A 71,575-nucleotide genomic window follows, 5' to 3' on the forward strand; every position below is an offset into this window, starting at 1 on the left:
ATCTTCTATTTCCAAATAATTGGCAATAAACTTTGGTATTGTCTACGCGACTATCCCTTTAATGTAGTTCCTCACATCCAATGGCATGTGTATTTGCTGAACATCTCTATTGAAGATGTTTATCTCTCTCCGAATTTGAGTTAGCACCCGTTGTTTCATTTGATGCATTATTCGTATATAACGTTTTTACCTAATTGCTGCTTCTTGTTGCTTGAAGGTGATTTTAGCTGATTTTTCTCTAATTTCTCTGCTTTTAATGTTTGATTGTTCTTTTGCCGCAATGAATAATTTTTCAAGCATGTTTTACTCTTCCTCGTCTCTATTCGTTCCTGTTGACTGAATTTTCCTCGTTACTATTGACAGGGTCTAGATGTTTGCTGTTTACTCTAAAAGAAAACAACTTGGGGTTCCTGCATATTTTCCCTTGGCTGCATGGAGATTTTTTACATTTCCTTTTCCAAGCTACTTGGTGTTCAGACAGCATATTTGCAAATTATGATCTTGCGTGGTCTGATAAATAGCATTGCAAAGCAAAATAAGAGCTTCTAGCAGCTGAGAATATAGTTCCTACTTTCCTTTTATCCCCTCTTCGTTCTCAATTTCTTAAAATTTTCAATAAGACTCGAGATAGAAACATTTGAGTTGTTTGGTTTGTATCATCTGGCTGAAATACTCTTCTAACGAAACATTCGTCTAATTGTCCCGCTGATAAACTCACTGTTGATGTATGCTGTATCCTATATTGTCTTGGATTTTCCGAAAATATTATTGCACTCGTGTCAGATTGTTCAAAAATGCACTATTTTTAGAGAATGACACGCACTTGCCAATATTTTCGAAGAATCAGAGTAACATAGGTTGTTTCATCCCATTTTAGGGTATTATTTTAGATTATTGTTTACTGTTTCTCGTTGAAGTCGCACACCATAGGTAGGAAAACAATGAGATACATAGCAAGAAACCCTTTTACGGTAATGAACATCAAGTAGGCGTTTGGCCATGAAGACCAAATATTTTTCGCTTTATTTGGTATTTTAGAGTTGGAGTTGAAGATGGAGTTGTGTTTGGTTATACTTTTTTCAAAGAATATTTGGTTGTTTAAATGTATTGAAAGTGAAAATAAATTTTTTGGTGTTTTTCAAATTTCAAATATAATTTCAAGTTGTATTTGAAATTTTTTGGCCAAACATTGATTTTCAAAAAAGAAGTGAAAACGTTTTCCGGAAAAACGTGAAAAAATTTCATGGTCAAACGGACCCTTAAAAATGAGTCAGGCTTGCCATATTTATATTTGGTAGGGATAAGTTTTTTCCTTTACAGACCTCTTCACGATCAAAGAATTGTCGTACTCATAGATAGGGTTAGGGGCACGGCTACATAAATCGAAGGTGATCAGTTTAACATCCTTTTGATAGTAACTTATGTGACCTATACAAGTTAAATATTACATTTTGCTACAATTGCTTAGAAGAATCAAATCAATTGAATTGATATTTAAAAATATTTAAATCAAACTAAACTAATGTAGTAAATTGATAACCAATACTCCATAATACAAAGGAATTAGAATAAGATGCTTAAATTAGAACTACTCATACCTGGAACATACAGTAAATTTATCTTTGGCAAAATCACTTGGGACCCCCCTGAACTTGTAATTTTTTATACAGTGCACACCTAAACTATGCGGAGGCTTAAAAAAACCCCTGAACTTGCAACTTTACGCGCCGCGTCCCCCTTAAGTGTCCACATGGCACAGAAAGTGGCTTCAAACGTCCAATGGCGCGTGAGGGTATTATTTTTTGTCCAAATTAGACCCCCCCAACGGTTAAAAACTTAAAATAACCATTTTCCTTTAATATTTTCCTTCCCCAACGTCTCTCTCTCTCTCTCTCTCTTCTCTTCCTATTTATACACCATAACCCCTTCTCCTCCACCATATATTAGAAATTTCAAGAATTCCTCCATTTTCTTCTCTTTGCCATCAATTTTCTTCCTTTCCATTAATCTTTGAACCCATGATTTATAATACTAGGCTTGTTTGTGCATGTGGGTGTCCTCCAGTCACAAGAATTTCATGGTCGGATGACAATCCCGGACGTAGATTTCTCGGATGTACACATTATGGGGTATGTAATATTCACACTTTTTAATCTGATTTGTATTAGTTAAATTTCTTAACATTGATTATGTTGTTTACAAATGCAGCCCCTATTCCAAACTCCTTGTAAGTATTTCAAGTGGTATGATCCGGAGTTTCCAATTCAAGCAAATATTGTGATTTCGGGGTTGTTGAAGAAGACTAACAAGCAACAACAACAGCTGAAGTGGAGAAGGACGTTGAAGATAGTCTTGTGCTTAAGTTTGATATGTAATGTGATAATGTACTTTATCCTAATTTGCCGCTGATTTAAGACTAAGTATGTTGGATGTAGTTAGTTTAAGCTTGACTTAGATGGAAGGGGGCACATTTTGGCTGACTTAAAGGAACATTTTGTGTAAATTTTGGTTAAGTTAGATGACGGGGATATATTTGACGGATGTAAGTGTATGTTTTTGCTGATTAAAGCAATATATGTGCTACTTTTAACATGTCTTGAATCAGTTGGTATTTTATCCGAGAATTACTACCAATAACAATACATCAACATTGTATTTCACAAAGAAATCAAACTGTAAAACACACACATTTACACGTTGGCTACTACATAAATAGATGCATTTCATAGCAGCACCAAAGTGCCTAATTGTTTCATGAACATAACAACACCAAAGTGCTTAATTGTTTCAACCAAAAACAGTTGCATACACAACCACTTAAACAACAAAATTCACAACATAAAAAACACATAAGTTTAAGTTTGTTCAACAACAACTACAAACACCTAAAATACCATTAGTCGAAGTCTAAGTAACATTCACTAGCCACACATGAACTAAGAAGCTTTCTTTGCAGGAGATTTTCCCTTAGCTTTTGCCTTTGTCTTTGCACTCTTAGAGGGAACTTTGCTCTTAGCAGCTTTTGAGTGTGACTTAGCCTTGGCCTGTGCCCTTGTTTGAATCCCAACAGCTTTTGATCTGGTTTGAATGCGATGCACAGCATTTTGGACTCGAAAGTTCTCTTTGAGTTACAGCTTGTTTGCCTTTCCACTTCAGTCCTTTGGTTGATTGATAACCAATATCACCAGTCACATGTGCAGAACTCCTCACACCAGTATTGACCCTCATTTTGCTTGGCAAACCTTGGTGCAACATAAAGAAGACTTGGTTATTTTTTTGGCTCACTTTTGAAAACACAAGACTAACAATTTAAGAAGATGACACTTACATTAATTACAGTATATCCAGTTTCAGAAACAAATACACCTTGTCCCACAACCCCTGGGCTCTTGTAACCACTTCTTGCACCTGTTCCTCTACCACTAGTGCCAATACTTGTTCCTCCACCTCTACTGCTAGTACTTCCCCTTTCATATTGACCTCTACCTCTCTTAGTTCCATTACAGGACTGTTGTGAGGGTGCAACACACTAGAATAGTACAAATCAGATTAAGCAAGTATACTAAGCAATTTAAGCAATTTAAGAAATAGTAAGCAATGTAAGCAAGTATACCCTGTGGTGTGGTTATTGATTTTGTCTTAGCCATTGGATTCTTTGGACAACCCCTTTTGTTATGATTGGCTCCTCTGCAGATTGAACAAGTCATTGTTATCCCATACTTTGGCAACTTCCCTGATTTTCTCACTTCTCCAATCTCTTTATTTCTGTTCTTAGTTGGTCTACCAGGCATCTTTCTCGCTTCAGGTGGCTCAACAATTGGATTGGTACTGTCTGGCCACATTTTCATGTTTGGAACTGGCTGAATGAAGTTAGAATAAGCCTTCAAATATTTCTATTTTCTGTACCAGCTTGAAATTGCTTGTGATGCATCCATGTTCAAATGGTTCATAGCTGCAATAGCATGAGCACATGGGATCCCCTTCAATTCCCATGATCTGCAGCTACACTTTTGTTGACCCAAATTCATAGTATGCCTATATGACCCTTCTAGCACTTCAAACCCTTCATCACCATTCCAATCAATGTTGCATTGCATTGATCTCTCTGCATTGACATTGAACGCCATCATTGCCATTGGAGATACATCATCTGTCCAGCTTTCAGCAAATGTTTTTGACTTAGGAATCCTGTTCATCACCTTAATTATGATTTCTTCCAACATTGAAACAATAGTCTTGTGCCTTGGTCCCAAGATCCATGCATTGAAACTTTTTGCCATGTTATTATCCACACTGTCACATTTGGAGAAAGTTTGGAAGTATGCTTTGCACCATCTCTCTTTGTTGTACTTGATAAGGTCCTCCACAATACCTCTACCCAACCTAGATAGACCATCAAGCTTGTACTTAAAATCTGCTTCAAATGTTACTCTAGCACAAGCCCAAAATTTCTTCCTTCTCTCTATGCCTCTCCAGTTTTGTGACCAATTTGCTAAGATATGTCTAGCACACATCCTGTGCTCACATTCAGGTAATATTTCTTCAGCAGCAGCTATAAGTCCCTGCAGTTTCAAAACAAAGCATAATACTGTTATTACAGTTAGTCTAAAATAAAAACAAGAAAGAAATATTTGATTGTTTTGAGTTACCTTTTGCATGTCACTGAGAATAGTAAGCTGGGAACCTCCTCCTAAGTTCAAATCCTCTCTCAAAATCATCAAGAACCATCTCCAAGTATCCTTGTTCTCAACACCAACTACTGCCATGTTATTGGAAACATTTGATTGTTTCCATCCTTAGCAACAGCTACAGCAACTGATCTTTACAAATAAAGCACCCATCCAGCCCTATACACTTGCTACACCCATATATGAATCCCTTTTTCATAGCATCAAAGCATATATAGAAAGAAAGAAACTATTTGATGCCATTTTCTGTATGTGTCAACTTAACAAGACAAATGCTGCCAGGATTTGTTTGAAGCAATACATCCCTGTAGTCTAAGATTCTGTTAAATTCAGCCACATGGTCCCCTATTACCTCTTGCAACACCATTTTCCTTGTCTTTAAACACACTGTCTTGCCAACATAAACACCTAACTCTTTTCTAACCCAATCTTGAATTTCCCACCCTTTGATAATAGGCTGTGACACAATCCTATCTTTCAAATACTTGGATAAAAATTTAGAATTACAGAGAAAATTTGTGTTGGTTTTGGTGCATTTGTGCCTTGGGTTATATGTCTTGATAGTGAAATTTTCACTCCTTTCTTCTTTGTTAGCATACAATAACCATGGAAAACCATTTTTACACCTCACCCTTACTCTAGTAGGTTCATTCACAAACTTGTCTAACTCAACCCCCTTTTTTATTGCATATTTTGTTATTGCTTCTCTAAGTTCTTTAACACTTTCAAAAACCAAACCACACTGCCAAATTACAACCTCACAAGTTGGATCATAGATTACTCTATTACTCTTTTTTCTTCTATTTAACTCCCCTCCTTCAAGTTCATCATCAGAAATAGGACATAATTCATCATCACATTCAAAACTTTCACAATCAGAACTATCATAATATGGCTCATCTCCTGTTAGTTTGCCATTAAAGTTTTTCTTACCTTTATCAATATCATCATACCCTTCATCCACTCCAACTTCACCTAGAAAACCTTTTGGCTTTTCCTTTTTCTTGTTCCTCCTATTTTCTCTGTTAAACTTCCTCAGATCTTGCTTCACAATCCTCAACTCCTCATGTACATCTAACCCATAATCAACAGACTGGTCAGACTCAGAATCATCATCATTGTTTACATTTTGTTCTTCTTCAGCTGGTGCATCTTCTTCTAGAAAAGTAGGTGCATCTTCTTCTTGGACAATTGGTGCAGCCTCTTCTTCTTCAGAATCTGTCCAATCTATCGAAGAATAACCATCTGCAGCCCCTTCATTAGCAACCCTTTCAATACTTGGAATAGTAGAAGAAGAAGGATTTAACCCTAGATCTTGAGAACCACCACAGGGAACAAAAAGGGAATCAAATTCCTTGTTGCCAGCCACAGGTGCATTAAAAGACTCATCTACTTGACTTAAATTTCCACCTACACTTGTAACTTGACTACTTTGCCCTCCAGTGGGACCCACATCCTCCATAACTGAGGCATCACACACATAAATATCTATTGTGTCCCCATTATGCAAGAAGAGTGCAATGTCATAAATGTCCCTGTCTTTTTGCAATTCAACCAAATCACCCCCTTGAGATGGAACTGCATGTGTTTTCCCTAACTTAGTTACCCCAAATGACTTACAGTAATCTACTATTTCAGGAATAGACATGTGATCTTCATCAACATTGAACACATGTTCAGTTTTACCCCCAATGTTGATTGGCCCTACCTTACTAACCAACATAACTCCAACTTTGAACCTTAAGTTAAGATACTTAAAACCATGTGTCAACCTATCAATAATGAATAATAACCAGAAAATTAAGACATAAACATACAAATAAACAACTAGTTTACAAACAGACATCAAATGTTCAATTAGACACAAACATACAACTATGCATCAATTATTAAAAAAAAAAAAAACCCCAATTTTTAACAATACTAAACATAATCTAATAATTAAGACAATAGAAAAAGGGTTTTACAGAAATTACAAGAAAACCCTAACAGCCACGCATGCACAAAATTGAAAGTTTCAACACAATACAATCAATATATAAGAACACAAACTCATTATCATCATAGTCTTACCATAAATCAAAACCCTAATCGAAACACTAGATGAAACCCACTACTGAACCTTAGTCGGAATAATAAACAAAAACCCTACAAAGAAACAAGCTTAAACACGATGAAAACAAACACAAAACACATTTTAACAGTGGATAATCACTTACCTTGTAAGAATTTCAGCCAAAATGTTGAAAATCGAAGCAACAGTAGCAACTGATCAGAATCACTAAGAAGATCACAAAATAACCTAAAAGAGACCGGAATCACTTAGAAATTGCTCACTTACAAGTAAACCCTTAACTCTGATTTTTGGGGGAGAACATATGTGGGAGACAAACCATCGGTTAGGGTTAAAAATTTTGACAGATAAAGAGTAAATTCGGGTTTAAATGCCTATGTCTAATTTAAAGTTAAAATAAATGGGTAACTTGGGTCGGGTTGTAATTACCTACGTGGACAACCACATCAGCATTTTTTACACCGTGTACAGCGCGTGTTTACACGGATGAGGGGTGTGGACACTTAAAGTTACAAGTTCATGGGGGGTTTTTAAGCCTCCGCATAGTTTAGGTGTGCACTATATAAAAAGTTGCAAGTTCAGGGAGGTCCCAAGCGCTTTTGACTTTATCTTTTGACTTGCAAATAATTATATCATAATAATAAATTTGATATTTAATGAAGATATTGATATTTAATAAAATTGGATGAATAAAGGAGAAAAATTTACTCGTTGACTTATCTTTTTATAGGTTGTAAGTCTAACAACATATTCGCGTCAAGAAAATAATCAAGACTAGAAAATATTATGACAAATATATGGGGAAAAAATCAAGTATAGTAAATGTTACAATCTCTACAATTTCTCTAATTCTTCTTTTCATGAGCAAATTAAGAAATAATTTCAGAGATCTCCTTCAGGTTTGACTTCGTAACACTCACCTCCCTTGTGATTTTAGATATTACGTCCACCTCCCTTATTTTGATATTTTTGTAACAAAACTAATTTAAATGATAAATTGTCTATAATATTCCCAAACTGCCCTTAGCTTATATTTAAAAACCTATAATTGGTAAAGTCGAAGCAATGGTAGTTTGGAGATATTATAGACAATTTATAATTTAAATTAGTTTGGTTACAAAAATATCAAATAAGGGAGGTAAATGTAATATCTCAAACTATAAGGGAAGTGAGTGTTAAGAAGCCAAACCAGAGGGGAGATCTCTAATTAACCCATAAATAAAAAGATTTTTGAACTAGATTTTGAATATGATGGATTTGGTCTTAACTTGTATTTGAATTCAAGAGGGTGCAACTTGATCTTGAAATCTTTTTACTTGAATGTGGATCTAATTTATTTGTCACGAATCCTTTGATGGTCACAATGAACATCTTGTAGAATGTAGTCTTGATCAACGAGCTCTCTTTTACTTTTTCTTGTGAATATTGGTCTTTTTTAAAAGAACAAAAAAATAAAAGACCCTTATTTATAGTTGTGGGAGAGAGAATTATGATGAGCAAAAACTCCTTTCATTTGATTTGATTGGTTCACTTGAGTCACCGACCAATCAGATTGAAACAATGGCAAAACTATAATTAATTGGTCGAAACACGTTACCAGTACTTGTGACACGTTTTCACTGGCCTTTTATTTGATTATACATGCCATGTCATTTTGACATGTGGCATGGTTGTGTTGGTTGTATTATTTGATTTGACCTGCCATCAGTGGTGGAGCCAAGATTCGATTCTGATTAAGGGTGTTCAAGCTTATACTATAAAGAAAGCAATTTTGTTCAATAAGTTGGTGCAACGGAAAATTTAAATCGAACTACATAATATTTATCTTTGCTATTTTGCTTCATAGCTTTTTCAAAAAGCATAATTCAAGCACTAAATGTGTTTTTAAGTTTCTATTGAAAATTTTCGTTGAGCAAAAAAAAAAAAACAATCACGAGACTCCAATAATAAAAAATCACTAGGTACTAATTAAGAAAAAAGTTGAAAGGTAAAAAAAAAAAAAAAACGAACGACAACCAATTTCGGCAATGGTGGAAACGATGAAGTTTTAAACAGGTAGAATTCTTGGAGTTATTAAAAAGCAACTCAAACAGACTTTGTATTTAAATAAAACTAGCAAAACTATTCGTGTTTTGCGGGATGTGAATAACATCAATAAATTTAGAAATAATACAACAACAACATACCCGGTGAAATCTCACAAAGTGCGACCGGGGGAAGGTAAAGTGTATGCATATCTTACCCCCTATATTGGGAGGTAGAGAAGATTTTTCCGATAGACCATCGGTTCAAGAACAAACAATTCAAAGCAATACGAAAAAGAAATAATCGAAGAGAAACAATATTTTTATAAATTTAGATGAGATATTTTCAGGTATAAACATATAAAATTACCAATATATTTTAATATAACCACAAGTATTATATTTTTATTAGAATTAAATTTTATATCGAACTATTTTCGTTACCAAAAATTTTAAAAATCACTTTTGTATGTGTCTGGTGGGTGTTTATACATAATTATATATGCCTATTTATATAAATAATTAACTTATGTATGTATTATTTTCTTTAATAAGATAGTAAATGCTTAGATTTTTAAGATTAAAGGAAAAGAAAGTAAAAAGGGTATTGGCCGCACAGATTTGCCTTTGACTTGACAGAACCGATCATGTTTGTAGTAAACAAAAAAGTACACAAAAAAGCTTTCCGCATGGACTGAACCAGTGACACGAGGCCCAGAATGAACACCCTTTGCTACTGAGCTGCGGCACTAAGTTGTTCCAAGGGTGTTCAATATAATGTATATTTCCACAAAATTAAAATATTTGACTTATCTACCCGACATAATTTTTCTGGCGAAGGGTGTTCAATTGAAAGCCCTTGGCCTAAACTAACTGAAGGTTTCATATGAACTCAACCTTAACTGAAAAAGCCATCAAACTATTTATTTAAAGGTATCTGAAAACTAATACTCCCTCTGTTTCAATTTGTTTGAACCTATTTCCTTTTTAGTCCGTGCCAAAATGAATGACCTCTTCCCTAATTTGGAAACAAATTCACTTTATGAATGATTTACAGCCACACAAATTTTCAAGGCTTATTTTGAACCACAAGTTTCAAAAGTCTTCCCTCTTTCTTAAATGTCATGCCCAGTCAAATGGGTTCATATAAATTAAAACGGAGGGAGTAGTAAACTCAATTTAATATTGTCTAAAACGTAACCCAATGGCAGTCATGAGCCTCTTAGAAACTGATATCTAACATAATACATAGCCAACGAGGCATGTCCCGGGAATAATATGAAATCTCCAAAATAGGTAAAAGATTGAGAAGGATCCGCTACCACTGGGATGAATCAACGGAGCCTGTTAGATGATTCTAGAACGTCTACCTCTAACCACTGGTTTCGTCACCTGCGCACTCAAAACCTGCCACATGACTTGGCAGACCCAAAACGGACAATATCATTAATGGGCTGAGCTGTTACATTCATGTTACACCCCGGAAATTTCCCGTTAACGTACAGTGAATAGACTAACGAAGGGCACGACGTATACGATGTTTTACTAAGTAAGAAATAACATTTGATGATTTTAAATGAGATTTCAAAGACATTTGAGGTAGGAGACAAAAGTTGTTAAGGAAAGCAAGGTATATGTTGTGTGTCGGGCAGAATTTACGAGTATCGAATTAATGATGGCTTAATGATATTTTAGAGAAGAGTTATAATGTCCCTTAGATTGTTAATGAGGTGTTAAACAAGTATCAAGAAGGTTCCATAAGGATTTGAGATCAAGCGAAGTGACGAGAACAAAATCGGAGAAGAGACAGATTATACGACCAATTATACGGTCCGTATAATATTATACGGTCCGCAGAATCGTCACAGTGAAGGTCCCTCACTAATGGGATTATACGGACCGTATAAAATTATACGGACCATATAATGTGTCGTATAATGGTCACAGAATGAGTTGATGCTGGGGATGATTTTACGGTCACTTATACAGACCGTATAAATTTATACGGACCGTATAAGTGTCCGTTTAATAATGTCGGGACAGATTTTTATTTTATAAAAAAAGCACCCCAAGTTCATTTATTCCATTCTCATTTTTTCTCCACGACTTAAGACCTCTCTAGAACCTTCCATACTCTTCATATACAAGAACCCAAGAGAGATTGGTGATCAACTTCATCAAACCAACAAAATTAAGTGTAAGAAACACATTAAAGTTCATCCAAGCCAAGGAATTTCAATGGAAGTGAACTAGGGTTTTGGTGCAAGAGAAATATTTCCACTCAAGGCTTATTCCTACACTATTTAAGGTAAGTTTTATGGTATTTTCATGTTGTTTAAGGTATTGAAAAGTTGAAATACTTGGATTGTAGGAGGATATAGGAAATGGGTCATGAATGTGGGAATAGTGTCATTTTTGAGTAGTAGTTTGGAGTGAATCATGAATATTGATATGTTGTGATTGTAATTACGTTATGAATGATGTTAAGAGCATGATAGAAACATTAGATGAGAATAAATGTAATGTTGTATTATGATCATGATTATGGATGACCTTGAGAGGAAATTGTGGGGATTGGATAATGATGAATTTGACAAAAGTTATTGATGATGATATTGTGAATGTTATTATTTACATTTGGGAGTTGATATATGATATGGAGGAAGTAGTAGAAACAAAGGAGATGCTGCTCAATTTTCTCTAGCTTTAGTTCAAACACGCTTATGTTATTGATTATCTAATATGAGTATGAACTCTCTTGAAGGTAGAAACGTAAATATTGGAGAGGAACGCTCAAGCGATAGAGTAGCTAAACGAAAAGGTATGTGAGGCTAGTCCCTTCTTTCAAAGGCATGAATCTTATGACATGATCTTCCCTCCTTCTCCATGAATTTCCTACATTCCGGGAAAACTAAGAGTTTATGTTCATGAATAGCCACATGAGTTAAGAATAAGAGATATTATGAACATGATGATGATGAGCTTAAGTCCAAAGATTTTAAAGTTCACGAATATGATGTTAATTACGATCCATTGATGTTGTTCATTGTATACACTCACCTTATATGCTAATTCCTTCAAGGTGAGGCAGAATGCTTATGAATGCTCCATAATGGAATCGAGGGTTCACGACCTTATGTCACCCCGATAAAGTATAGTTGTCTTTGAGTTCCCAGGCATGCATTATGATAACAGTATGATAAGATTATGATAAGTCTATGAGATGTACATGATGATATCACACCGCGCCTATATGGCCGGGCAGACACCGCTAAAGCGGGCAGCGTATACACCATGTCTAGATGGCATGGGCAGACATCATTAGTGGGCGGCATGAGATGGTACCCCGGACGCCGGAGGCCTGGACGCGGGCTAATGATTATCACACCGTACCTATATGGTCGGGCAGCTTATACATATATGTATACATGATATGATGATGATTATGGAGTAAGCCAGCATGCATTATTTCTTTTATAGTAGATAGTCAGTTACAGGTTGCTCCTCTTTTGATGCTTTCTTATTTCATTGATGTATTATTATTGTTGATGCCTTACACACTCAGTACAATGTTCGTACTGGCGTTCGTTTTCTTTGGACATTGTGTTCATACCCACAGGTAGACAAGGAGACGGTGCAGATCCATAGAAGCTATCAGCAGATTTACAGGAGCACTCCATTATTCCGGAGGTGCTATTTGATTTATTATTTTGTGTACATCTTTGGGCACGGCGGGGTCCTGTCCGTCCATATATCTAGTACTCTAGTAGAAGCTCGTAGATGCGTATGTGTGGGTAGCATGGTCTCACGATGTCCTTATTGTATATATATGTATGTATATATTATTTTGATAGCCGAAGGGCTTATGTATATAAAGGTAAGCATGTTTCAAATGAAAATGGTTTTCCTATGATTATGAACACAAGAATTATGAAGAAACGTATAATGAGTATGATGAGTAATAGAATGAGTGGTGCTCGGTGGTTAGCCCCGGGTACCCGTCATGGCCCCTAGTCCGGTCATGACAATTCAATGCATAGATGAAGATACAACAAAGAAGATTGGTCGTTCTTCCTCTTTATATTCTCAATCATGGATATCCACAAAAGATATACCAACTGGAGGTATCAATTTTTCGCATGAGATGCATCATTATTTTCTCCTCCTCTTCGGATATTTGATCGTTATAATATATATTGGGGATATTTTCTTTAGAACATTCTTAGTGATTTTAGAAATTTTGTACATAATAGATAAAAAGTATGGTTAGAGGAAGTGTACTAGCGATAGACATGAATATACACGGTAATAAATGAAGATATAAATGGCTACACAAGTGTTGTCTTTTATAAGTGAGAAATATACATTTATATACATGTTATACATTAATATAGATAGATCTATTTATATTATTGTCGTGGAATCGCCTAAACTCATGAGATTGAATATTTGGTGAATGTGTGTGACTTCTTTTCTAACGGAACTTTTATATTTCTTATTATTTTTTCTAATTCAGATGTGAAACCACTTTATGTTGATTCATCCTCTTCAATTTATTGACAATAAAGGTCTAAATTAGGCATAAAGTTGGATCTTGAATTTGGAACGGGAAAAAAGTGAAGTTAGGAGTATATGTGGAGTTGGATCTAAATTTTAAAAGAACAAGCGTGAAATTAGGAGTTCAGTATCTAGATTCTCCTATTATTTAGTTCGTACGGTGGGATTAGTCGTTGTCAATTTTTTGTCTTAAGTTGCTTAGTCTAATTTTTATTAAAATTCTGCCAATAGTTATTCGTAAGGTGTTCATGACGCGGGTCGACTCGTTTTTTCAAATGAAAATCTAACAAACTAAAACATTTTTTTTAATATTAAAAGCAACAAACCAATATATTATAAAAAAAATCGGTTTGGTTTGAGAACTCAGTTTTTCCGATTATTTTTTATTTTACCAAACAATAAAAAACAATGCAGATAACGTGCTCCACTCGCAATAATTTTTTTCGAGAAATAAATTAATCAAGAAGATAACATTTTCCACTTGTTAACACGCAATACAATCACCTTTCAATTCAAACATAATTTTCAAAGTAATATTTCTGTAAATTTTAAAGAAGATTATTCATAGAGTCAAGGTGCACACACCATGCACGTACGCCAAGAAAAATGCTTTTGTAATCCTTTACAAACCTCTTTTTATATTTCTTGTACGGAAATGAGATCTTTTGCCCTCTTACAATTTGAATATAAGAAAATGACCTTCAAGCTCTGAATTTTTGTTTTTTAGGGAAAAAAAATTTCTTGTCCAAATGCTTTAGGCTTATCCAATTTGTCAACCTCACTCTTCATGCCGTCATGCTCTCTGTCCTCTCATCTCACCCGTAGATTTACCCCAAATCCAACGACTCAAAACCATTTCTTCAAACACAAAAATCATATAAAAACGCCAGCTCACTGTTTAACTGAAAACACCCCTCACTACTTGTAATTGTGACACTTTTTTCATTATACATGCCGCGTCATTTTGACATGTGGCATGATCTTGTTGGTTGGATTATTTGATTTGACATGTCATATCGTTTTGATACTTGATATCAATCTGAGACCTAGAATGAGATGATATATTGATCTTAACAAAATGGACTCATCATTTAAAGCTCAAATAAATGGAATAGCTTCGCCAAATTTGAATCTTTAATTAGATTCATATTTATGGGATTTAACTAATGAAGAGAATTTAGCACTCCATACCAAATCTGCCCAATAAAATTCATAAAATTGTTCAGCCTTGGATCAGTGGCACCTGATAGCTCATATTAGTTGTTTAACCTAAAAAAATTGGTAATATGCAATTTCTATAAAAGTAACTTCATATATTTTCTATCATCTTTCTTTGCTGATATTTTTTTTGTCAAATTACTTTCAAGTTCTCTCTCATATCCCATTGTTATAGACATCCTATAATTCTCTTTTAGGTTGAAATTCTTATCGTTTTCAGAGATTTGGTTGTTGCATATGTTTTGGGACCTTTTTCATATTTAATTTGAGGTATATTTCATGAAGTTTTTGACCAAGAGGTGGTTACATTTGGGCATCCGATACGGAGATGAAGCAACAACAAAGAAGATTGGTCGTTCTTCCTCTTTATTTTCTCAATCGTGAATCTCCACAAAAGATATACCAACTGGAGGTGTCAATTTCTCGCTTTGAGATGCATCATTATTTTCTCCTCTTCTTCATATATTTGATCGCTATAATATACATTGATATTTTCTTAAAAAGATTCTTAGTGATGTTAGAAATCTCTGTTGATAATAGATATAAAGTATGCTTAGATGAAGTGTAACGGCGATAGACATGAATATACACGGTAATAAATGGAGATATCAATGGCTACACAAGTTTTGTCTATCATACATGAGAAATATACACTGATACATATGTTATGCATTAATATACACTGACCTATTTATATTATTGTCTTGGAATCGCCAAAAACTCGTGAGATTGAATATTTGGTGAATGTGTGTGACTTATTTTCTGACGGAACTTTTATATTTCTTATTATTTTTTCTAATTCAGATGTGAAACCACTTTTTGTTGATTCATCCTTTTTGATATACTGGACAATAAAGGTCTAAATTAGGCATAAAGTTGGATCTTGAATTTGGAACGGGAAAAAACGTGAAGTTAGGAGTATGTGTGAAATTGGATCTAAATTTTAAAATGGAACAAGCGTGAAATTAGGAGTTCAGTATCTAGATTCTCCTATTATTTAGATAGTATGATGGGATTTAACTATTCGTTGAATTTTTTTTGGCTTAAGTTGCTTAGCCTATTTTTTTTAAAAAAATTCTGCCAATAGTTATTATTAGTAGGTTGTTCATGATGCGGGTTGACTCGTTTTTTTTTTTAAAATGAAAACCAAACAAACTAAAATATTTTTTTAATATTAAAATCAACAAACCAATATATTATACATTTTGTCGGTTTGGTTCAAGAAATCAGGTTTTTCGATTATTTTTTATTTTGCCAAATAATAAAAAGTAATGCAAATAACGTTCTCCACCGGCAATAATTTTTTCCATGAAACAAATCAATCAAGAAGATAACATTTTCCACTTGTCAACACACAATAAAATCACCTTATAATTCAAACATAATTTTGAAATTAATATTTATGTAAATTTTAAAGAAGATTATTCATAGAGACAGGGTGCACACACCTTGCACGTGCGTCGGGAGAGATGATTTGGTAGCCCTTTACAAATTTCTTTTTATAGTTTCTTGTGAGAAAATGAGATCTCTTGCCCTCTTACAATTTGAATAAAGAAAACAACCTTCTAGCTCTGAATTTTTGTTTTTTAGGGAAAAACTTTTCTTGTGCAAACGCTTTAGGATTATCCAGTCTGTCAACCTCACTCATCAGGCCATCGTGCTCTCCGTCCTCTCATCTCACCTGTAGATTTACCCCAAATCCAATGACCCAAAACACCCCTCACTACTCAAAACCATTTCTTCAAACACAAAAACCATATAAAAATGTCAGCTCATTGTTTAACTCAAACCACCCCTCGCTACTTGTAATTGTGGCACTTTTTCACTAGCCTTTTATTTGATTATACATGCCACATAATTTTGACAAGTGGCATGATCTTATTGGTTGTATTATTTGATTTGACCTGCCATATCGTTTTCACACTTCATATCAATTTGAGACCTAGAATGAGATGATATATTGATCTTAACAAAATAAACTCATCATTTAAAGCTCAAATAAATGGACTTGCTTAACCAAATTTGAATCTTTAATTAGATTCATATTTATGGGATTTAAATAATTAATAGAATTTAGCACTCCATTGCAACTCCACCCAATAAATATCATAAAATAGTTCAGTCTTCGATCAGTGGCTCCTGATAGTTCATATTAGCTGTTTAACATAAAAAAATTGATAATATGCAATTACTAGAAAAGAAACTTCATATATTTTCTATCATATTTCTTTAATGATATTTTTGTTCAAATTACTTTCAAGTTTTCTCTCAAATTCCCATTGTTATAGACATCATATAATTCTCTTTTAGGTTGAAATTCTTATCATTTCTCCTTTCTTTGTTTTCAGAGATTTGTTTGTTGCATCTGTATTGGGCCCTTTTTCAATATTTAACTTGATGCTATATTTCATGATGTTTTTGACTAAGAGGTGATCACATTTGGGCATCCGATACAGAGATGAAGCAACAACAAAGAAGATCGATCGCTCTTCCTCTTTATTTTCTCAATCATGGATCTCCACAAAAGATATACTAACTGGAGGTACCAATTTTTCGCTTTGAGATGCATCATTATTTTCTCCTCTTCTTCAGATATTTGATCGTTATAACATATATTTGATATTTTCTTAAAAAGATTCTTAGTGATTTTAGAAATCTTTGTTGATAATAGATAAAAAGTATGCTTAGAGGAAGTGTAACAGCGATAGACATGAATATATGGGGTAATAAATGGAGATATAAATGGCTACACAAGTTTTGTCAAATATACACTGATATACATTAATATACACTAAGCTATTTATATTATTGTCGTGGAATCGTCTAAGCTAACAAGATTGAATATTTTGTGAATGTGTGTGTGTGTGTGACTTCTTCTCTGGCGGAACCTTTATATTCCTTATTGCTTTTCTAATTCATATGTGAAACCACTTTCTGTTGATTCATCCTCTTCGGTTTACTGGACCATAGAGGTCTAAATTAGGCATTAAGTTGGAACTTGAATTTGGAACGGGAAAAATGTGAAGTTAGGAGTATATGTGAAGTTGGATTTGAATTTTAAAATGGAACAAGCATGAAATTAGGAGCTAAATATCTATATTCTCCTATTATTTAGTTTGTACGGCGGGATTTAGCTATTCGTTATCAATTTTTTGGCTTAAGTTGCTCAGTCTAAATTTTGTTACAATTATGCCAATAGTTATTAGTATGGTGTTAATGATGCGGGTTGACTTGTTTTTTCAAAATGAAACCAAACAAACTAAAATATTTTTTTAATATTAAAATCAACAAACCAATATATTATAAATTTTGTCGGTTTGGTTTGAGAACTCAGGTTTTACGATTATTTTTTATTTTATCAAGTAATAAAATAAAAAATAATGCAGATAACGTTCTCCATTCGCAATATTTTTTTTTTTGGAGAAACAAATCAACCAAGAAGATAACATTTTTCACTTGCTAACACGCAATACAATCACCTTTCAATTCAAACATAATTTTTAAAATAATATTTATTTAAATTTTAAAAAAGATTATTCATAGAGTCAGGGTACACACCATGCATGGACGCCAAGAAAAATTATTTTATAATCCTTTACAAATTTCTTTTTAAAATTTCTTGTGAGAAAATGAGACCTCTTGCCCTCTTACAATTTGAATAGAAGAAAATGACCGTCTAGATCCTAATTTTTGTTTTTTAGTGAAAAACTTTTCTTGTGCAAACGCTTTAGTCTTATCTAGTCTATTATCCTTACTCATCAGGCAACTAAAACAATTTTTTAATATTAAAATCAACAAATCAATATATTATACGAGTAATCTTTTTCGGTTTGGTTTGAGAACTAGGTTTTTCGATTATTTTTTATTTTACCAAATAACAAAAAATAACGCAGATAACGTTCTCCACTCACAATAATTTTTTTCGAGAAACAAATCAACGTAGAAGATAACATTTTCCACTTGTCAACACACAATACAATCACATTATAATTTAAACATAATTTTAAATTAATATTTATGTAAATTTTAAAGAAGATTATTCATAGAGACAGGGTGCACAAGATTATTCATAGAGACAGGGTGCACAAGATTATTCACAGAGACAGGGTGCACACACCATGTGCGTACGTCAGGAGAAATGATTTTGTAGCCCTTCACAAATTTATTTTTACAGTTTATTGTGAGGAAATAAGATCTCTTGCACTCTTACAATTTGGATAGAAGAAAATGATATTTTCAGACCTCTTATGTGTTTTTTTCTGATCTTTTACTGATAAAAACGAAGATCTCTTGTAAAAAGGTCATAAAATTTCAAAAAGTTTCTAAAGGACCAAAAAATCGTTTCTCCCGTTTTTGGGAGGAAAATGAAGAAAAATTATTTTATAATCCTTTACAAATTTCTTTTTATAGTTTCTTGTGAGAAAATGAGACCTCTTGGCCTCTTACAATTTGAATAGAAGAAAATGACCTTCTAGATCCTAATTTTTGTTTTTTAGTGAAAAACTTTTCTTGTGCAAACGCTTTAGTCTTATCCAGTCTATTATCCTCACTCATCAGGCAACTAAAACATTTTTTTAATATTAAAATCAACAATTGAAATAAAAAAATTGATCTTTTCAGATCTCTTATATGTTTTTTTCATATCTGTTATGGGTAAATAATGAAGATCTCTTTTAAAAAGGTCATAAAACTAAAAAAAGAATTTATAAAGTAAAAAAAAAAGACAATTTCCCTTGTAATACGAGGAAATTAGTTAAAACGATCTTTACAAAATGAATAAAGCTTTATGATACTCATATGACCCTATGTATACATGAGCGATACTTAAATATCATAGAGGCAATATGTTATATTTTAGAGTGGATCATTTAACTAATTCACCGTTTTCTTCTGGGAGAAATGGTTATTTAGGCCTTTACAATTCTTTTTTCAATTTTATCACTCTTTTACAAGAAATTTTTATTTTTTACATATAAGAAATCTAAAAAAAAATATAGAAGAGATTTGAAAAAATAATTTAGAGACTAACTTTTCTTTTTTATTTGATAAAACTTCATTGTCAAAACAAACTTTAGGCTTATCCAGTCTGTCACACATCACTGAACAAGCCCTCGTGCTTTCATCTCATTGGTCCATTCAAACTCACACGGATCGTCAACCCTCTCATCCCACAACCGTAGATTCACCCCAAATCCAACGACTCACAACACTCCTCACTACCCCCAAACCATTTCTTCAAACCACAAACCCCATATATAAAAACATCAGCTCACTATTACCTCAAAACCCATCACAATCATCAATTCCAATATTATTTGTTGTTGTTTTCTTTGTAAGAAATGGAAAAGAAAGGTGCTGGTGGAAGGAAGGGAGGTGGGCCTAAGAAGAAACCGGTTTCCCGTTCGGTTAAAGCGGGTTTGCAGTTTCCAGTGGGTAGAATTGGGCGTTACTTGAAAAAGGGTAGATATGCACATCGTGTTGGTAGTGGTGCTCCTGTTTATCTTGCTGCTGTTCTTGAATACCTTGCTGCTGAGGTCAAATCTTTAATTTTTAGCCTCTTGGGTTGTTTTGTTAATCTTAAATTATAACTAGGTCTTGCTTATTATTTTTTTTAAATCTTGAGCTGTTTCTTTTTCTATAATCTTCAATTTTTAGCATGTGGGGTTTGTATTTACTGTTGAATTGCAAATTGGTCTTGCTTATTTTGTTAAATTTTGGCTAAATCTTGATGTCGCTACCCAGTGTAATCCCACAATAGTGGGATCTGGGGAGCGTAAGATGTACGCAGCCTTACTCTTACCTGAGTAGGGAGGCTGTTTCCGATTGACCCTCGGCAACCCTCCTCCTTTATCCGGGCTTGGGACCGGCAATGTGAGCGAGCTCACACAGGCGGAGTTTTTGGCTAAATCTTGATAATTAGGTGTTATTTGAAATTAACTAAGAATTTGTATTTGTTCTCTCGATATTTTGCCAAATCAATTTGTTGTGTTAGGTTTGGTGAGTTATAAGTTTAATTATTGTTTTGGTTAGATATAGAGAACTTTACTTTTAGATAATTCCTAATTGCTTTAAAGATGGAATTTTGAAAAGGAATATTAGAATTGCCTTAAAAGATAAGATTATTTAGTGTTAGAATGAAATTACTTGAATAAAGTGGAATGTATGCTGATTTAGACTAGTCGATCTATTGTTTGATTAAACTTTGATATGGTTGACTTTGTAATGCATTGAAATCACTGTCATAAACAAGAAAGATTAATAAAGCTACCACCTTGAGAACCTTATATAACTTTGCTTTTAGATTATTTTTAATTTGCTTTAAAGAAAATTATTAATTATATTAGTATTAAGAGAACATATTTAGTTGCAAATTGAGACTAGTTGATGTATTGGTTGATTAACTTTGACATCAATCTTTATAGTTGCAAAAATAATGAAGGCTGTGGATGTAGCTACTACATTAGTCTTTCTTGTTTATGATAGTGATTTCTTTTTGCTTCTCATTTTTTCAGTATATTATAAGTTGGATTTTGTTGTTGATTATTGTTGGATTTCTCTTTTATAGGTTTTAGAATTGGCTGGAAACGCAGCGAGAGACAACAAGAAGAACAGGATTATACCAAGGCATGTTTTGTTAGCCGTGAGGAATGACGAAGAACTCGGGAAACTCCTAGCTGGTGTAACTATCGCTCATGGAGGTGTGATTCCCAATATCAATCCAGTTCTTCTGCCTAAGAAATCTGACAAGGTTGGAAAAGAACCTGTTGCTAAATCCCCATCAAAGGCTACCAAGTCACCAAGGAAGGCCTAATTTGTGGAGAACAACTTGTATGATTACGTTTTATGTCTTGTTTGATCTTAAATAATCTGTTTAGTGTATGTAGATTTGGTATCTATTTCTGCAAGTAGGCTTAAGTATGTTGAAAACTAGGAATAGTTTATCTTTATTTATGTTATGTTGTAAAACAAATGAAACGGGTTGTTTCTCAAGTTCTTCAGTGGTTATATATGACAAAATCCTTGCTTGTCTTAAAGAGATGTCTTAACTCTTATGTTAGTAGAACTATTTTCGCTGGTAAAGAAGATATTCTTGTTCTTCCTTTCCAAGACTTACTTCAGCTTGTGATGTTTTTGAATTGTTGCCTGGTCCTGTGATGCTTTGAAATTTATGAAGTTCACAAATGTTAAATGTTTGACCTTCTTTAACCCTCCATTGTACCAGAGTTGTAATTATGACTTGTTTGGTCTTAAATAATCTGTAAGTGTATGCAGATTTGCTATCTATTTCCTGCAAGTTGGCTCAAGTTTGTTGAGAACTAGGAACAAGTTATTTATGTTATGTGGTGAGACAAATGAAACTGGTTGTAGTTTCACAAGCTCTTCAGTGGTTAATATATGATAAATTCCTTGCTTGTCCTTGTGATGTTTTTGAATTGTTGCCTTGTTTTGTGATGTCTTTGAGTTGAGGGTAATGGACAAATGCCCACACACACACATCCACAGCAAAGAAGTGAGATAGCGATTTATCAGTTTGGTTCGGTTTTGTTGTTTTATTTGAACATTATGTTTTTTTGGCGAGCCCTTGTAGCTCCTAATTTTGTTTTTTTTAGGGAAAAAAATTCTTGTGCAAACGCGGCCATTGTGCTTTCCGTCTCATTGGTCAATTCAAAAGCATGCAAATTGTCAATCCTCTCTTTTCTAACACCTGTAGATTTACCCCAAATCCAATGACTCAAAACACCCCTCGCTACGGAAAACCATTTCTTAGCACAAAAACCCTATAAAAACGTCAGCTCGCTGTTTAACTCAAAAATCCATCACAATCAATTCCTACAAGCAAAACAAAACACTTCTGAAATATTATTTGTTGTTATTTTCTTTTTTAAAATGGAGAAGAAAGGTGCTGGTGGAAGAAAGGGAGGTGGGCCCAAGAAGAAGCGTGTTTCCTGTTCCGTTAAGGCGGGTAGAATTGGGCGTTACTTGAAAAAGGTCGTTACGCACATCGGGTTGGACGTGGTCCTCCTGTTTTCCTTGCTGCTGTGCCTGAGTACCTTGCTTGTGAGGTAAATTTTCTAAATCTTGATTTTTACCCCCTTTTTTTTTAGAATAGTTACTGTTGAATTACAAATGGGTCTTGCTTATTTTGTTAAATTTAGAGCAGTTTCCTTTTCTATTGTATCGTGTACTTGATGGATTTTGTTATTTTGATTCCAAATTGATTTGTTGTGTCGATACATTTTTGTTAGGTTTGGTGGTTTTTAGTTGAATATTTTTTTTGTATCGAGATTTGCATATATCTTGGAGTTTGTTTGAGGACATGTGTGAGATTTGGAGAATATTACTTTAAGATAATTCCTAATTTGCTTTAAAGATGATTCTTTTTACCGAAAATTAGAACTGAGTTGAATTATATAGTGTTAAAATGAAATTACTTGAATTTCACTTGGTTAATAGGGTTTTCTTGATATCGGTAGTTGTTTTCATTTTGGATGAATACTTGGATGGGTTTCGTGATTATGATTCATTGTTAGATGGATTAGGTTTGTAATGGTGAAAGTAACAAAGAATTTGCATTTGTTCTCTCAATAAGCAGTCAAACCGGTTTGTGTTATGTTTAGTGATTTTCAGCTTAATTTTTGTTTTGGTCAGAGATTTGTGTATACCCGTTAGGTTAGTTTGAGGATAGTGTGTGAGATTTTGGAGAACTTTACTTGGAGATAATTCCTAATTTGTTTTAAAGCTGATTTCTTAAAGACAATTAGAATTGCATTGAAGGATAAGATTATTTAGTTTTAGAAATAAACCGGAATGTATGCTGATTTAAACAAGTATCCTATTGATTTACCAACTTTGATACCATCAACTTCATAATGAGTATGAGTATGAGTTCATTTAGGTAACTTTACTTTTAGATTATATCGAATTTGCTTTAATGACAATTATCAATTAGAATTCTTAAAGATAACTTATTTAGTACTCCCTCTAGATCAAAAAAAGAGTCTACTTAGCCTTTTTTTCTTGGATAAAAAAAAAGAGTCCACTTAGCAAATCAAGAAAGAATTAACCTTGCTTTTCCATATTTGCCCCTATTAAGTGTTTGATCAAATTTCAATGTCTATTTAATTAGGGGTAGTTTAGTCAAATTACCTATTTTTGTCTAGGAGTTAGTATTTTCTTAAGGGGTGTGAAAATGGCTAAGTGGATTCTTTTTTTGATCCGGAGGGAGTAAGTATTATAATGACTTCATTTGAATAAAGTTGAATGAGTGCAAATTGAGACTAATTGATAAATCAGTTGTTTTACTTTGAACACCATCAACTTTTTAATGCCTCGATTATAGTCTTTATAGTTGCAAAAAGATAACAGAAACAGTGAATGTGGAGCTCCACTAGTATTTCTTGTTTATGATAGTGAATTCTGGGTAAGAGAAGGGAAAATACATGGGGTCCAAGGTTTTGTTTGAGTGGTAGCTCTAATTAGCGTTTCTTGTTTATTATAGTGATGTCTTTTTTTCTTCCTGTTTTTCAGTATTTATAAGCTGGAATCAGCATTGATTACGGGTGGGGTTTCTCTTTTTTTATAAGTTTTAGAATTTGCTGGAAACGCAGCGAGAGACGAGAAGAAGACTAGGATAACACCAAGGCATGTTTTGTTAGCTGTAAGGAGCGATGAAGAACTTGGGATATTTCTTGCTTGTGTAACTATTGCTCAAGGAGGTGTGCTACCTAACGTTAATCCAGTTCTTCTGCCTAAGAAATCCGACAAAGTCGGAAAGGAACTTGCTGCTAAACCTCCATGTAAGGCTACCTAGTCAACAGAGAAGGCCTAATTTGAGAAGATCAAGTTGTTGATTGGTGATACAGCGGAGGACAATGTACCAACGTTGTATGATTACAATTTATGACTTGTTTGATCTTTCAATAATCTGGTAGTGTATGTGGATTTGGTATCTATTTTCTGCAAGTAGACTTATGTCTGTCCTAGCCTTGCTACATCCTAAATGAAGTTGTTTACATTTTCTGAAGCTACATATGGAAAAAGTTTGGCCGATCTTGTGATGCTTTTGAACTGCTGGAAATTTTTAAAGCTTCCCTCTTAGTGAAGACTTGATGGTTCAACCTTTTTAATTGGTCAGAAACAGTATGTATTAGGCTGTGGTGTATTTTGGCAACTGGCTTTATAGATTCTCCTAACGTTTATGGTTGAAAAATAGTTTTATGTGAATTCATCATGAGCTTATGAATTGAAAAGAGTACCAACTTCCCTTTCAGAATTTTGAGTTTCATTGACTGAATTTTAGAAGTTAGGAATTGTACTTGAACAGAAATGGAGTGTGGTAGAGTAATATCCCATCAATAACAAGTTGTTTGATTCAAGTACCGTACTAGTTATGTAAAACTTATACTAATGTGTAAGATTATAATGTCAGAAATGTTTGGTTTAAAGGGTCTATGTGGTTGTTAGTTATCCTTATCGATATCTTATTATTGCATTCTTATTCCACATTCGATTTCGTCTGAAATATTACTCAAATTTTGGTATAACTATAACTTATGCAAGTATTAATAATGTGGAGCTTAATAAAGCAAAACAAACAGTGCATTAACTTACACGTCAATATTTTCCCTGATATGACCGACCAAACATTGTGTAGCTTATATGAAATTTTATGTTGGGATTATTTTTGTTAATACAGAAACCAATAGACCCCAATCTTGTGCCCATGTCCTTTGCCACCACTTGATAATAATACTTGAAACATATGCCAATTCATCGTATCACACCTTATGTCCGAAAGCAAGAAGGTTAAGGGAAAGAAGTTCTTGTTAAGATTAAATTAGATTTTCTAACTTGTAAGACTCCTTTGTCCGGTTTTTTTGGAATTTCGTTAACTAAAAGGAACCCATTTCAAGGCCGGAAGTAAGAACAAATGAGGAAAAGCGGGTACTTCCTCCGTCCCAGCATATTTGTCTATTTACAAAGTTAAGATAGAATTAATTACTTTTTTTCTATTTTTTCCTTAACATTAATTATTTTTAAAGCAACTAATATTGATTAGAGTATAATTTATTGAAAGAGAGATAAGGGCAATGTAGTACACTTTTATTTATGATTTCTAAAAGGTCATTTAAAAGGAAAAGTACACAAGTAATATGGGACGGAGGATGTACAAATTACTCTTCCATTTAATAACACAAATTACTCATCCATTTAATAACTATTCCCTTTCCCAACCCAAATATTTATTGAACTATGTTAAGTCCCAAAAAAGTTATTTTCATCTTAGAAAGTTAAGTAATGTCTGAATTGACGCAAAATATCCTGCGTCGCTAAGCGTGTTACCCTTTTTTCACGGAATATAATCTTTATCTTTTCGGCTGTAACAAAAAAAAAAAAAAAACATATTTGTGTATATTAAAAAATAATTCAACCCTTTATGATATGATATTATAGTTTATAAAATATGAATTTAAGATCACAAGTTTTAATATTTTATTTCTATTTAATAGGGAGTAATTTGGAATTAGCACAAACTAACGGCGGCAACAGTGGGCCCGGAACACGCGTATACGAGGCCCAATGAGGAAATATTCAAGCCCAGCCCGTTCCAGAAATATCTGAAATCTGAGAAAACTAAAATCTCACCGTATTTACACGTGTACGAACAGGATTAACTATGTCATATACCGACCCGTCACAGTCATTGACCCAGTAATATTCTAACTATATAACAGCACAATTTTCAAACGTATTTAATACACCAGAGAAAATGACAAATATGGTCCTTTATCTATAGAGTAGGTCCAAAATAATCTCTTAAGTATCACCTGAGCAATGGTAGTCCTTTAGGTTTACTAAAGTTGAACACTTTTGGTCCCCAACAGATATTTATCAAATTCTGGTAATTAATTTAATTAACTAGAGTCTACTGCATTTTTTGTGTGTGGTGTATTTTTTTATGCCATTTGTTATTTTTGGTACAGTTCTAGAGTCTACTGCAATTTTTTTGGTACAATTTGTCATTTGTTCTTCTTCTAATTTTTGTGTGTGGTGTATTTTTTTTATGCCGCAGTTTTTGAGATTTGATGAAAATTTCTGATGGTCATGGTAAAAAAAAAATTCTACAAATTCGATTAAATTTAACAATAAGAGTCTTCTAAATATCTAACAGAGCACCAAAAGTGTGTACTTTCGGTGAACTTGAACAACCAAATTGCTTAGGTGATACTTAGGGCTCGTTTGGTACGAGGGATAAGGGATAAATAATTCCGGAATTAAATTTGAGATGAGTTTATCCACGTTTGATTGGGATAAAATTGCGATATAACTAATTCCGAGATTGTAGTGTTATTTTATTCCAGTAGGAGGATGTGATAACTAATTCCGGAATAACTAATCCAACTTATTCTGTGATAACTTGTTTCCAACCAAACGACCCCTTAGGCCTTAAGGGATATCTCAAGATTAAGTTTGAGATATATAAATTTATCCCATCTAATTCCATCAAGCTTGGTATTACTTTATCCACCTCTCCAGTGGGATAAATTAGTTCAAAAATTTTAATCTCAGGACTATAATCTCGGATAAGCGTACCAAACGACACCTAAGGGACTAATTTGAACCTTCAACCAAAGATAAGGGACAATTTTTTTGTCATTTTCTTGAATACACCACAATACCCTATAAATACAAAATTTTCTCTTTTTTTCTCCTTATTATCTCCTCGTTGAATCCGATACTAATCTTAGGGCTATAATAATAATAATGATCCGATTTACTCGTTTTCTAGTTATGCTTGTTTGAAATCAGAGCAATTCAATCTTCTTCATTCATTATTTTGTTTTTTCTTGGAATTCGATCGGGGATTTTAGGACTTGTTTGGAAGGAGATTTAGGGAATTTGGAATTGTGGGGGGGAAAATCGAAGAGCATCGCATCGGATAAGACGATGCATTCGGTTACACCTTATGTTTTGGATCTGTTAACGAGTTTACCACAAGCTGCTTCTTTTTATGGCGTTTTGTGCTCTCATCGTCTTAAGCCTTGGCCTAATAGTGTTAGTTAACGTTTAATTCCTAAACGTCTTTTTTAATTTCTTTTCATATAGCCGGTTTTTGTGTTTGTTTCGAGGGATTTTTCAGCAGATCTATTTCCAAGTAGTTGTAGCCAAATCTGGTGGAAATTTTGCGTGTTGACGTGGATTGTTTCATATCGACATATACTAAAAGGTAATGATTTTGATTGTTTTCTTTTGCAATTATAGCCTCAGTTTTATCAATCTGTTTGGTGTTTTATGGTTAGATAAATCTAAAATTACATACTGAAAGGTAATGATTTTGATTGTTTTGTTTTGCAAGTATAGCCTCAGTTTTATCAATCTGTTTGGTGTTTTATGGTTATCTAAATCTAAATTACATACTGAAAGGTAATGATTTTGATTGTTTTGTTTTGCAATTATAGCCTCAGTTTTATCAATCTGTTTGATGTTTTATGGTTATATAAATCTAAAATTACATACTGAAGATTTGTGATTTGATTTTTATTTATTTATTGGCAATTGTAGCCTCAGTTTTATCAATTTGTTTGGTGTTTTATGGTTACCTTAATCTAAATTACATACTGAAAGGTAATGATTTGATTGTTTTGTTTTGCAATTATAGCCTCAGTTTTATCAATCTGTTTGGTGCTTTTATGGTTGTCTAAATCTGAATTACATACTGAAGATTTGTGATTTGATTTTTATTTATTTATTTATTTGCAACTATAGCCTCAGTTGGTCAATGCGTTTGGTGTTTTATGGTTATCTAACGATTGGATAGATTTGTGATTTGATTGTTCTTTTGCAATTATAGCCTCAATTGATTAATCTGCGTGGTGCTTTATGGTTATCTAAATTACATAATATCTGCTTAGAGTGACTTTTTTTTTTGCTTCCGATCTATTGATCCTTCAGTTAAGTCTTGTATTGATTTACTCGTTGTGATGATCGAAAACTCTAGTTTAAGAGAAGCTTAATTTCCTTTTTAAGGCAGATTACTTTTAGGCAGGGTGCAAACGTTGCCCTATAGATATATCATATATTGCCGGCTAGCATATATTTGATTTGTGATTTGGTTGATCCTTTGCAATTATTTTCCTCGGTTGGTGGTCAATCTGCTTTGGTGCTTTATGGTTTTCTAAATTACATAATACTCCCTCCGGATAAAAAAAAAGTGTCCACTTAGTCTTTTTTTTCTTGGGTCAAAAAAAGTGTCCACTTATTAAATCAGGAAACAATTAACCTTATCTTTCCAGATTTGCCCCTATTAAGTGTTATGTGATCAAATCCGAATGCCTACTTAATTAGGGGTAGTTTAGTCAATTTACATATTTTTTTTCTTCGAGTGAGTAGTTCCTTAAGGGGTGTGCAAATGGCTAAGTGGACTCTTTTTTTTAATCAGGAGGGAGTATCTGTTTAGGGTTATGCTTCTTTGCTTCTAAACTATGTCTAGACTCTAGATAATGTGTAAAGTTAATATTTTAGCCTTCCTAGTTACCCTTTGTTTTCATGATGGTTAATTCTTGTTTTGATGAACTTGTTGTGACGATCAATAACCCTAGTTTAAGAGAACCGCAGTTTAAAGTAGATTACTTGCATCAGCTTTTGAAGCGTTAGGTTTCTGAAGGATTGTTTTATATTGAAGTACTGAAAGGTAATGATCAGATAAATTTGTGATTTGATTGGTCTTTTGCGATTATATTCCTCAGCTGATGGTTAATCTGTTTGGTGCTTTATGGTTATCTAAATTACATAGTATCTGTTTAGGTTATTTTCGTGAAGTTAATACTTGATCCTTCCTATTTCATGACGGTTAATTCTTGTATGGACGAACTTGTTGTGCTAATCGAAAATTCTAGTTTAATGGAACCGTAATATAAGGCAGATTACTTGTAGGCAGGGTTGCAATTTTGTTTCATATTGATATACTGAAAGGTAATGATCAGATGGATTTGTGATTTTGATTGTTTTTTGCGTTTTTTAATCCTCGGTTGGTCTTCGATATGTTTGGTGCTTTATGGTTATCTAAATTACATAATATCTGTTTAGAGTGATATTTTTTTTTGCTTCTGATCTATGTCTTGACTAGATAATGCGTAAAGTTAATAGTTGATCCTTCCTAGTTACCCTTGTTTTCATGATGGTTAATTCTTGTTTTGATGAACTTGTTGTGATGATCAAGAATACTCTAGTGTAAGAGAACCGTAATTTCCTTTCAAGGCAGATTACTTGTAGCATCCCTATTAACTAATGTTACGAGATTCAATGCGCATTCTTTTCGTTTGACTTCAGATCTGCTGCTACTCATGCTAGATGGACCAAATCCAGAAGGATTTAAAAATATTTATTTGTTAACTTTGAGATGACTGGTTAAGTTTAACGTGCAATTAATTATCCTCAAAGTGCAGTTGTATAATATCTCTGCTCTTCACTAACGAATCCAGACCCCACTTTGTGGGATATTACTGGGTATGTTGTTGTTGTTCTCTAACGAATGTTGGTTCTTGTTTGTGCAGATCTTTTCTGTCTCTTTAATTGATGGCCGTTTGTTCTGCTAGTTACCAGTTGGACTCTAAAAGGATAAGTTGCTTTTCTGAGTCGTCAAAGGAGACTCTTGGTTGTGCTCCTGGCAATCCAGGAGGTTCTTTTTTAAATGATCTTGGGCACCATTTCTCTGAATCTCTGAAAATTGAGGATGGTAAAGACTTGATTTACAAGGAAGATTCCAACACGTTGCAGGAAGATGGAAGTGAAGATATTCATGCAAATGACGCTGACACTGGCATTACGGACTCAGAAAAATTCTTGATCAAGTCTGCAACATTTCCATGCTCTGCTATGAGCACTCCCCCTCCTGAGTTGGTTTATGAGCAGAAGGAGCAGGAGGCCGATGCTAAATCTACTGATTTGCCTTATTCACATTCCGTATCTTTACCTGTGAGTTTTGTGTCCTTACACGTTTAAAGTCAATTTTCATGCACATTAATTTTAATAATAAAGGTTTTCTTACATATAAAAAAAGACCTAGAATGTTTTTTGACTCCCTGTTTTTGATGAAGTTTATAGTCCTCCACTTAGATATGTTGTCTCTTGTTATGTAAGAATATATATTGTTTCCTGCTTTACATTAGTATTCCTTAATAGAGCAGGATGCATTGTGACCTCAGTTCATCATGAACATTACTAGTGGGAAGTGTTAATGGTATGTGTCATGTTTAGTTTCTTCAGAGGTATGTGTTTGGCTGTGTTCATCTCAGTCTGCAGTTGCGTTTTCTCTCGCATTTTTCGGGGATGGGATGTCTATTATGTCTGAATTATTTGTAGGAGGATATTTGAAACTTGGGCATTGGAAGTGTGCTGTTTCATTCAGCCATACCCTTTATATCTTTTGCTTGTCTGTTCACCTTTACTCCTTTTGCTGGTAGGTTGCTTTTGGATTTTATCAGTGCTCCTCAGTTAGGGCTATTATCTATTCAATGTCATGAGTCATCATTTCCTTTTATATGTATTTTTTCCAGCATATGTTGTACGGGTGTTTTGTAAAATTCTCCTTCTCTCTCTCTTAATTGCACATGGCTCTGGACTCTGTTATCAAGCTGAAGCAACAGTATTTTGGAACAGCGGTTGGAGCATACAAATACTATCTCATGTACAGAGGGTCACTCTGTCTTGGGATTTTTTCAGGGTTGAGCAGTTAAGTTTATTCCCAATGTATCGTTGGTTAACAGTTTTGTTTTTTCTCTTTCTTGTTTTTTGTTTTATTCTCACAGACAGCTTCGAAGCTTGTATCTGCCATTAAAGGTAGCCGTGAGAAACAAGGAAAACCACCCAAGAAGCTTTCTGTGACATGGGCTCCTGATGTGTATGACCCTATCCCGACAGCAGTTTCCCATGTGCCAAGCAAGGTACAACGTCACAGGAGCGACCACAGGAAGAACGGGAAGAATAAGAAGAAAAGTAATGGCAAATCTTCACGAGAGAGCAAGGGTAAAGACAAGAAACAAGGTCGCAAACATGGTGGGAGTACCAAGAGGAGTTATCTTCCTCTCGAGGATAACCACATAATGACTTGTTCTAGCTTTGATTCTCTGGAGGATAACGTAACTGCTCATTCGAGTGGGCTGCAGGCTGGTGCCGTGGATTATGATATTGGCAGCACCCTGGATCCATTCTGTGGTAGTAGTTTTCTAAAGAAATCTGTCACAAAGTTGCATTTCCCAGTTGCAAAGGCGTCATGAGCTTCCTTTTTAATCCTGGGGTGCTCTCTTGATCGTTTCATCTAGTTCTGTAAATAAATAAGTTTGGCGCTGAACTGAGTTGTGGAAGTTGTTAAAGAGTTGTTGGTGTTGGCATTTTTGTATTAAACCTTAAAACTTTTGCCCTGTTGGACGGACAGATGACTATTTTTGCTTTGCTGTGTTCTGTTGGTTTGAACAATTTGCATATAGTTGTTTCATCGTGTTTTCCCAATTTTGAGATTTTGGTCTTTAAAATCTGTGAACTGACCATATCCTGAGGAGTTATTTGGTTTGAAGATAAGTTATGCAGGGTTAGTTATTGTATTAAAAATAAGAGAAAATGGCTAAATGAGCCCTCAGCGTTTGAATAAAATTCTAACTACACATCAAAAATAAAATCCCAACAACACATCAAACGTAGGATGGGTCTTATAACCCCCCCGTTCATTTTGAACGTGGAATATACTCACCCTTAAGCGTTGAGGTGCCACTCTTATATGTTGATGTGTACAAATTCACTAGACATGTTGAAAAACTTGATAACATGCATTGGGCCCCGCTTGGTAATGTTTTATTTCTCTCCTTTTTAACTATTATTATTCTCGACCCGCACCCGTACCCATATTTTTAATTACCCCAAATCCCCACATTTCATCCCAAATCCCTAACCAAAAAAAAATCGTCGACTCCCATTTCAACCTTAAGCTTCTTCATCGATATTATTGCGTTGGTACTGAAGGTTCGATTTGAAGTGTTCTTCTCATTTCTGCTCTTTCTTCATGCAGTAAAGGTCAGTTCTTTACTGTTAAAGGTCAGTTCTTTACTGTTTCTTCGAAAAAATGTCGACTAGGATTTTTGTTTTCCCAACTGTTAATTCGATTAATTGGGTTTTTAAAGCACAAAATTGGTGTTTTCCCAACTGTTAATCCGCACATTTGGTTTCGTGTATTTATTATTGTTTAACCCTAGTTTGATTTAGACAAGGGTTTGATTTTATTGTGCATATGCTACCATATTTCGATTTAGTCGTGCAATATGTTAAATTATTTGTTTTTCTTGTTGTTTGCTTGCTTTGCATTTCGGTAGAACATGGGTGACTTGACTTTGGTAATTTTAAGATGGTATCATAGTGGTGTGTTAGATTCTAGTGGGGAACCAATATATAAAGGTGGGCAAGTTACTGATTTTCTGAATGTTGATGTGGATATGATGTCTTATTTTGAGTTAAGAGACTATATTAAAAAACTAGGATACACTACAACTTGCACATTTAGTATTAAACCACCTAACAATGACATTTTGGTAGATGTTGTGAGTGATGTGGATATTTTAGACATGTGTATGTCTTTAGAATATGGAGATATTGTGGAGGTATATGTGCACCACATGATTGATAAACTAACTGTTGTGGACCTCTCTTTATTAGAAAATGCTAGTCATGGGGAGAAAGAGGAATCTGGTTTAGCTTTTAATAAAGGGGCTGATGACTAGGGGCTAATGAAAAGGTTGGTGAGGAGCCCTTAAATGGTCCTAATACACCTGCTGCCTTTTCTATTCAAATTGCTGGTAATACAGCAACTGCCTCAAGTTCTGCACCTGCTGATAATACAGCTGCTACTACTGCAAATGGTGCTACTGAAGATTATCCAGATCTAGGTCCAGTTGGATCTGATTTTGTAGAAGAGGGATCTTATTACTCAACTGCTAATAGTGAACAATCTGTAGACGAAATAGTTGGGGAAGGTGAGGAGGACTACGAAGTGATGTGCATGAGGAGGTTAAGGAGTTGAGGGCTGAAAGAAGAACTTTTCAGAGGAGAAAAAGAAGGGAGAGGGCAAAACCGGATAGTGAAGAGGTACCAGCAGGTGAAGCTGGTATAGATCTAGGATTTGATGAAACTGAAATAGGTAAAGTAAGTCTTGATGGAAGGTTAGGAGGTGATGAGCCTTACTATGCAAGTTCTGGTGATGATAGTTTTGTAATAGATGAGGATGAGTGTTGGGATAATGAAGAAGATGTTGAATCTTGAGTAAATGTGCCAAGAAGGGAAATGTTTTCAAGAAGGAGGTCAGAAAAGACCAAAACCATTCATGACCCCGTTGCCAAAAAAGTTGTGTGGCAGTTGGGTATGGTCTTTAAAGATGTGGATAGCTTAGAGCAGCGGTAACTAAATATGCTGTTCAAAGGAGGGTTCAATTAGAAAAGTGGGTGAATGAGCCAAAAATGGTTAGGGTTAGGTGCAAGGATGGTTGTCCATGGATTTTGTATGCATGTCTTGACAAAATCACAAATGATTTCCAAATAAAAACTTACATTCCAAAGCATACTTGCAAACAGACCACCGGAATTACTTGTGTAATGCAAAATTTATTGCTGATGTGTATAGAAAGTTTATAATAGAGCAGCCAAACATAAGAGTTTTCAAATTGCAAGAGCCAATTAGGAAAAAAAAATTATAATTCATGTGGGAAAGACTATTGTTAGGAGAGCAAGAGCAAAATTTTTGAAGAGATCACGGGTGATCATATTCAGGAATTTGGAAGAATTCTTGACTACAAGGATGAACTGTTAAGGACCAATCCTGGGAGCACTTGTGTTGTTGAACTTGGTGGACCTGATGCATCTGGTAGGCTTGTTTTTCAAAGCTTGTACATATGTTTGATGCATTGAAGAAGGCATTTTTCATTGTAGGAAATGTATAGGTTTAGATGGGTGTTTCTTGAAAGGGGTTTGTAAAGGGCAGTTGTTGGTTGCTGTGTGTAAGGCTGGTAATAACCAAATGTTGCCTCTTGCATGGGCTGTGGTTGAGTATGAAAACAAGAATACATGGACTTAGTTTGTCAGAATTCTGAAGGAAGATTTTGCACTTGGAGATGGGGCAGACTTAACCTTGATAACAGATATGCAAAAGGTATGTGTGCTTGTTTATTTTTTGAATGTTGTTTCATATTCACTTACGTGTATTCATCTTTATTAATGATTGATTTATTTCAGGGACTGTTTGTAGCAATTGGGGATCTTTTACCTGCTACTGAACACAGAAAGTGTGCTAGGCACATCTTGGCTAACTTTTGTAAGGACTGGAGAGGGCTTCAAAGAAGACAACAGTTTTGGAGGATTGCAAAGAGCACTTTTGAGTCCCAACTGAGAAGAAATATTGAGAAGATGAAGTTGCTTGGTCCAAGAAGAATGATGGATGCACTGATGTACTACAACATAGAGTATTGGTGTAAGGTGTACTTCAACACTTCTGTTAAATGTGATTATGTAGACAACAACATGTCTGAGTGTTTTAATGCACGGATCTTGGCTGCCAGGTATGTGTACTAGCTTAATTTTTGAATTTTGTTGGCTGCTTTGAAGATTTCACTTATGTTTCTTAATCTTTACTAACTGATAGGCACAAGACAATCATAACTATGCTTGAAGAGATTAGAGTAAAGAAGATGACAAGGATTGGAAGTTTGAGGGAGTTTGTAAATACTTGGGGAAGCAATTACTCTCCAATGGCTTTGAAGGTATTAGAGGAGAATGTTACTAGGTCAATGGATTGTAACATTGAGTTTAATGGAGTTGCAGGGTTTGAAATTAAAGGACTATGTCAACACACTGTGGATCTTCTAGGAGCACTTGTGGTTGTAGGGCTTGGCAGCTAAAGGAATACCATGTGCACATGCTATAGCTGCAATACACTTTAAAAAGTATGACCACTTGACTACATTGACAACTGCTACAACAAAGAGATTTACTTAAGAACATATGAATTTGTTCTTCAATCAGTGACAAACATGGAAATGTGGCCTATCTCCACTAACCCAATTGTTGCACCACCAGAGATCAAAAGCATGCCTCGAAGGCCACCAAAGGTTAGAAAGAAAGAGGCCCATGAAACTAAGAAGTATGGGAAGTTGCCTCGAACTGGAATGACCATGACATGTAGTACTTGCCAAACTAGAGGCCACAACAAGAGAGGGCGTCCAAAAAATCAAGGTGTTAGGTCATCAACAAGGGAGAACCATTAATTTCAAGCAGGGGAAGGGCCAAGACATCAGAACCATCAACTTCAAGCAGGGGAAGGGGCAGACCAAAGATTAGGTCATATTTTAAGTTATGTTGATCATTTCTGATATTTGCATTTATATGTATGATAGAAACCAACCATAGAAGTTGAACCTGCTGCAAAAAGTCAAGAGGAAGACTTAGAAAAACAGCCCCGGTAGTGGAAAAGAGTCCTGCACCTACCGAATTTCATGTTTCAAGTTCTGCACCTGCTGAATTTCATGCTTCATCTTCTGCACCTGCGTAATTTCATGCATCATCTAATGCATATCCTACTGCTAAAAGAGGAGGTGGAAGGGGCAACACTGCCTCATATAAAAGGCCTAGAGTCATGGGAATGGGAGTTTTTCAAGCTGAAAATGGTTTTAAAGCTCTTAATGTGAGTGTTTTATAGTCATTAAAGTGTTTTTTTTTTTTTTTTTTTTATGTTTATGTTGAAGTTAAAACTAAAGTGTTGACATTCTTTTGTGTATAGCCTAGCATGTCAAGCAACAAGATTTACTGCACAGGTACAACAAAGATAACTAGATCAGCTAATGTAATTGGTGACATTGGTTACAAACCTAGTGCCAACAGTAAGCTGAAATGGCATGGAAAACCAGCAATGACAATAAGGAAGCTAGAAGAGATGAGAGGGCAGCAAAAATTGAAGAAAGGGCCAAGTAGTTCAGCAAATCCAAGCAAGAATAGCACTTCTTCTCAGTCCAAGGAGCCATGGAAAATTTAATGTTGTTGTGTGTTTAAGTTATTGTGTAGTCTTGAGACAGTTTCTTTTGTTGCTTTTAGATTGGTGAAGTACTAGTAACCAAATATGCTACCTTATGTTTTGGGTTGTTATGGGATTATGCTGCATATAGCGCAACTCTGTTTGTTTATGGACTGTTTTATCAGTATATATAATATTGTGTTTGCGTTATTGAAATGGTCTGCTTGTGTGCTGTTTTTTGCTTTTGTTTATGCACTATTTTAGCAGCCTATATTGTGTTTGTGTTAGTGATGTTCATTGCAAGAACCACTTTGACACAAGCACTTGCTAGAGTGTTTGTTGCAAGAATTACTTGACACAAACACAATATAGGCTTGCAAGAATCACTTGACACACACAATAAAAGGAGTAAAATGCTTCATTCAACACACACATACACAAAATTGTCTTTAAATTACATAAGACAACTAAAACATACCCAAGAAAGGGGATATACAAATTTGCCTTACTTAACAAGGCAACAAACATAACATTCTACTATGGCAATTCCATTTCCTCAACATTTGAATTCGCAATTTGAAATAGGTTGCTGATGAATAAAGCAACAACACAAACCACAAATACCAAAATGAAATTCCTATTGAACCTACACTATTTGCTCTTCCTTTGAACCAGCAGACTTGTCTCCTCTTGCTCAATCAAATTCATGTCCACACTAACAGAATTCATGTCGATACTTTTGAACTCAACCAACTCCATCTTGATACTCTGAGATTGCACTAATTCTTTCTCCAAATCTCTGATTTTGTTCACTATTTTTGGGAGGATAAATTTTGATCTTGTATCAACTTCTTCTTTGTCTCTCCACCGAAAAAACTTGCAATTGTTAGACTGAAAATTATGAAAACAGAGCATAAACGAGCAGAAAGTTTAATTAACTACAAAAATAAAACTTATTGATAAACAACAATAGAAGGAAAACACATACACCGTAGTATGGGCAAGACCAATATCTTTTTTTCAGGATTATGCTTCGAACAAGAAGTTTTCATTTGCAGCAAATTTCCATGTTTGCATTGCACTATGGCTTTGAGCATTGGGCCAGCTTCGTCCATACACAGTCTATTCAAGTCGATTTTTTCCATTACAAACCCTAACAAATAAAAAACGAGCATATATGAGCAAGAGTTGGGGAAGAAATTTCAAATCCTAAATTTGGTATGGAGTAAAGTATACCAGTTAACACTAAATTAAAGAGTAAAGTATACCAGTTAACACTAAATTACACTAACCTATTTCCACTACAAACAATTTCGACACAATATGGCAGCTTCAATCTTAAAAAATGGCTGAAAAGAGGATGGGAGATTAGAGCTTTGAATTGGGAAAAAATGGTGTGGGATTAGGATTGGAAGTTGATATTACAGTTAGGTGGGCTTTAATTTTTGCTGATTTGGATTGCCAGGTGGAAATTTTTTAATGGTGGGGTGTATTTTTTTAATTTGAACCCGCTTAAGTGCGGTGACTACACGCACATGTACACCTCAGCATTTAAGGATAAGTATATTCCACTTTAAAAGTCGCAAAAGTTTGATGTATAGTTGGGATTTTGGTCAAACGTTGGGGGCTCATTTGGCCATTTTCTTTTAAAAATAACATGCATTGCATAATTTCTAATAGTGCTGATAGTTGTTTTAAGTTATATTTATCTTGGTTGTACTAGACATAAAATTTGCATCCAAATATTACTAAAAAAAATTATTCTACGTAATACACCCCACCAAACGACCCCTTGAATGTTTTCATGTATGTAGAAATTAGTGCTATGCTAAATTACTGTCACGGGTGCTCCTTAAAGGTCTAGTAAGCCTTGTGCCGCATCTTTTTGGAGACCAAATTCAAGGCTTCCTTAGTTTTGAAGCATTATAAACATTGATCAATATACATCAACTTTGAGCAATTGAACTGCCAATCACGGTAACAAGAGTCGTGTGAATGAATATTTGCAACATATTGTCCAATTTGTGAATATAATTTTTAAAACCTGGGGTGTAAAACTTGGAAGTATAAGTAAAATAATTTATTAAAAAAAATGTACACACCAAATTAAAGTACATGCATTGGAGGTTCTAGTTTATCAGATCTGTGAATGATGAAATAACTTCAAATAACAATTTTGAAGCGTTGTCCATCTAGCAAAATTCTGCTGGTCCCAGCAGTATCCATACATTTACTTGCATTTAGCAGGGATTTTACAACTACATAACCAATAATAATAGCTAAACGAACTGCTTTATTAGGAGAGACTTCAATCTTTGAACTACACCGCCTGTTTCATGTTGTATACTCTGCATTGATTTTGACATAATCATAACTCAAGTCACAGCCCCATGCCTGTCCACTTCCTGGACCATCACCTGTACAAGGAAAAATACGACTAATATTTATACACTGCAGTACACGATTTCTTGATAATACAAACAAAGAAGGCACAAAAACTATTTGAATGAGAAGTCTGCCATTTTATTAAGGTATGATGTCAAAATTTTGGACTGGACAAAGAAGAAAGTTGGTACTTTTTTAGGGAGTGGGGGTTGGGACAAGAAAACATATTAATTTGAGTTGAAGTTTGGAACAACATTTTTCTTGCAAGTACTGTTCTCAATGCTTCAAGCAACGGCTATCGTAGAGCATGTATGAGACAAAATGATAGTGCGATACAGTTAAAACAAAGTATTATAGTAAGAATAGAATAGATACCTGGGATACAGGTAAACTTCTCAACGGATTCTCTATCATCTCTTTTTTTTTTTTTTTTTTTTTTTCGTTTCATTTAATTGGTCTATGTTATAGTGTTATAGGATAATAAGATGGTTAGAAATCCTTTATTTTTTCAACCTAATCGCTCTTTTGACTTCGGAAAAAACTTTCTTTATCAATATACTTGTTTCTTCTACACACACATCTCCATAATAGAAAATGGTAATAGTTAGGATTCATTAAAAAAATCTTAGTCGGGAAATCAGACTAATAAATAAAATAAGGAGCGGAAAGCGACTTGACTCTAAGGAGAGGAGCGAGTCTCAGCTTGTGTAATCATAGAAAACAAAATCAGGTCAATGCACTCATCACAGACTAGTTTGCACAGACTTTCTTCCTGATAAATATATCTGTAGAGCTATGTGTGATGCCACGGAGTTGGTTTATTTTCATCATGATACTTCCACCAACGCACATGAAGTACAATATGAGTATGCCTGTTTATGTATGTTAAACTTACCGGTAGATATTTGAATTTCAACAGTGCCATGGACTTCACCAGCCTTTCGTAGATAATTGCTAGCTGCTACCCTGCAAAAGGACCCAAAATTTTATGATGTTTAAAGAGAGAAAAATAGCAAGATAGAGACAAAAAGAGAAGGAAAAAATCTGTTGAAGAGCATCATTGTGCTAAAGCATAAAGAACGGTATTATGCAATACAAATGTGGTGTATCATTCTCCATACCTATCAAATGGAAGTGGTTGCCCTGCTTCCATAAGCATAATATCTCCAAGTGATATCCGAAGCTTGTCGGCGTTGAAAGGAATCCCAGCATAGCCAGCAGCACAAGCAATACGGCCCCAATTTGGATCCCTACCGTATACAGCAGCCTGATTATACATTAAAAAGGAAAGAATCAGTAAAATGTACTTTCTAGACAGCTCCAAGTAAGATATGCAAGCAAATTCACTTCATACCTTGACAAGTGAAGAAGAGGCCACTGAACGAGCAATCTTTGCTGCTTCAGGTTCGTTATCAGCACCATCAACCCTCACCTATGTCCAATTAGAGACAAAGAGCAAAGCTTTAAAAAGAAAGTGATTCTAGAAGCTACTTGTCTATATATGCTTATCAACAAACTGACAGATATTACATATATAGGAAGAAGCCACATTTAAAAATATTTTGTCAAATGAAAACACATGATTGTCCCTCCTTTTTTTCTCATACCCGAGAAATTCCCGAGGGCGAGTGGCATGTGGTTTGAAACTCGATGGATAATGGGCCCGCCCCTGTACCCTTCTCCACTTACACACTAGCACCTCACCCTACCATAACCTGAGTTGAAATCGAGCACTCCACCATAGCTTGATCTTTTTCCACATATAGCAAAGCTATCATCCTCCAGTATCTGTCTTAACATAAGATAATGCCAATTTCCTTTATGAACTTCCATCTATATGTACTTTTTTTTTGTAACCATGGTGTTAGGCTAACTTGCGCGCACCTCGACTAATTCTGCGTGGTACCTGCTACCTCCCACCAGCACATGCACCCGCGTAACTCTGTCTACTAAGCAGTGTTATCAAAAGAGAAAAGCGCAAAAACGCTCTAAGGTTAGCTGGGGCTTTAAGCGCAAAGCGCAAATAAAGTGTGGGCTTTAGTGAAAAAAAGCGCAATGGTGCAAAATTACAAATATATGTATGTTTAGTCCAAGACTTATAATAGTAAGCATGAATAACAAATATATGGACAAAGAAATTGTAAAAACATCACGATAAAGTGAAATATCAATCATCTAGTGTCACCTCTTCAAGAGAGGCTCAATGGCAAGGAAAAGTATGTCTTGGAGCCTTGATGACGACACTGAAGCGCACATAAAGCGAAGCGAAGCGCTCAACATGTTTTGAGCCTCGCTTCAGGGCTTAAGCACGCTTTAAGCGCGCCTTTGACAACACTGCTACTAAGGCTTAGATAGATGGGAAGAAATCACCTAGTGTTTTTGCCTTCGATTGGAATTCGATTTGAGACCTCATGATTCTCAACCCACTTTATTGATCACTAGGTCACATCCTTGGGTGCCCGCTGCTAGGAATTGAAGCTGAGACCATTTATATGTATTTATTTCTATGACCAAGACAAGATATCATTTTCCATCTTTGGCACCTTCGAATTATTCTTTTCAGTTTATCCTCAACAAACTCAACTATGATAACCCCTTCAATTCATTCTCTTTTTTATGACGCTGTCCGGACTGCACCTCGACTACCACCAGACAACCCGCTACAACCCACAAGCACATGCCCCAAGTAAACCTGCCTATCAAAGCTGAAGAAAATGAACTCACACCGAGTGTTGTAGTTGAGATCAGAAATCTCTAGGTTCTTACTCCCATACCTCAGCTACTCAGCCATCCATTTAATCATTATTTTCTAGTATTCATCTATGATCAGATAGCTTTAATGAAAATATTAGATGGGAATTACTTTTGTACAGTTGGTTGCTAAGCTTATGCTTGTTTAAGAAACAAGACTAGGAGCAAAAGGAAGTTGGTGAAAGCTCAGAAAGAGCTTAATAAAGAAACACAGACCTCAATCAAACATGTAGCTCCTTCACCATCCCAAGCTATTGATTTTGCTAGACCCTGCATTACCTGTAGTGAAATCATGTCAATACTCCTGCAAGCTATAAAGACATTCCTTTATTTGTTTATTTCTGATCAGCTATAAGAATTCCTTTATTATCATGTTCATAATACTTCATGTGCCACGAGAATCTTCGTCAAGGAGACAAGAATCAGACACAGCCTAGAATCAGACAAGTTGGATGAGAATAAAGCAATTAAAAGGAATAATAGCACATACAGCATCAAGGCAGTTTTGTAGGTGTTCTGCCTCGGAGGAGTTCAAAGAAGAAATCTCATATGATTTTGAAAGTCCACTGGCCAGAGCAATGACAGCATCATTTGTACTGGTGTCTCCATCAACCTGTCAAAATGTATGCTCCTCGATTTAGATTAAGCTTTCAGTGTACTCAAAATTATACTACTTCAGTTGATAATCAAATACACCAGAAATGTTCATTTGCAATTCAGGGCAAGTTTCTACTGTAGAACTCCAGTCCTCATTCATGGTCAGAATAGCATGCGGTGAAGAATAAAAACAAATAAATTTCTCACTTACCGTAATTTGATTAAAACTTCGATTTACAGCAACCTGTACCATCCTTCTCCAAACGTCACTCGTGACCGAGGCATCAGTAGTTACAACCTGAAAGGTCGCTCGAATCCAGTAAGATTACTCTCACTGCTTAGGGAGAAACAGAGGAATTTTGAAGATACTTACACCAAGCATTGTTGCCATGTTAGGATGAATCATCCCAGAACCCTTTGCCATGCCCCCAACTCTTATTCGAGTTCCTCTAACCTGAGCATAAGTACAGATATATATATATATATATATATGTCATTGGTTCATTACAAACTCATCATAGCTTCTTTCCTTTCAGAAATGGAAACTCAGGATACACAGACTAAAGGCGGTCTTGAGTCAAATATTACACTGATTTTGCCTATATGCTAAGTTAATGCTTTTGATGGTTGGTATTAGCATAGCATTTCAACAGCCATGCATTATCTAAAATGTGACTGAACAAATTACTTTCAAATTTACCAAAACTTGTTCCTGTGCTTAAAGTGACTAAAGGAGTGTTGTCATTAGCCGTGTATTTTTAAACTACAGAATAATTATTTCAAATCCTTATTTATGACATTTAACAAAATTCAACCCAAAATAAATAGCTCGACTCAAACTGTCATACAAATTGGGAGAGTAATGAACAATAGCATCCAAGAATCTTAATCATAACAAACACACAAATGCCTGGAAAAATGAATCTGCATACCTCTGTTTCAACTGCCACGCTCTTACTAACAAGGTCAGTGGTCGTTATAGCTACAGCTGCAGAATTTGCCCTGCAAATGCACATACAAGATCAGCAATCCCTCACCAGAACAGGCCATCTAGAGTGGATTGAAGTTCATTATCGAGAACACATGTATACAAACACGAATGAGTAAGTAAAAAGAAAGAAAGAGAGAATATGCGGTGGTAGAAAGAAATAGAATTACTATATGATAAAATCTGGTGATGCCAATTAAAAATATAAATTAATACATCAGAAAAAAGACGATTACCCCTCCACAGTTGATGAAAGCTGCCTAACAAGGTTTGGGAGTGAGTTGAGAAGTGCATCCTGCCAGTAATGTAAAACATAAAAAATAAGGTTACTGGTCAGGAGTCGCACGGTAAAAGCATATATATATATATATATATATATATGCCCAGAAAATGTAAATTCACGGCGTCCAACGTTGCGCATTGCTATATGCAAGAAAGTGGTTCAAGCAGTTAAGAAAAACCAATTAGAGCAATATGTAAGTATTTACCTTCTTTATTCTTTGACCTATTACACCAGTTGATTCGATCAAGACTTCGTCTTGCTTCAGTTGAAGTAACTGTCATAATTGAAAAGTTCTATCAGAAACCTAACATCCTAAAGTTTAAATAAAAATGGACAAAATGCAAACCTTAGCTAGTGCACTTGAGCACTCTATTACATCCTGATAACCTGCATCGCCCTGAAAAGGAAATTCTGAAACTCTCAAGTCACAGTATCAATGAATACAGAAAGAAAAGTGATATGACAGCACCACTACTTATGACTTCGAGCCTATCACTTCATTGTGGAGTTGGATGAGTCTGCTTTGCTTTTACTGCCAATCAAATTGAAACTAGAGGAAGAGATACACCATGACTTGAACTGAAGTTCAAAGATTGAGCTTCCAACTAAAATTTCAGGAGAAATTACCGTTGCTGCATTAGCTTGACCAGCATTTATCAATACTGCACGAGCCTGAAAAGTGGCAGTATTCGTATAAGAAGACAAGACATTAGAAGCAGTCAAATTTGCTACAAGCGATTTATGACATCAGGTTACTAATATATACATCTAATAAGCTTCTCAGATTCACAAAATAATAAAAATTCATGAAAGTCTGTGGTCATTCCTAAATTTAAATGGAGATGCATCTTTTTCTTCTAATAAAACAAATAAATACAAAAGCATCGGTCTTAAACTTTCAAATAAGCCAATAAGACAGTGTGACCTTTTTTGGCTCAATGGTCATCAATTGCAACGACTTTGCTGCTTGTCGTTTGACATCATCACTTTAAGTCAGTATAGGGTAAACAAGCAATAAGCAGAGTAATGAAATATAATAGCACTTGTAAGTTGAGAGTTGACAGCTATGTTGCTCGGACTCCACAAATGATGCCGCAACTGTGTTGGATCCTTCAAAAATGCACTACTTTTGGAGGATCCGACACGCACGCGTGTCCATTTTTGAAGAGTCCGAGCAACAGAGGTTGACAGTTCCAGAGGTGAAAAAGAGTTCCTTCACCTCAAGTGAGGCAAAACAATAACTACAGTTTCTCCCACATACCGTTTTAGATGCATTTAGTGCGCTTTTACAGTATAATACAGGTGCAGCTGCAACAACGTTCGTAGTAAATGCCCCTGGATGAAAAAGCAAGAAAAAGGTGATTCCTGATTAATCAGTTTCTATTGGTTCATTATTTAGATGGTAAGTTTTAGCACAAGCACCAAAAAGATGTGTTCCTATTTCATTTCGAGGAAGGTATATGCTCCTTTTCTCTTACAAGGAAAGGAGGGAGGAATTTTATACGAACAATAATATAGTTTTTCACTCATGAACCACAGAAAAGCTCAACAGTGATACCTAGGACTATATCAGGGTAGCTGACCTGCAGATATGGCATCTACATCACAAGTGACGAGTGCGAGATCAGGCTTCTCCCCAAGAGCACGCAATCCACCATACATCCCAGCAGCTTTGAAACCCTTTGCAGCAGTAACACCACCAGGAATCTACACATTTCAAGCAGTCTAAGTTGTCTACAGACAAAGTTATATCATATAGTCCTGAATAATCATCTGTCCTCTTAAAAAACTAATTCGAGAACAAGGCAAAGTAGTAAAGCAGTGAGGTTCAGGAAAAAAGACTATTCAACCCTATTTGCAAAAAAATTACCATATACTAGGAATACATAGACACACAAATATAGATATATAATGTAATGAATTTGAATGAGTTTTGAGCTTACAATAAAACTCCGCTTGCTTTATTCTGAAATGATGGTCAGACATAATTATACTAGCACTACTCTAGAATGTTGACATCAATTATCTATCTCATCTCTAGCTACAAATGTTGTCGCTATTGTAAAATGCCCATTAGAGTAACTTAGAATGGCCATATTTATTTTTTATTCCTCATTTTCTAGCACCAATGAGGAATACACCTATCCATGGAGAAGGAGGAGGAGTAGGAGCTAGCTTAGGGGCGGAATCGAATGATTACGAGATAACAATGAGACAAAGGAGAGCACTTAGACAATTCACATGAGCCAAAGTGAGATAGAAACTCTTAGGTACAACTGTATAGAAAACTAGAGTCTGAGTCTCATCAGATAAAACAGATTCTCCAACTATGTCAAGGCTAATCGCTATGAATGGCAAACGCTGATCTTGTACTTAGTAACATGCATCATCTAGATCATATAGGTTCTGTACATATGCATGCATAAAACTGGAAATGTCCAGTTTCATTTCATAGGGGCAAGGTTTAAGTTCCCCCCTCCCCAATTTGTATTCTTTTTCTCAATCAATAAAATACCACCCAGGTTCTGATTTTGGAACTGGGTGGTTCCCCTTAAAAAAAAAAAAAAAAAAAAAAAAAAAGAAAGAGAGAGAGAATGAATTTAACATTTTGATGATATATGCCCTGTGTTAGATGAAAAAGAAATGAAAATCTGATAAGTCCATTTCTAAAAAGACAAGGCTCTGAATATCTGGAGCGTTATGAGAAGAAGCAAGCAAGTGGCTTCCTGTTCTTCACTCGAAGCTCCATGTAAAATCAAGTGGCATGGTAATCTCTGACTCTGCACTAATTCTTCACTCGAAGCTCCATGTAAAATCAAGTGGCATGGTAATCTCTGATTCTGCACTAAGTGTTATCCTTGTTCCCTTTATAATGTCAAGGCTAATAGCTATGAATGAAGGGTTAAAAAGCACATTACGCACAAATGAACAAGAAGCATTGCATAGTCACAACATCAATATCCTCTCTGACATTTGGGCATGCTTAATCAGACTAAAGAATGTGTTTTTGCTTTTGTTTTAGATGAAAAGTCTTGATTTCCTATTTCAGGGAATTCAACACCAAAACATCGTGAAGATTCAGTGAACATCTTGAAACTTAGTAACACAAGACAATTCACTGAATGGTTGTTGGCTCTACCAGAGGAGTCTGAAATCAACAATGTGTAACTGCTGGGTATTGAACCTTCTATTGGAGTGAATTCGTAACAAGGTAGCCGTACTGGAAGGTGCGGCTGGATCACCTCCTTTTCAGGGAGAGCTAATGCTTGTTCGGTATTTTGGTTTGACACTAAAGGGTTGATCAATTCTCCTTCTAGTCGTTCCCAACATCTGGCTAAAGTCATCAAATTTTTTTGTTGACAATGGTAACAAAAAGGATGAATAGAGCTAAATTCATCAAGATTTTGAGAAATGCATTTGCTCAAAATTAGACTTGGACGCAAATAGTAAACCCCTATGTATCAGAAAAGCTATCTTCAACAGGAACAATCATCCCCTATGAATTATCCGACAAAGTAAAAGAAGAAGCACGCTGTATCTACATTCACTAAATCATTTCATTACGAGGGCATGGCAATTCGCAAACACTACATAATGTCCTGTTTTTCGGAACAATCATCCCCTATGAATTATCCGACAAAGTAAAAGAAGAAGCACGCTGTATCTACATTCACTAAATCATTTCATTACGAGGGCATGGCAATTCGCAAACACTACTTAATGTCCTGTTTTTCCATGTTACCAGTCCTATTTCAGGACTTGACTCAAGAACATACACTTAAGACAGCCAAATCTAAAATATGTAAGTAAAGCTAAGCTTTTCCAATTAGTTATACTCCCTCCGGATCAAAAAGATTGTCCACTTAGCCATTTGCACACCCCTTAAGAAGATACTAACTCTAGACAAATAGAGGTAATTTGACTAAACTGCCCCTAATTAAATAGGTATTGGGATTTGGTCACATAGCACTTAATAGGAGAAAATCTGGAAAAATAAGGTTAATTCTTTCTTGATTTGATAAGTGGACACTCTTTTTGACTCAAGAAAAAAGGCTAAGTGGACATTCTTTTTGATCCGGAGGGAGTAGTATATAATCCATTCACATAATTCTTCAGTTTTCACCAAAATGTTTCTGCATTCATACTTTGCCAAAGCAGAAATCAACCCAAAAAGAGAAAGAGAGAATTGCAATAAATACAAAATAATATCTCTCATTAATGTATTTACATTACTGTGTGAAGCAACAAACACATACAACACAGAGAGAAATTCAAAGGTCATTTTCCATTCGCACGCCATCTGGCTGAAAGTTATGTTTTTTTTACCATGAATTCAAGCTCACAAGAAAATAAATTCAAAGTATTCCAAAAAGTTTCAAATATCCATAATCCAGCTTCTCTTAAAAATTCTATCTTTAGGTGATCTCAACAACCAACAACAAAAACAAGAAAACCCCAATTCCTAAAACTCAAAACACATGGGATAAACCATGGACTTGAACCAAATAAATAGATTCTCACAACAAAAAGAGTCTCAATCTCATTGGATAAAACAGTCGCACCAACAAAGGGATAACAATACTTGATAACATTTAAAATATGTTAGTATAGGTATAACTGTGATATTTAGATTTTTCTTTCGCGCAAGATGGCCCTGACACCACTAATTAAAAAAAGGTGTGATATTTATAGATAACGTCTAGCTGCAGATAACTCCTAATTTATTATTGGAATAAAAATTGGCCCGAATAAGTGGAATGTATATTGTTGAATCAGATAGCCGATGACGACTAGTTTGCGTTGCAGTATAGTTGATCGATTGAAAGAGAGAAGTCCCTCACCTGCTCCCATGGTCCTTCAGGGAGGAATATAGGAGCTGCTGGTATATAATTTGATGCCTCTTTTGACATTGATGTAACTGCAACGACTTTAAAATCCCTCCGAAAACGCTTTGGCGAACCACGTACCTGCAGCTTAAAATTTTACACTTTTTACCTTAAAAAAATCACATAAACAGAACCCCTTTAAAGCAGAGCTGCTGGATTTTGAAGAAATCACAGAAAATGCAAATAATTGAGCACCGTCAATCTATTACAAAAAATCAAAGATACTAAGTACCAAATAAAGGGACTTTTTTTACAATGACATCAAGATTCTTGATTTTTGGATTAGTAGTAAGAGTCAATTGTATGCAGCGTATACTATATTCGTTGATGTAACTCCAACTACTTTAAAATCCCTCCGAAAAAGCTTTGGTGAACCACGTACCTCCAGCTTAAAATTTTACACTTTTAACCTAAAAATCACATAAAAAATCCCTTTAAAGGATAGCTGCTGGAAATTGAAGAGATCACAGAAAATGCAAGTACCCATCAATCTATTGCACAAATCAAAGATACTAACTTGCTACTCCATACATCCCAATTTATGTGACACTTCTCGTTTCTCAAGAGTCAATTTGATATTTTTTTACGCTAAATTAGATTCAAAACCTATGCGAAAAGTACTATAAGTTGCACTTCTTCAGTCAAATATGACATTTTAAAATAATTATCAAAATTTACCTAGTTTGAATCTTGAAAAAACAAAAAGTGTCACATAAGTTGGGATAAAGGGACATTCTATATAATAACATCAAGATTCTTGATTTTTGGATTAGTAATAAAAGTTCAACAGTATGCAGCATATAACCATATCATAAAGGGACTTTCTATACAATGATATCAAGATTCTTGATTCTTGGATTAGTAATAAGAGTTCAACAGTGTGCAGCATATAACCAACCATACTCATTTTTGCAGACCTTTTTTTTTTTTTTTTTTTTTTTTGGGATAACCAAACAGAGCCTTAAAGGGTAAAGGAAAAAAAACTGACCTTTACACCATTGAGCTCAGAAAATTTGACAGAGATGAAGTTAGGAACAGATAGAGACATTATTTGGTGGCTCAGTTGAAGGGTTTTTGGAGGCTTTAAGTAGGGTTTTGGGGTAAAATTTGAACTAAAATAGTTGTGTCTGCAGAATTAACAGTTTAACACAAACAGAAAGGGTGTTCAATTTAATTAACAATGTACAATGCGTCAGAGTTGGTAGTTGGAGTCTTGTAATAGAGTGGACAAAAAGAGTTGGGACAATATACCACGTTTCAATTTAATGGCATTATTATTATGCTTTTGGTAGACCTACTGCATTCATGTGATTCATGATTATTCACTACTCCCTCGTTTTTGTGATTTTTACCAGTCACTCATCAAAATAATAGTAACAAAATATAGACTTTTGTATATTAATGTGTAACATGTGTAATTTACAACAATATACATAGTGTAATCTCATAAGTGGGGTGCGATTATACGCAGTCTTGTCCCTACTTATGAAGGTATAAAAAACTGTTTCTAGTAGACCCTCAACTCTAATAATATACATAAGCTGCCCTTTATATACTTGTATATTACATAATTAGTGTATACTTCTTGTATATTCAGTTAACATGTGTAATTAATTTTTATCAAGCGGCCAAATATTAATAAAGCTCGTTACTTTAAATGGTGGAGAGTTTGATTTTGCATAAAATTAAAAAAAAAAAAAAAAAAAACTCAGATTTTGAACTTGTTATTTTATATATGACATGAGATTTAGATAAGTTATTAAGATAAAATGAAAAGTTTAGTTATATGATTTTCAAATATAGAATCGTTATTATGAAACACCTCTAACTAAATCACATTTTTAAAATAAACTATGAGGTGTTATTATTATTTATTTATTTTTGGTAGTTAACTGATATTTCATTAATTAACGTGAAAAAGTACAAATCTATAGCATAGCTAAAGGTGTCAAAATGGGCTGGCCTAACCCAATCCAACCCAGCCCTAAAGGGCCAAAGAATTAAATGGGCTAGGACAGGCTAACCCTTTTAATTGAAGGGCTAGGAAAATAGCAGCCCAACCCAGCCCTAAGCGGGCCGCGGGCTAGGACGGGCCAGTCCTTTAAGTTTTTTCGTCTTCCGAAATAATATTTTGTAAGTGATTTTTGGTACAATTTGAACATGAAACTTTTGCAATATGAAATAGAATCTTTTACCACTCATTTTTGCGTAAATTCATATCATAGAAGAAAAAATTCAAGAGAACAAATATAAATTATTATTTTTAATCACTAATTCAGATCGCGTTCAAAAGAGATTAAACATAATATAAATTCTAAGACTAAAAAGTATTACTCTAGTTTCAAATTACTACTTAGTAGTAAGTACATTCTTTTTTCTCATTACTTTTTATCTTTTTGTTTAATTTACTTATATATTTTTTTTAAATTAATTAATTTATTATTCTTTTCTGACCTCAAAGGCTGGCCTCAGCCCAACCCTTGAGGCCGTCGGGCCAAGAGAGGCTGGGTTTTGAGCCTCACTTCTATATGGGCCAAAGAAATCTTAGCCCAACCCTACTTAAATAAAGGGTTGGATTGGGCCGGCCTCGCGGACCAAACCCATATTGACAGCTCTAAGCATAGCCTTCACAGCTTGCTATCTTATCAAGCAAGGACGATCCAATAACTTTTGCATAGACCCTGTATTTATACTAAAAAAATTAGATAAAATACATAATTATTTACGTGTGAAATTACAAATACAAGCATAATTATACGTGTGAAATTACAAATACAAGCAACTGGTTCGATGGTGCCAAAGAGGCAAGCGAGGTCTTTTGTTCCCTCGAGAGATGTGGGTTTGAAACCACCCGCATCATTTATTTTTCGGACAAGGGCCTAAAATACCCTCGAACTATTAGAATTGGTGCAAAAATACCCTCCATCCACCTTTGAGTCCCCAAATACCCCTGTCATCCACCTATGGGGTCTAATATACCCTTATTTTCTAACAGCCCCATGTTGACACCTAATTTTGTCCATCCTTTCGTCCAATTTACATCGTTTAGCTTCTATTTTATTAGATTATTAATTATATTTTTTTATCACGACTTGTAGTCAAATTTCTTGATGATCTCTATTACTATTATTACTTTTATTATTACTATTATTATTATTATTATTATTATTATTATTATTAATAATAATAATAATAATAATAATCTTGAACTTGGATGGATTTTTCGAATAGATTCGGGTCCAAACTTCTGTCATTTTGTTTTTTTGCATATTAGATGAAAAGAGGAAAGTTTCGATTTCGCAATTAAGAAGGATATTAAGCTATGATTTTTATGATCACTAGTAAGAAATTAAGGTGAATGAATTAAGGAAAGAAAGTGGAATTGAAAAGAGAAGAGAAGAGAAAATCAAGCTAGAATAAATGAAAGAATATAAAAGGCACAAAGAAAGGGATTTTGTAGCCGTGGAATTTCGACGAGAATCGGGGAATGTTTGATTTTAAAGAAATTTAGAGATGACAGGGTCTTAGGAATTTTGAGTAAATAATAATGAGTTATGGATATTTGGTTTTGGGGATAACCTGATGCCTTTGGGGATTTTTAGTTGGAAAGGGATTATGGGCTGGGTAATAAAAGTAGGCAATGGGTGAAAAAAATTTATTTGGTTTATTTGGGGAATATAGTAATTTCAAATAGATTTTCATAATGATAATAAAAGTAGAGGGACAAAATATTTTGGTAAATAATTTTATCACTTGTAATAGTAAAGTAATCATAGAAATATAACAACAACTATAAGAGTGACGCTAATACAAAAAATATGTTTAAATAAATATTTATAGAGAAGACAAATAGGATTAACACTGCAATCAAACCAGAAGGAGAATAAATGCATGAGTGATTTTTTTTTCTAGTAAAACGAAAAGGTAGCAGTAGCAGTAACAGTAGCAATAATGATGATGATGATGATGATGATGATGATGATGATAATAATAATAATAATAATAATAATAATAATAATAATAGTACTAATAGTAGTAGTAGTAGTAATAATAATAATAGTAATAATAATAATGGTAATAGAAATAGTAATAATAAGAATAATAATAATAGTAATAGTAACAGTAATAATAATAATAATAATAATAATAATAGAGATCATCAAGAAATTTAACTATAGGTTGTGATAAAAAAAATATAATTAATATTAAAATAGAAGCTTAACGATGTAAATTGGGCAAAAGGATGGACAAAATTGGGCATCAACATGGGACTGTTAGAAATAAGGGTATATTAGATCCCATAGGTGGATGTCAGGGGTATTTGGGAGCTCAAAGGTGAATGACAGGGGTATTTGGGGCTCAAAGGTGGATGAAGGGTATTTTTGCACCAATTCTAATAGTTCGACGGTATTTTAGGCCCTTTTCCGTTTTTTTTTTTGTTTTTTGCGCTATGTGTTCATTTTTTAAAATTACAAGAAAAGATAAACTAGATCCTCACTCTTGCATTAGTTTTTTCCTTTGCCTAAATTTTTCGTTTTTCATATATGTAAATTTTCTTAAAACTTTAGTTTTAGGAAACAAAACATAAAGTTGATAAGTGAAAAAAGTAAAAACCACGTTCGACTCTAAAACAAAAGAGATCCGACTATTAGTTTCTTTACAAACGCTCAAAGCTTCAAACCATCAGATCTTCAAAGAACTTTTAGGGTTATATTTATCTTGAAGTTGTTATTCCGTCTTAAAATTCCAAACCCATGAGTCTCAAATCTTGACTTCGCCTCGCAGCATCAAGGTACTCTTAATTACAAAGAAAGTAAAGTAGAACCTATTCTAGAACACAAAGTTTTGAATAATAATCCTAACTTCTACACGGTATCTTACATGACAAACATAAGCTATTTCTCTAGCTAGGCATTCCCAGGTCTTTGCTTTATGCTTAAAGATCTTTTGGTTCCTTTCAATCCAAATAGAGTGAACAAACTTAGTGTAGGCCATTCAAATCAGTTGTGCACTCTGTGTTCTCCCTTTGGTCTTCATGACTACCCAATTAATTAATATGTTGTTCTCAGTCTGTGGCAGGACGAGGTTACGTTGGAAATGAAGCCGGCCATAGTATTGATCTTTCCCATAGCTTTTCTGATTATTCAAATTAAAGTGAACAAATAAGTGATCTTTAGATTCATTAGTTGAGGCACATAAACTGCAAAATGAATCTACATTTATTTCCCAATTAGTGTTAACCTATCAGTTGTCAACGATCTTCCTTGTAGCTGCAGCCAGAGTGAGAATTTGGCTTTTGGTCGAGTTGCATTCTTGAACATAAGACCTTTCCATCTCATTATGGGCAATGCCCTGTCAGCTGAAGATAAATCTGTTTAATCAATCCCTTGTGGCTTGCTAAATTCACCTGAACTTGCTCCAACACAGTTCTTGCTTCCAATTGTTTCCTGATCATCTAACATGTTCAGAGGCGAATTTATGTAGAAAAAATGGGTTACGTTGAATCCATGGTCACTCGACTAAACTCGATATATTATATGTATAATTTTAAAAATATATCTAATATTAACTGAAGGAACACATGGTCAAATTAGGCCGAGTGGAGCACTAGCTAGGAGTTGGGTTTAATTCCTCAAGGTCGGGGGATCGAACACGACTTGCTGCACTTTTTTTTTTTTTTAATTTCTAAAGCAATCTTTAACTTTCCTTTTATCTTATCTTAAAAGCAATGGTGAACCCATCCTCTTGAAATCCTGGATTCGCCTCTAAACATGTTTGTTGAGGTATTTGCATTGTTTGTATCTACTGTCTTAACCTATAACATCTTTTTTTAAAGGGCAAAGGTGCAAATATACCCCTCAACTTTGCGATTTAGAGCAGATATATCCCTGTTAAAAAAGTTATGTATATATATCCTTGCCGTTACAAAATGGTGCAAATATACCCCTGTCCTGTTTTCATGTGGTAATGTTAGTTTAAGGCTAGCCTAGTCAAGATTCAGTATGTGAGTAGGCATTTTAGTTGATATTATGCCCATTTTGGTTCTTGTTTAGTATACTCAAAACTGAAATCATGTGTAGTTGTGTCTTCCTACAATTTACATGATGAATCCATCCCTACTGTGTTAAGGACATGGTATCAGTAGCTTTAAACTATGTTTAGCTAGTATCTTGCCTGCTAAACTCCATCTGTGTTGCCAAATACCTTAATACAAACTGTGTTGCATGCCTATAATCAGAGCTAATATATGCATATGTTGATAACTTATGTGGTTGGGTTCAATATTAGTTTAAAGTGCTCTAGGGTCTATGTGGCCAATGAGTTGTTTTGATTTGCTGAGATATACATGTTTCATGTCTAAATTTGAGCTTAAAGCATGACTTTGTTAACTGGTGATAGTATATAGCAGTCTAGGATATATGTGACTGATGTGTGCCCAAAGTGCTGGCTTAAAAGTGAAGGCAGAATCACCTTAACTAGGCTTTTTATCTTAACATCTTGCTGTAAATGATCAATTACATGTTTGAAGTAGCCCGTTTACAGACTCTGGTCTATCTCTGGTTAGTGAAGTCTGAGTCAATTTATGGGAATTATGTATGATTCAAACCTGTGCTTATGATTTGTTTAAATGTGACTTATATGCCTACAATGCCTACTTATGTCCATTTAGGGTCTATGATGTGTTTAATTATGCCATATGCCTGCTTGCCTTGCTCATACTATCTTCAGGGATTGGAACCTGTCATTGCATATAATCTTTGTTTCATTCTCACCATTTGTCAAATGTGCATACTCTGTTCAAATTTAAACCTGTTTTGCTCTCTAATGCTACATGAACTTGTTGTATGTATCTCATCTAGAATGATGGAATTAGTTCTAGGACGCCATGTTGCACCCCTCCCCTTTCCCCTTTATGTATTCTTCTGTTTCTAAGCATCTGGTACATACCATGTTAAATAAGGATCCTTTGTGCAAATTTGGTTGATATTTTGCTGAGTATTGTGCCCTTTTGTGGAATACCAGTTTAGCCTCATAAGCATGTCAAATAGATTGAAATATACATGTTGTTTATGTCTAGATATGGAGTATATACTTGAATATGCATGAGGTATACTCAGGTATATCTAGAGTGTACGGCTTCTGTATGCCTTTGGTATATAAGGGTTTGTATATTAAGGTCTATGTGAGGTATATCACTGGTATGTTGTCTTGTAAATGGCCTTTGAATTCCCTTTAGATGTGTTATGATATGATAAGTCCTTCTTTGTAAACTTGTATAATGGTCTGTTTGAGTATAAATTGCGTATACAGAAGGTATACCCCAAATACATTAAGTATACACAAGGGTTCTGTATACCTTTGGTATATATGAGCTGGTATACCTAGTATATATAAGGTATATCCTCTGTTATAATAGTCAATGTGTTTAAAGAACATAGTTTTGGATGGATTCCTTTTGTTTGCCTTAATTGGACCTTTGTTTGCTTGCCTTCACTACTTTCGTTTTTCTGACTGGTATATGGGCCAGGCATTTGTACTATAATTAATCTAATGGACTAAGTATGTGATTGCGTATATGTGTATGGATAACTATGATTAGTTTTCTTATTTTAGTTTAGTATACAAATCTTAAACACCTCCTAATCCTTATCTTCTTTGTGTTCTATGTGATTGCATACCGGGCCACTTGAGCCGCTCCTTTGCATTGAAACCTGTTGGGCCTCAATGTCTTTGATCGAGTCCGCGTGAAAAATAGAAAGGGAAGCAAATATTGACACTTTGACGGCCCAGTCATGAGTGAAAATGACCTGACTTGTTTGAAAGCCCAGCTATAGGCGAAAATAGCTAACTGGTGGGCTTAGGTAGGCCCACCAGCCTAACTCTCTCTCATTTTCTTTATATATTCTGTACATTGTATTTGTATAGACGCTTGAAAAATATTGGAACCCTTAAGTATGTTTAGAACTTAGGAAAAAACACTTAGTATCTTTAGGAAGTCGCCTAAAACATTTTCAAACTCGACTAAACTTAAATTTGCATGAAACTGGTACTTAATTTGATTTTCCAAAGCTGAAAAGTGGTTCAACACTTTAAATAAGGCTAAATGATTTTCAAAAATGACTAAGTAGTAAATAGTTTGGGCCCTCTGTCCTTTGTAAAATCTAGTGATAAAATAGCAATGTTGGACTTCGAATATGATTTGGGCCGAAAACGAGAAAACAGAATTGGAAGACTTTTTTTTTTGGGATTATAATTGATAAAAGGTGTTCTTTCAAATTCGGTTAAGTGTTTTTTTTTTTTTTTTAGAAAAAGGACCACAAAAACTTGAAATTTTCCAGAAGAGCAAAATTTTTCGGTTTGGACTTGGATTCATTTTCAGAAAAGAAATCAGACCTTTCGGGCCAAAAGCCCAAACTTTATGGACAAAAACAAAGAGAACTATACTTGGACCAAATTCAAGGATAAGATGGCTTTGGGTGAATATGAGTTGACTTGTATGAGTTTCAAAAATGGACAAGAAATGAACTTAAATAAACTTTCATTTCTTATATACATACTTATAAAAATAGGATATATACTCCATATTTTCTTATATATGTATAATAAAACCTATAAGTACTAAACTAATTTTATAAGGACTAAATAGTAGCGACTCTACTTGGGAGGAATCCCGAGTGTGTCTTAGTCCGGCAATGAAGTGAGTTGAACACTTATACAGATTTTTGAAACCAAAACCCCCTTATTCTAAGGGGGATATTTTGCCAAAATTTCGAATTTTATGATAAAAGAATGACATTTTGCTGAAAACTAAACTTAAGCAAATAATTACATTAATCACACATTGAAGCTCGTAGGTCAATTGTATTCTACGGATCCTTAATACTAGGGTGCTTAAAACCTTCCCTAGGGGATCTTCAGAACCCTTACCTCGAACTCTAGTCCAAGGATTTTTCTCTTGCTTGATAAACCCTTTTAAACTCGATTTTCCTAATTTCCTTTAAATAGATTAGGTGGCGACTCTAAAAATACTAAAATTCAATTTAGAGCACCAACAACCTCTTAGTAGCTTTTATGCACCTCCGTAAAAGTGAACCGTAACAGATGACGACTCTGCTGGGGATTTCGTAGGTTCTAACTATAAGTGTTTCAATATAATGTGATTTTAATTGTAAATATTTGCTTAAGTGTTTACTTTTCCGCAATTATAACTGTCATCCATATCATATCATAAATTCTGCCATTCCTAGCAAAAAGCATGGTTTTAAAGGGGACATGTGAGATCGCGGTCTAGCCTTCACTAAAAAACCCGAAACACCCTTTCTTTGGAACACGTTGAATGCGGAGTTGGTGTGCGGTCATCTAACAGCCGACAACGGTTCACCCCGAGTAGTCCGCTCGGGTCCAAGATCAATTCGAAAAACCCACTCTTGCATAAGTCTAGGATTAGTGATGTGCCTGAAAATTATGACAATTTTTACTTGTTTTAAAGCAAGTTAGTGTCTGTTTAATGTGTTTTTAGAGTTTTTCAGGTAATGGAACAGATTTAGAATGAAAACAGTTTAAGTGCAGAAGTTGGCCGTAAACTCAATATACGGACCGTATTCTCAAATACAAGCCGAATTCCATGGGCGTATTTAAAGATAAGCAGAACCAGAAAGGCATGCTGAGAAGATGGTGAAATATGAACAACTTTTACGGACCGTATTCCACTTTACAGTCCGTATTTCAAAGCGTATTTAATTTAGACACTTGACAGAAAGTTGAAGTTTTGCAAGTTGAAAGACGACCACGCAGAAGATGGACCGTAAATCAAAATACGGTCCGTATTCCACGAGGTTGCAGTTGGACATATCTTGAAGGAAACCCTGGGCGTAAACTGGTTTACGGACCGTATTGTGAAATACAGACCGTATTTTGTACCGACGGGGACCAAAGTATAAATCTGTAAATTTTACGTTTTCAGAACCTATAAATAGCCATTGTAGGGTTTTAATTATTATGAGTTATTTTTATTTTGTCTCTTGACTTAGAACATCAAATACTCTCTAGTTTTTGGAGATTCAAACATCAATTCAAGTATTATTAATTCATCTTTTTCTTCCATTCTTTATTTAATTTTGCTCCAAATCTCTTTATCTTCACATCGCTTTATTCCAATATTAGTCCAAACCACTATAATTAATACTTAAAAGACGATTAAAAGTACTAGAATGTGAGGCAACAACGACTAAATATATGCAAAGTAAGCAATAAAACCACTGTCAATAAATCAAGCCTAGGAACCACCACTTTGGTCGATACCAACAATTAGGCCCTATAGCAACTCAAACCATCAAATATATACTTCCTGATCATCATGCAAGATTTACAAGTCAACAAACAAATAACAAACTTCTAACCTCCTAATCTCAGAGATGGATCGGACTCTAACTCATCAAATTTAAGCTCGCTCACCTATTCTGTCAAAGAAGCTAACAACATTAGCTATCTATCATAAAACAAGTGCCCTCACAAGAATAAATAGTCCACACACTCAAATTAAAGAATTGAATATGATTTAAGGACTAGCATCAAAGAACAACTCTCGCACTCACAAAAGAATTCACATGTATGCACAAAGAACCATAGGCTTGCCTATTATGTACATCTCTACTAATTAAGTGTGCTTGAATAAAGTCAAATAGGACTTTAACGGGTTGTAATGTTGGCTAGGGGACAGGTAGGAAAATTATATAATAGTGACTTACACTTCCCTAAGCACTTTGCAATTTTAGAATTCATCACCCATTATTTTCATCTTTTCACTTTATTTTTCAGCCGTCTCTTCATCAATTATTTCACAAGTATTTCTCATCATATCAAGAACGATTCATTTTTTGTTCTCAAGCAATTTTTTTCCACATTCTTTCATGTCACATTCTTTGTTAGAGGGCCTTTTCATCACTTTGCAGCTATCATTGGTCACCATTTTTTCACTTGACCATCCCTTTTCTTTAGATTTATTAATTAATATCACAGTCTATGCTACAGTGCTCAAGGAATCAGGGTGCAAAAATCAGGGATTCAACAAATATGATCAAGGTAAAAATACGACTAACAAATGAAAGGCTACAGGCTCAAAGGGCTAACTAGTGGCACAATTTTTGAAAAGGCTAAAATCCACAAGACTTATCAAAGAAAGCCTATAATCATTTTCTAAACAGAGCAACACTTTTTATTTCGCTTCAATAACATGCAGGGCAAGTTCTAGACTATGATGCAAAACTTGGAATATATGTAAGAAATCCTCAGCACACATGGCACAAGTATCAATAAAGATGGATCAATTCTATTCTAAGACAGATAGGATCATGGCGAACTACAAAATAAGAATAAGCTATATACAGAGCCACTATCTTGAGCCTAGGTGTCAGAAAGTCTGCTACTTTTTTCATTACTCAAGCACTCACAGGAAAATAGTACTCAAGCTCGGGCCCAAATATGCTAATATCAACTAAGTCAAAAAGAGGCTTTTTTCTCTCTTCTTTACTACTCCTAAAAAAAAAATTAATCCTAAAAATAAAAAAAAATAAAAAAATTACCCGGTTCAAAGGCCCCCCCTCAGGAAAGAACCGAGGCCATAAGAAAATCAAAGGGGGCGGATGATGTATGCCGCTAAAAGAGAAAAAGAAGCTATAAAAGAAAAATAAAAGAACGAACAAAGAAAACAAAATCTTTTTGAATTTTTATTAGTTTTTTTTTTAATATATAAGGCTAAGAAATAAAAAAAAATAAAAATCCTATGGCATAATCATCCTTGACCTCAAAAATCGGAAGTACCCACCCCACACTTAAAAATATGCATTGTCGTCGATGCATGTATAGTAGAGAAAAATTAAAATAAGGGTGAGAAATACTCCCTGAGACCCTCTAGGGCCTAGCTAGCAGCATAATTTTCAACATTAATGTTGGCACGACCCTACACTTAGCTCAAACACGCTCCTCAGCTTTCAACTTCGGGTACTCAGACTTCCCTTAATCTCTTTTCTCGCCATTTGGAGCTTATGAATTGGGCACCTAACTTGGATTCAAGTTTATGACCACGAGTGGCGGGGGGTGGTAAGTAGATGAAGAAGCCAAGCATAATATTTTTCATCTTACACTTCTTGGCTTTCAAGTGAGGAATGTCGGCTAAGCCAAATCCAAATATGAACTAGATTTGGGTTTGGATATTTTAGACGTATCTAAACCCGTTAGGGAGACTACCCCGTATCAAGTACGGTCTATGACCAAAAAAATCACCGCATCTCATATTATGTGCTAATTGGAAATATGTAAATGTGCCTCTGTGTTAAACCATTGCCTATTGTGGGGTGGGGGTGGGGTGGGGGGGGGGGGGTGGGGAGGGATTAACCTTAGCTTTGTTTTGTAGATGTCTATCAACTTGAAATTTGACATGGTACTTAGTACACCGAATTTGCTACACATTTGGTGGAGACAAATGATTAAAGAAGAAAGAAAGGGTATTTCATGTCACTTAGGGAATTTGATGTCCATCGTGACGATGAAGGGTTGTAAAGAGTTGATAGAGGTAATCACCAGGTTTTGGGATCATGATAGAATGGTTTTCCGCTTTAGGGATAATGAAGAGATGGCCCCTACTTTGGAGAAATTTAGGGATATCTTGACTAGTGTACTATCAGGCCTAAAAAGGAGAAAGAAACTCGACCAAAATGCCCTAATCCCAGAAAAGCCCATCTACTCCCAAATATGCAAAATGCTTTATTTATCCCATGCCAACTAGGCACATGGCCCGACCATACCCTTTAGAGAATTGTACAAACGGTTCGGGAAACCGGGTGGATTCGTGGAACACCGGGAGAGTTTAAAACCAATGTCGAATGGTCATGTCACGACCCAACTGGAGGGCCATGACGGGCACCCAGAGCTAACCTACTGAGCACCTCATGGCGTACATACATCACATAATCATACTTGGTGGGCCACAATGCTGACTAAAAGATATCATAAACCGTAAGGGATATGAGCCCAAAAGATATATGCACATATATACGTCATCAGACTACGCCCATATATACAAGCCGACAAGGCTATCAAAATGATATAACAAAATATGGACCGAGAAAGACGGGACAGGACCCCGCCATTCCCATATATACACAAAAGAATCATACCAACTGAACTGCAGCTCTGGAACAAGTGGAGTGCTCCTGTACAAACATTGAGAAAACAACCTAAGGGTCTGATCCGTCTCCCTGTCTACTTGCGGGCATGAACGCAGCGTCCACAAACAAAAAGAACGTCAATACGAATAATGTATTGAGTATGTAAGGCATGATGAATAAAGACATATATATGAAAGAACTATGAGATAGAGAAATAACCTGTACATCTGAATGCCTCTTAAGGCGGATAACATACATGCTTTCCCTGGAAAAAAACATTTCCATACATATACATATATCATAATACCATACCCGGCCATATAGGCTCGGTGTCATCCGTACCCAACTGCAGTGGTGTGCACAATAGGTGTCGTACGCGGCCGACTACAGCGCGGCTCGGTGTGAGAAAATACATACATATTTACAAATCATGCGTGAGAGCCCAAATAAAAGCTAACTCTTATCAAAGTGATGTAAGGTCGGTAAACCTTCGATTACCATTATGGAACTATCATCATTCGCATATCTCACCTTGAAGGGACAATAGCTATAAAATGAGATTAACGACAATAAATAAGGCCAATAATCATAAGACAAGATCATTAACATCACGAGACAAAGATAAAGATCAAGAACCTTAGTTTTTAACATTTCTAGGAATGAAGTCACTATAAAGGACATTCGTATATAAGTTTGTATCAATAAGATCTTGCCATAGAAAGAAAGGGACAGCCTTAACATACCTTATTGTCTCCTTAACTACTTAACCCTTATTCTCCCGAGCTCACAAATATACATTCAAAATGACCCTTACTAAGGTTAAGCCATTGAATCATTTAAAAGGTCAAACTAGACTAATAAGTTAGCTAACGAAATTCGGGCTGCATTTCCCCTATATCACTTACTTGCTCCCTCAAAACAACTCCCAAACGGCAAAAACAATACCATAGTCAAAAGATTACATTCAAATTAAACTTAAATCAATCCAAAACTCCCTTCCAAATTCAACCTATAATCATCAACTTCAACTTAATACATCATAACTTCTCTACCGTGATTCTCTTGACTTTAAGACTTACTAAACATCCAAATCAATTCAACATAAGCAATAAGATGAAGAACATACCTTATACTTGAAGAACTTTAGCCACACACAACTTTCCTCAAGATCAAACTCACCACAACTCCAAGTAGAAGCGGAACAGCCACTTTTTATGAATTAGTTTAGGTTTTCAAGGTTTGATCTTCACTTGAATTAGCTTAGGATGTTTATGAAAGGTTTAAGATGGTTGAAAGAGGTTGGAGGGTCTATAAGAATCTAATTTTTGGTGAAAATGAGCCCCAAGGTCGTGACCCTTTTCATTTATAATAAAAGAGAAAATTTCCATCGCCTCAACTTCGACGGTCAACTCAACGGACTGTCAATATGCTTGACGACCATCGAGTGGTGGAGTTAAACTGCCTGATCAGAGCTGACTCTCTGATGGTGGTTCGACGGTGGGGATTGACGGGCTGTCACGGTTCGTCGAAATGGGCATCGAAATGGCCTTGTTGTCACTCTCGTTTCCTATGATTTGTGTTACACCTCGGGAAAATTTTGTGTCGTCATATGATAGATAGACTAATGTAGGGTGAGACGAATATGATGTTTCTATAAGTAAGAAAGGTTGTTTAACGATCCTAGTTAAGATTTCAAAGATGTTGGAAGTAAGAGGAGAAAGTTCCTTAAGAAGGGCAAAGTATATGTTGTGTTTTTGAAAAATTCCGTAAAGTGCCGAGCTAATGTTGACTTAATGATGTCTTAAAATAGAGTTTTAACTCTCCTTAGATTGGTAATGAAATGTTAAACAAGTTTCAAGAAGGTTCCATAAGGATTGGAGATCGAACGAACGACGGAAATATTTCGAAGAGGTGGGGTTATACGACCGCTTATACGGTCCATATAAGGGTCCGTATAACACCCAACAGGGAGATGTTTTCCATGATGGTGAACCACGGTCACTTATACGGACCGTACAATGTTATACGGACCGTATAAGTGGTCTGTATAAAATCCGTCGGGCAGATTTTAAATTTTTGTATAAATAGTTGCCCTTGGTTCTTTTATTTCATTTTTCATCTTCTACAAGTATTGAGAGCTCAAAACCCTTCTCTAAACTTATTCCACCCTAATCCAAGATAAAACAAATATCAAGAGGCAAGAATCAAAGTGTTCATACGTTAGAAGGTTTCTTAGGGTTTGTAGACTACAGGAAAACTTGGGCATTGTAGCTAGGGTTTTGCACAAAGTTGATAGCTGCTCCAAAGCTTGTTTCTATGGGATGAAAAGGTTAGTTTCCATGCTTATTTCATGTTGTTGATAATGTTTGGTTGTAGCAAAGCTTGGGTGGAAGAAGAAGGTAGAAAATGAAGTCTAAATGTAGCTTTTATGATGTTTATGAGTAGTAATCTATATGGAGTCATGATTCTTAGTATGATATGGATATAACCATATTATGAAAGGTAATAATGGTGATGAAGAAGCGTTATATGAAAATGTGCTAAATTGGGTATGAAGTTGCTAGTATGAGTTGAAAATGGGGGTGAATATTGAAGGCTTAGTGTAATGTGATTACTTGAATTAGATATTATGAGTGTATTATGGATGTTATTGTGGTTGTTGGGAGTTATTTTGTGATATGGTGGAAGTTGACGAAATAGGGGAAATGCTGCCCAATTTTCATTAGACTATGAATTATTCTAGCTGGAATTTAAGAGTATCATTAAGGCTTAACCATGGTATGAATCCTTCTAAATGTAGATTATTCAAGCTTCAACGGTGAATGTTAGATAGTTTAGAAGGCAAAGAGGTATGTAAGGCTAACCTTTCTTTCAATAAGGCATGGTTCCTTGGCTATATATATATACATCCTTTCATGAGTTCTATAATGTCCTTCAAATGATTCTATCTCTAAAGCTACTAAAGCTCATGATCCTTGATACTTTCATGATTTCCATTGCATCCTTTATATGATAGCTGACCCTCCAAGGATAGACGTAACGAAAACGATAATGGTAATGATGTTGATGATACTTATGGACTCTTAAGTATACGTGTCTAAGTATGTATGACTATTATGTAACACCGAGCTTACATGGCCGGGTATGACACCTATTGCGCACACACCACTGCAGTTGGGTACAGATGACACTGAGTCTTGGTAGGGCCAGGTATGTATAATCACCGAGCCTTGTCATAGTCGGGTATGTGAAACCACCGAACCTCCATGGTCGGGTATGCTATAGATATGAATATGTATATGAATACGGATACGGATGTAGATATATGTATATGTTTATATGTGTGTACACGAGCACGAATTAGAAATGGAAGGTCCCTATGAGAGACAAGTAAGTAATTATGATGATGGCTCTGCTATCTCCCGATTCTCCCATCTTATGCTATCTCTTATGCTGTCTCTTATGCTCCTATTATGATGTTGATTATGCTTTACATACTCAGTACATTATTCGTACTGACGTCCTTTTGTTTGTGGACGCTGCGTCATGCCCGCAGGTGGCCAGGGAGACAGGCTTGATCCATAGCATTTCTTATTCAGGGACTACATAGAGGAGCTCCATTTCATCCGGAGCTATAACTTTTGGTATTATTCTTTTGTGTACATACATGGGCACGGCGGGGTCCTGTCCCGCCTATATGATGTTACCTACTCTTCTTAGAGGCTTGTAGAGTGTATATGGATAGATCTCTTGAAGCCTTGTCGGCTTATATTTTGTATATCATTTTGATAGCCTCGTCGGCTTATGTACATTGATAGGGGTATAGTTGTTAATGATGTTATGAATGTATCGTTGCCACTAAGAATTGCATGAATGACGGATAGAAATTATGATTTAGTTATGTGGCCCACCTAGAGATAAATGTGGATGTACGATAGGAGGTGCCCGGGTGGGTTAGCACCGGGTGCCCGTCATGGCCCTCCGGTTGGGTCGTGACAATTTGTTCAACCTCCAATCTTTCCGATACTTGTTAGACATGAATTAAACCCTCATACACATAGAATGAACATGTAGAATCTCTTATGACCTTGACGAAAACTTCGCTTCCTAAATCACGTCAGCTAACTCACGACGAAAATCAACATATAAAGTACGGGTTATAACAGGTCAGCCACCCGACCGTTAGCCTTCGCCCTTAGTTTCTTGGGAACTATGGTCTTTCCAAAATATTGGTCATTATCCATAGACACCCGAGTTATCTCAGTCACCCATGCCATCTTTTACGGCATAAACCACCAAAAAGACGCCAAATACTTTGACTTAACCCCTGTCATCCTAGCCGACATATACCGAGCCCTGAGCCTCTGTAGAAACCACTACAAATACTTCCAAGGATGCAACCTAATCCTACAATGGTGGATCCCCAAAAAAATGATCAAAGTCAGGGGTAGCAACACCTAAGTAAGCCAGCGGAAAAGGACAGTCTCCTTAACTTCTGTTCGAATTTCGAGGATCAAAACAAGAAAAGTTGGGCCTTCAGTGTTTCTAGATTGAAGGAAGAGACTGTTCAGTGGATGTTTCATGACTTCGTATCCGATACGGTTGTGGTTAAGGGTAGAAAGTGCCCGTTTTTGCCGCTTATGGGGATTCGAGGGATTCACCCTTATGCACCTTCTAGAGTCTTGAGACAATTTGGGAGGACCCAAATTATACCCCAAGTTGGGGGCATGAGATATTTCATCATTAATTATGACGGGGATAGGACTCCGAGGGCCGGGGATTGCTTGCGTAAGTGGAAAGGTCGCATGACTTGAGGTCCCGATACCTTAGCTTCCAATTGGTTCCATCCGGGTTGTGAAGTAGAATACAAGGATTGGTTGAGGGCCGACTTGAAGGGTTCTCTCGCTCCTAGGCTTATTCTTTACAGTTGTGCGCAAGACACGGATTCACAGACTGAGATCCGAGCCCGTATGATTCGGAGAAGAGTTGATTATAGAGATGCTAAGTACTTAGAGAAGATTGAGCACGACCAAGCCATTATAGCAAGTTTGAGACATGAGTTTGGAGTTCACTAATGACTGTTTAATTGAGCTTGATGATAGGATAAAGAAGACCTCAGATGATGTTGCCCCGATGAGTTTCTTACAGAAGGGTTTTCTGATGGAGGCCACATTGACATCGGCCCATCTTCATATCTAGACTACCCTCCGAAAGGCGAAGAAGGCAAGGATTGATCGAGCTTCATCATTGGCCACCGGAGGATATTTCTGTTGATTTACTTTATGCACTATCTTTATTTTTATCCTTTTGTACCCTTTCAGGGAGGAATATTATTTTATGATTATGGGGCAATGGTTTGATACAAATGGCTTAGTTCAAAAGGGCTTAGGAATCGCGAATAATAGACTCATACCTGTATAAACTACTTTACGTGTTTGTTTGCTTCATATGTCCCGTTTAAGTGCTTGGTTGATCTCAAGTGCCGACCACTACCCAAAGAAAAACAAGGAAAATATACCGAATTATCTATAGACCAGTATTAAATTCAGCTACATTTTCAGAAGTAGAAGAAGGATGCTAAGAATTTCCCAGAGCACCAGGCTAGGAAGAAAGGTGAGGGTTCACTTCGCCGCAAGATTCAAGACCTAGAAAGAAAATTCGGGCGGTTAAAGCCAAGATCAAAGAGTCGATAAGTTGATGGATTCGGCGGAAAGCCCGCCCAAAGAACATGTTGAGATGAAACATCAGGATGAGAACGTTTTGGACAAAGGCAAGGGGTACTCTCGGAGTACATACCCATACTTGAAGAATATGAAGATGAGGAAGTGGAATCTGATCCATTGGAACTAACTTGGCCATCAAGAGAGGCTGCTTCTGTCGCCCCTGCAAGCCCAAGAAGAGAAACTTAAGAGCGAGTAGAGTTTGTTCGCCCAGCATAGCCAGATTGGTGGGCCATCGCACTCAAGGAAGTGGCCTGCCCTTTCCGCGTCTCGCCAAGGCATGTGACGAGTGAAGAGGTTTTTGACAAGCTCAGGAGTAAGGGAGTGGTTTCCGTTAGCTTCGAGAGATTACCACCCTGTGCCCCGATCTTTGCACATAAAAAGTGTCCATTTCACCAAGAACAGCTAGGCCATACTGCTAATGAATGTTTGGCCCTTAGAAAAAGGATTATAAGAATGATTGGCGAGAAGATAATCACTAAGTTATGGCCCCCCCCACTCATTATTGGTCCACGATAGTATTTCCCAACTGAAGGGATCACGCTAAACACTCACATTTGGCGTTACAACTTCACTGTCTTCAAGGACTCGTATGCTAGCATTTTCCAGAAATTGGTCAGCACTGGGAAGATTAGCCTAATCATAACCTAGAGAGCTTTGGCTGAAGGAACCATCCGGAGAAAGATGTGTCTTTACCATTCCGGAGCCTTTAGGCACGACATTGAGGAGTGTGAGGCTTTTAAGTTTGAGGTGGAACATTTAGTCCACACGGGCAGCCTATGGGTGGTGCTCTCGCCACAGTATTAGAAATTAGGGCCTGTGGGCTGGGAGAAGGGTTGAAAGGACAAACAACCCGTTCTGATCTCTAGAAGAGATCACCTTTTGGGTGAATTTTAGGGGATCCCATTTTTTGTATTTTTAAACAGATTTGTCCCCCCAATTTATATGTAAAAGGAACTACGCCGACTTGATATCCCAAGGAGGGATACGTAGGAAGCCTTTATCGGGCCTGGTCACGGGTAGGCTAAATTAGGGAGTCTTTATTTTATGTAAACCGAACTACGGATAGGCCTGATTTCCTGCGAAACGATACGTAGGCAGTATACATAAGGATCAGGCCCCATATATTACAAATATATATTCCCCCACTTAACAAAGCCAAAATGCCTGAAATTCGGTATAAGGGATCAATCAAGCATTTAAATCGGACTTATGATTATTTATGTGCTACGTGCTTTTACCTGTCAACTATGTGTGATATCTTGTTTATCTTTTATTGCCTAACAAGCTAACATTGTTTGCTTTTGAGTTGTTCTTTTCTTATAGAAGAGAAAGTTGATTCGTGTTCACACTAGCATACTTCACAAGATCAAAAGCTGCAATAGCATCCCTGTCCCAATAAGATCGAGGCAAAGCAAAAATGACTGGTACTTCTGAGAATGAGACTAATCAAGCTTATCTCGCTCTTAGAGAGTCACCCTTACAAGAAATGCCTGAGTCCTCGCCTACTGAGGACGTTATGAAAATGTTGTTTAAGAAGATCGCCGACCTTCAAGCAAAGGTCACGCGAAATGAAGCTATTAATGCTTCCCGAGAGGCACCTGCTAAAACTAGAAGGCCTCCGCCGCCTTTTCCATCTCTGAGCTCATCGTTACCTGATCACTTTCCCACCGACCCTACTGTAACCACCATGCCATTCACCCTAAACCTAGTCCCTGATGGACACATTGGTACCTCGTACCATACCCCAACACTAACCGAGTCCCTGGGACCACTCACTCCGTTCCCTCTTATCAAGCACCACAAAATATCCACCCTAGCTTCATTATACAACTGAGGGCCGTCTCCCTACCAACTACCAAAACTACCTACATCCACTAAAACCACCCCACACATCCAACTGTTTCCTTCCACACACCTGTCACCCCAAACACTTTCTCACCCGATCACCAAGAAATTGATCACTATGAAGAGATGGAAAAGGCATAGAAAGCCGAGTAAGAGAAACAAGAGGAAATGATTGAGCTCAAAATGACTGTAATGTTGGAACGATCTATGAGAACTACCCGCACAGCTACAGGTTTGAGCTACGATGATCTATGCATACACCTAAATTTGGACTTGCCCGAAGGCTTCAAGGTACCGCATTTTGAAATGTTTTATGGAACGGGCAACCCCAAAGCCCACTTGCCAGGTTACTGCGACCAACTGGTTGGTGTCCGAGATAATCAGGCACTCATTATAAGGTTGTTTAGCCGAAGTCTGACCCGAGAGGCCTCTGAATGGTTCACGACACAATATATACGTCGCTGGAATACATGGGAAGATATGGCTACAGCCTTCATGGAAAAGTTCCGTTTCAATATGTAAACAGTACCAGATCGGTACTGCTTGGAAAACCAAAACTCATTTACTCTTATTCTAAACTACGTTTTGATCTGATTCCTGCTGCGACAGGATACGTAGGCTCTCTTTGAGCTCGTCGCACCAAAAAAAAAAAAACCTAAGAAACCCCTAAGAAACCTCAGAGATAAATGCATCATTTTAAACCTCAGGATCGACACAAAGAGATTGCCACATGCCTAACTGGGGTAGAATATTTGAGAGGGTCTCAAACATTCGTGCCTCCAGCCCATCATAAAGAGCCAGCCGACCTAGAGTCTCAAACTGGGGCAGAAATTTTGAGGGAATCTTTAAATTTCTCACCTTTCAGCGCCCTCCCTCAAAATTTCCTACAATCTAGAAGATTCGGCATGAGAGTTCGCCAGCCAAATAGATTTAAACTGGGGTAGAATTTTTGAGAGGGTCTCAAAAATTCCGCACCAGGAAATAAGGGAGCCTCAGTCATCAGAGAAAGATTATTCCTCATTCGGGAGCGCATGTCATGACAATCAATTTCACAGTTTTAAAACGATGCATTTATGATTTTCCTGCATTATTAAAATAAATTCATCTTTTGAATACCGAACCCAAGGGGATTTGAGTCTAGGAAAACCAACAAAGCCAAAGATGCGGCCAGCGCCAGCAATGCGAATCAACTTTAATAGGGATCTGACCTTTTTTTTTATGCAGGTTCCCAGGTTGTCAGGAGGACGACCCATTTTTCTAACTTTGTTTCATGTGCAGGAAAATGGTTCGCCAGAAGAGTTGGGGCCACCGCTAGAGACCGGGTTTCCGGAAAGTATCGGTCCACGAGGGCTATAAAGGACGTGAACGCCATAAGGGAAAAATATCCGACCAAGAGGGTCGCAGCAAAGCAATACGGCATATCTGATCATGAGGGTCACAGTCGACATAAAGGACGAAAGAAAGACGATTTAGTCGAAGGGGCCATATCTGTCGTTTTTATTTTTGCCATGAAGGCCGTGCATGTTTTTATTTGCCATGAGGGCCATGCGTGTTTTTTATTTGCCATGAGGGCCATTCATATTTTTTATTTGCCATGAGGGGTATCATATTTTTTCCTTTTGCCATGAGGGCCTTTCATATTTTCCTTTTCCCACGAGGGGCATCATATTTTTTCCTTTTACCATGAGGGCTTTCATATTTTTTCTTTTGCCATGAGGGCCATTCATATTTTTTTATTTGCCATGAGGGCCATATTCATACAAACATGCCGAGAGGGCCATGTTCATGCAAACATGCCGACAGGGCCATATTCATGAAAACATGCCGACAGGGCCATATTCATGAAGACATGCCGACAGGGCCATATTCATGAAGACATGCCGAGAGGGCCATATTCATGCAAACATGCCGAGAGGGCCATATTCATACAAAATATAATTTCTGTTACATATTTAATGACGTGACAGTTATAATTTATTTTTAAAAAATATCTTAAAAATTAAAATCAATAATTAAATTTATATATTTAGGATTCAATTCATCATAATTAGTGCATATACTACTAAAATTTAGGATATTACTCACCATTAATACATAAAAAGAACTAACTTAAACAATACATCTCAAGTAATATTGCAAGGCATAAATAATGAAGAATTTCCCGGTGAAGCTTCTGCTAGTAATAATGAAGTTGAAATTGAGGCTGAAGGAGGGATAATGTCGTCGAGATAGAATTTTATATTCTTAGAATAACTTTTTTATTATTATTATTTATGTCTTGCAATATTACTTGAGACGTATTGTCTAAGTTCATTATTTTTATGTATTAACGATGAGTAATATCCTAAA

At 35.6% G+C, this 71,575-nt stretch overlaps 7 protein-coding genes and 1 long non-coding RNA gene across 8 annotated transcripts in view; 5 read left to right on the forward strand and 3 right to left on the reverse strand.

Annotated features, from left to right (window-relative positions):
• Positions 1–795, forward strand: part of LOC132630237 (transcription initiation factor TFIID subunit 7-like) — a 5,223-nt gene extending 4,428 nt beyond the window's left edge. Inside the window, exon 2 of the mRNA XM_060345828.1 lies at positions 364–795. Within this exon, the coding sequence (XP_060201811.1) occupies positions 364–370 (7 nt within the window). The 3' untranslated portion in view covers positions 371–795. The remainder of the gene's footprint in view (positions 1–363) is intronic.
• A 2,030-nt stretch (positions 796–2,825) lies between these two features.
• Positions 2,826–4,766, reverse strand: LOC132630266 (uncharacterized). Its single transcript, XM_060345854.1, has 3 exons — positions 4,650–4,766; positions 3,614–4,562; positions 2,826–3,529 (listed from the first exon to the last, which is right to left on the reverse strand). Exons 1-2 carry the CDS (start codon positions 4,764–4,766, stop codon positions 3,894–3,896), a joined length of 786 nt encoding a protein of 261 aa, XP_060201837.1. The 3' UTR covers positions 2,826–3,529; positions 3,614–3,893.
• Positions 4,767–19,833: 15,067 nt separating this feature from the next.
• On the forward strand, positions 19,834–21,595 carry LOC132630240 (histone H2A). Its single transcript, XM_060345830.1, has 2 exons — positions 19,834–20,095; positions 21,127–21,595. The coding sequence occupies exons 1-2, from the start codon at positions 19,901–19,903 to the stop codon at positions 21,370–21,372; spliced, it is 441 nt and encodes a 146-aa protein (XP_060201813.1). The 5' UTR covers positions 19,834–19,900; the 3' UTR covers positions 21,373–21,595.
• An 853-nt stretch (positions 21,596–22,448) lies between these two features.
• On the forward strand, positions 22,449–24,372 carry LOC132630268 (histone H2A-like). Its single transcript, XM_060345856.1, has 3 exons — positions 22,449–22,624; positions 23,016–23,101; positions 24,170–24,372. Exons 1-3 carry the CDS (start codon positions 22,449–22,451, stop codon positions 24,370–24,372), a joined length of 465 nt encoding a protein of 154 aa, XP_060201839.1.
• Positions 24,373–27,268: 2,896 nt separating this feature from the next.
• Positions 27,269–32,069, forward strand: LOC132630241 (uncharacterized). Its single transcript, XM_060345831.1, has 3 exons — positions 27,269–27,789; positions 30,116–30,536; positions 31,370–32,069. Exons 2-3 carry the CDS (start codon positions 30,138–30,140, stop codon positions 31,835–31,837), a joined length of 867 nt encoding a protein of 288 aa, XP_060201814.1. The 5' UTR covers positions 27,269–27,789; positions 30,116–30,137; the 3' UTR covers positions 31,838–32,069.
• A 135-nt stretch (positions 32,070–32,204) lies between these two features.
• LOC132630242 (uncharacterized) lies at positions 32,205–36,818 on the forward strand. Its single transcript, XM_060345832.1, has 4 exons — positions 32,205–34,748; positions 34,832–35,154; positions 35,238–36,275; positions 36,372–36,818. The coding sequence occupies exons 1-3, from the start codon at positions 34,740–34,742 to the stop codon at positions 35,491–35,493; spliced, it is 588 nt and encodes a 195-aa protein (XP_060201815.1). The 5' UTR covers positions 32,205–34,739; the 3' UTR covers positions 35,494–36,275; positions 36,372–36,818.
• Positions 36,819–37,021: 203 nt separating this feature from the next.
• Positions 37,022–38,024, reverse strand: LOC132633717 (uncharacterized). Its single transcript, XR_009579757.1, has 3 exons — positions 37,895–38,024; positions 37,591–37,755; positions 37,022–37,493 (listed from the first exon to the last, which is right to left on the reverse strand). It is a non-coding gene; the product is annotated as an uncharacterized LOC132633717 (long non-coding RNA).
• Positions 38,025–38,660: 636 nt separating this feature from the next.
• Positions 38,661–49,717, reverse strand: LOC132630245 (arginine biosynthesis bifunctional protein ArgJ, chloroplastic). The gene is made up of 17 exons (XM_060345834.1): positions 49,481–49,717; positions 48,448–48,573; positions 45,190–45,313; positions 44,868–44,941; positions 44,234–44,278; positions 43,953–44,003; positions 43,812–43,880; positions 43,560–43,618; positions 43,268–43,337; positions 42,709–42,789; positions 42,547–42,633; positions 42,229–42,351; positions 41,955–42,017; positions 40,342–40,419; positions 40,109–40,254; positions 39,883–39,953; positions 38,661–39,019 (listed from the first exon to the last, which is right to left on the reverse strand). The coding sequence occupies exons 1-17, from the start codon at positions 49,538–49,540 to the stop codon at positions 38,937–38,939; spliced, it is 1,410 nt and encodes a 469-aa protein (XP_060201817.1). The 5' UTR covers positions 49,541–49,717; the 3' UTR covers positions 38,661–38,936.
• Between the last annotated feature and the right edge of the window lie 21,858 nt (positions 49,718–71,575).

This window comes from Lycium barbarum, chromosome 3 (assembly GCF_019175385.1).
Source record: "Lycium barbarum isolate Lr01 chromosome 3, ASM1917538v2, whole genome shotgun sequence".
Taxonomy (NCBI): Eukaryota; Viridiplantae; Streptophyta; class Magnoliopsida; order Solanales; family Solanaceae; genus Lycium; species Lycium barbarum.

What these genes read in the sequence shown, in the direction of transcription:
- LOC132630266 (XM_060345854.1), bottom strand. Translation starts at nt 4,766, where the DNA reads ATGGCAGTAGTTGGTGTTGAGAACAAGGATACTTGGAGATGGTTCTTG. An exon ending in TTCTCAGTGACATGCAAAAG is followed by an intron (nt 4,563 to 4,649) that starts GTAACTCAAAAC and finishes TTGAAACTGCAG; the next exon opens with GGACTTATAGCTGCTGCTGA.
- LOC132630240 (XM_060345830.1), top strand. Translation starts at nt 19,901, where the DNA reads ATGGAAAAGAAAGGTGCTGGTGGAAGGAAGGGAGGTGGGCCTAAGAAG. An exon ending in TTGAATACCTTGCTGCTGAG is followed by an intron (nt 20,096 to 21,126) that starts GTCAAATCTTTA and finishes TCTCTTTTATAG; the next exon opens with GTTTTAGAATTGGCTGGAAA.
- LOC132630268 (XM_060345856.1), top strand. Translation starts at nt 22,449, where the DNA reads ATGGAGAAGAAAGGTGCTGGTGGAAGAAAGGGAGGTGGGCCCAAGAAG. An exon ending in CTGAGTACCTTGCTTGTGAG is followed by an intron (nt 22,625 to 23,015) that starts GTAAATTTTCTA and finishes CTTGGTTAATAG; the next exon opens with GGTTTTCTTGATATCGGTAG. An exon ending in TTCATTGTTAGATGGATTAG is followed by an intron (nt 23,102 to 24,169) that starts GTTTGTAATGGT and finishes CTGGAAACGCAG; the next exon opens with CGAGAGACGAGAAGAAGACT.
- LOC132630241 (XM_060345831.1), top strand. Translation starts at nt 30,138, where the DNA reads ATGGCCGTTTGTTCTGCTAGTTACCAGTTGGACTCTAAAAGGATAAGT. An exon ending in CACATTCCGTATCTTTACCT is followed by an intron (nt 30,537 to 31,369) that starts GTGAGTTTTGTG and finishes TTATTCTCACAG; the next exon opens with ACAGCTTCGAAGCTTGTATC.
- LOC132630242 (XM_060345832.1), top strand. An exon ending in GCACGGATCTTGGCTGCCAG is followed by an intron (nt 35,155 to 35,237) that starts GTATGTGTACTA and finishes ACTAACTGATAG; the next exon opens with GCACAAGACAATCATAACTA.
- LOC132630245 (XM_060345834.1), bottom strand. Translation starts at nt 49,540, where the DNA reads ATGTCTCTATCTGTTCCTAACTTCATCTCTGTCAAATTTTCTGAGCTC. An exon ending in GCTCAAGTGCACTAGCTAAG is followed by an intron (nt 43,881 to 43,952) that starts GTTTGCATTTTG and finishes CAATTATGACAG; the next exon opens with TTACTTCAACTGAAGCAAGA. An exon ending in TGAAATTCAAATATCTACCG is followed by an intron (nt 39,020 to 39,882) that starts GTAAGTTTAACA and finishes TTCCTTGTACAG; the next exon opens with GTGATGGTCCAGGAAGTGGA.